This window comes from Saccopteryx leptura, chromosome 2 (assembly GCF_036850995.1).
Source record: "Saccopteryx leptura isolate mSacLep1 chromosome 2, mSacLep1_pri_phased_curated, whole genome shotgun sequence".
In the NCBI taxonomy this organism is placed as follows: Eukaryota; Metazoa; Chordata; class Mammalia; order Chiroptera; family Emballonuridae; genus Saccopteryx; species Saccopteryx leptura.
Genome location: NC_089504.1, coordinates 373,904,974 through 373,977,062, shown reverse-complemented (window position 1 = coordinate 373,977,062; position 72,089 = coordinate 373,904,974). Strand labels below are relative to the sequence as shown.

Sequence of the window (72,089 nt, the reverse complement as noted above, 5' to 3'; positions counted from 1 at the left end):
CATGTGATGTGATGTATTTGTACTTGACATGACGATTTGTCAAGGATCAGTACAGTGCGGTGAGATGCGATTATGAGACACATGCTCTCTGCACGGGAGACCCTGAGAAAGCATGCGATATACGAAGCGCGCAAATGGCTTTGTGTACTTCTTACTGAAACATGACATGGCACATATGACATTGTAGACTCACAATTATTTCTTTCTCAATGAATATTCAATCATAGACAGGTAAGCACAATTCACGTTTTATGAATTCATTATCTATTTAATAATTTCCAAATACATATAATTTTGTTTACAAGTATTTTCCTGAAATTCAAGTTTTAAAGTGGAAATCTAACCTCAAACCATATCTATTAATAATGCACTTTTGGTTAAATAACTATTTAAAGCAGGACGTTTTTTAATCAGAACATGATAAATACACCCGAATATCACTCCAATAGTGGTTTTATTTGATATTTAGTTTTACTAAATGAGTTCTTTTTCCTTACAATTATTAAAAATTAATAGGCATGTAAGCATAATTACAATATAAAATATTACAAATGTTTTTATTATGCATTTATCATATAATATTATAGTGCATTATTGTTGCAATGAAAAAATGTTTCTTTTATTTACGATATTATTTTCTTCAATTTATTTTTGTCTTCCTTTTCATTGTAAAAAAGTTGGTCACCTTACTGACAAGCATGGAAAATTTCAATGGCTTCAATTAACCTTTTAAACATTAAAATTGAGCTACCATGCAGTGTTTATGATTTGGTTTCTTTTGAAAAGTTATGTCCCTTTTCTAATTATAAATTCAAGTTTCTAGGAGTTTTAAAACAGATTTAAGTTGAACATGAATATATTTTGAAACAAACACAAATCTCAGGAAACTAAAAGAACCTCAGAACTTTAATTTATGATATCTCAGAATTAACTCACTAAACAGGCTAAGCAAGCTTAGCCAGGCCTGGGTGTCATGGGTGTTGTCAAATAAGCAGCCTTGATACTTCCTAGTATCATAAGGGCCCTAGTACCAAGATTCTAAACTTCAGATGATGGCATTCAAGAAAATTCCTTGACATAAAAAATAATACTAAAATAAATAAATTAAAAAAAGAAAAAATTTTGACAATATGGTTATTGCAAATCTAATAGAATTTTTCTATTAGACTCTTAGAGCCAAATAATTTACTACCATCAAATACAGGAGGATTTCAGTGAGACTTCCTCTACATCCAGCAACAAACTTTAAATCTGAACCACTGGAAATTTGTTGCCATAATTAACTTCTTTGATCTCTATGCAGATTAAGACAAAATGCATGTGACTTTCCTTTTTTAAAGTACCTGGATTGAAGTCTCCCCTCTAGCATAGTTTGCAAAGTTACCAGGTATGTGTAACACCATGATGCAAATTGTTATAACTGAACAACGAGACTGCATTTAGCTAGTTCAGGGGAATCTGAGAGACAATTACCACATAGGCAATGGAAACTGCTTTGTGCCCTCTGAAAACTGGAAGCGTTTTAATGGAATTTTCTGTGAAAGCTTACTTCAACTACTGACTTCATGTTTGATCGAATGCACTCACCCCCGCAGTCTGACAGGCTGCACATACTCCCTGAGGTCTCTGGGGTGCGTGGGTCTCTGTACTGTGTGCCACCTAATCTCAGGTGATCCTGAGGAAGTCTGCATTGAAGCGCTCTACTCAGAAGCAGGGATAGCAATTAGGAAAACTGACCAAACTACCTTTCTCTAAGGTTTGTGCTGGAGAACGTGGAGAGCTTTAGTTGACCAGTAATGTGAATCAAAAAGAAAAGCAGATACTTTGAGACACCACAGAGTCTGTGAAACCAAGATGGAGAGAGTAGCCAGTCCCTGGACCTCCTCCCTATCCTGAGGCCGTCCTACTGCTAATCCTTTTGTATCCATACAATTAATTCTTTTTTCCTTTCAATAACTAGCCTGAATGAGCCTGTTTTCCATCGCAGCATAAACATAAAAAAGATACCGATAGCATAACAATGCACAACGTTTATTGAGAGTTTACTATATGCTAAACAAACTCCTGCAGGCTTTCTTTGTAATAATTTAGGCAATGTTAACATGCCCTGTGAGCTAAGTACTTTTAATGTCGATCCTATTTACAAATAAGGAAATTGAGGCACAAGGAAGTTAGGGAGATCTCTCGTGGTCATATAGATAGGAAAAGGAAGAGGCAGAATTGAAACCCAAGTAACCTTGCTACAAAACCTACATGCTTTCACATTTAACCTCTATAATAAAATTGTGATGATGAAATTTTTAATGTACAAACAAAAATCAAAGAGAAAGAAGGAAGGAAAAAAAGTAAGGAAGGAGGAAGTTTGAGTTTGGGTAGAAAGACTTCACAGGTTAGGAAGAATGTGTAAGGGAAGGAATAGGAATCAGGAGTTAGATATGAGACCAACAACATCCAGGGATAGAGGAACAATGCACAAAGACACAGAAGACAAGAACAGATAAGGCATATCCCAGAGACTGAACAGAACCACCAAAATATATGGACTCACTCACTTGGGATGAACCATGACCTTGTGAACCAAGCTGAAGAATTCGTGCTTCCTTACCTTGCCCCCTCTAATCTCTCCACCAACCCACAGAAACATAAAACCTAATTTCTCATGGAAGCTACTTCACCATGCTCATAGTTCGCTGATAAGGAGAGAATGCCAATAATCAACGAAGACTGCTGTATAAATCTAGTCCAGCAGGTACCAACAGAGAAGGAATACTAACACACAACTGTCTCCTTCTACTTGGCTAGAAAAGCTGGACCGTGCCTACCATATCATTGGCAAACTGATAGAGTTGAAATCTCTTTTCTCCCTTCTGAATGTCCTGGGGCCTAGATCTTCATTGACTTTTAGCCTAAAAATGACAGCCAACAGTCCTGAATAACATGTCATCACTGGGCCTAGAGCAAGAATAACCAGAGTTCTGAGAGAGTGGAATTAATCTGGTGCTCTCACTGAATATGAGTGTGTAGAAAACTTAAATGAGATGAATACTGAAATATAATGAAATATTAAAGCACTTAGCATAATGACTGGCACATAGTAAGGGCTCAAAAATTATAACTATCATTAACAACAGCAGATGGGAAATTTAGATCATGAAATCATCCCCATACTATCAACATTTTAACATCTAGCCCATCGAACGATGAGGTTCTTAGAGAAAAGTAGCATGCAGACCACCCCTGGGAGGAGGCATAATTGCTTCAACCTTGGACACTCAAGTCCTCTCCTTCAAGGTCCTTTCTGAGGCGTGCACCCAGGATGGCATCATGGAGCAGCTCCTGCAGCCCCAAGTTGTGCCTTGGTGCTTTGGCTCACAGCACAGCACTACCTAGCACCGGTGAATGATTGCAAAAATTCTATTTGGTCCCATACTTGAAGAGTTCTCTAGTTACCTATTTTTTGTGTAAGGACAGGATTCAATTCTTGAGTCTTCCAATAAGACACAGTCTGGGGAAAGCATGAGCTTTCAAGTAAGACAGACACAGATAATAGAATTACAAAGAGGATCATCAGGATGAGCATAGCAGAAGATTCAGTTTGACACAGGGACTATTATTGCTTAAATTAATCTGTCATACGATCAGAGCTTCCATTCAACATTCTAGGGCTTCTGTAAGAAACAAGTACTGGTTCTATTGAAGGACTGCAGTGAGCCCATCAAAGAAAAAACTTTTAAGGAAACAGCATACACCCACAATCTTCTGATCAGTGCATTTTGGACCCCAAAGACTTCAGAAGCCTTCTCTCAAGTCTTGTGGAAGAGGGGGCCCCAGAAATCCTGGGCTATGTGTGCTAAGTGGTCAGGGCCAAATTCCAACATAGATTTTGGCTCCCGGGGGCTGACCCTGCTTCCCAGGTCTCATAGCTCAAACTGGGAAGTGGTGAGAAATACCTAGAATGTTGCACATGAGGCTGATTACCTGGTGCATGATCTTATCAGGCAGAGATGTCACAGGCCCTGCATTGGGGATTCCTGCCGGGAGTGGGAGAACGAAGGGCACATGATATTCAGGAGACACGAGAAGAAATCTGTGGCATCCATGTGGGCAGGGCCAGGAACCAGGAGGCCCTTTCATCAGGCTTTTATAAATTAACAATCAGTGTTAAGTCACCAGAGTTGGCGGAGTGGCTGTTCTCTACTATGGAACTGGGTAAGTTGTACTTCATGAAGTCTGCTAGATGTACAGGCCCCTGACAAGTTTGGGAAGAAAAGGTGAAGAGCAATGATCAAGGACCTTAAGACGGGAAGGGATGGTGTTGAGAAGATGAGCAGCTCCCTCTGAAGACACGATCAGAAGGATCAGGATGATTTGCAACCCAAATGCCCAGATGAGTTTGCCCAGCAACCCCAGCAAGCCTGCAGCTTCCATGTGCCTCATCCTGTTCGTGCTTCATTGAATGTCACATGCTTTGCCTCTCTCCTTGCAATGATTTCTGCTGGCAGGAAGGGGAGAAGTATCTAATGTTGAGGAAACATCAAGGAGAAATCTACAATATTCTTATGAACAGTTTTCAGGGTTCTGGCAAAACTGCCCTCCAGATCCCCTAAGACCGTCCCAGTATCAATCCTTTCTCTTTGGAGATGCCCAGCACCCGGTGGGCTGGTTCAGATGGGCAGGAGCCCCAGCTCAGCCCATCGGGAGGCCGAGTTCTCACGCCACCTCCGCCACCTACCAGCATCATTCCTCCTGAGAACTCCATGCTCACATGGCTATAATCAGCTGTCAGAATGGCTTTTATACAGGTTATAAATTAATGTTTTAATTGGTTTTATTTCCAGCTGAATGTGGAGAAAGGGGTAAGGGATAGATCCCAGTGGGATTTCAGAAAAGCATTTTATTTTACTCTCTCACGGCATCTTAGAAGAGTTATAATAAAAATAAAATGCAGATGCACCCTCCTCCCCAGAACCTGCCTGTGTCTCAGTCTAATAAACTTTCCATTTCAGTGGGGGAATGAAGCTATTTGTCAGTTCCAATGTCAAGAATGAATGCAATTCGAATTCTCTAGCCATTTATTTCAACAATTCTCTATTCTACAGCTGAAATAACTTAACATAAGAAATAGCTGTTCGCTCGATGTAAAACTTGCAAACCTGGCTCCACAAGGCATATTTCTTTAAAAAAAAATTTAATAATGTATCTGCAAGGGCTGTTGGGTAAGACGCTCCATCCATCTTGGTGCAATGGTAATGCCCAAGTCACCGGAGCACTTCCCTCCACCGTCCTAGGCTCGGGAGAAACATCCCACTGGGCCAATCTCTTCACTTTCCTCTTCATTACCATCATGATAATTGCTGCTGTTGCCTCATAAACATTCACGATTCATCATCTTTCCTCTTTAAACTTGGTGTGTTGATGACACCCAAATGGCCTTGAATGGGACACCTTCAATGACTGAGACATCGAGAAAAATAGGAAATAATGATAACATTTTTCATTTCACCCCGACAAGTCCCTTTTGCAGACATTGACAGTACACAAATCGGAGCCACTGCTTGCAGCAGGACGATGGCTTTGTGTGGATGATGGAGTGGGGAGGGGGAGGAGACTCCTGGGAATCCTGTTGATAGCCTCGTTTGTTCCCTGTCTGTTCTGTTTGGAAGGATTTTTACTTCTTCCCCTAAGCACGCCCCCACCTCTTCCCATCTGACTCACCGCCCTACCGAAGGAGAGTTTGAAAATATAACAAGTGCCAAGAGCCTGAAAAATGCTGACCAGTGGAAAGACAAATTTTTAGCTCTTCATTAAAAATAACTGCAAACATTTATATATTATGTAGCACGTCCTATGTACCAGATTCTGAAGTATTTTATGTATATTAACTTGCTTAGTTCTCACTATAATCTGAGGTAGTAAATGTTATCAATATCCCCATATTAGAAAACTGAGGTTGGGTAGCCTGACCAAAGGACACAGAGAGTTCAGGTGGTGGCATGAAACTGGATCTCAGGTACCTGCCCAGAGCCTGTGCTCTTAGCCAGCACCCTAGGAGTCCTCCCTCAAAACTGCGTATTAGTGACATTTCCAGGAGACATTTTTCAAGAATTGGGTGTTCCCAGAAATAGTTTCAGTGAGGTTCTGTTTAAAGATAGAATAAAAAAATATTCACAGTTCTTCTTCTAGCTTCATTGTATCTGCACATGTTTAAAGCTCTTTTCCAAATACTGCAGAGGAGCACAAAACCAGTCCTTTTCTAGTATGCTTGTGTTCTTGATTCCCCTTTGGGTAAAATTAGAGGAGGAATGAGAGGGGCTATAGGAGAAGGTTAAAGGCTAACACAGAAAAAAGGACTCAGGCAGGGAGGGATCATGCCTGTGAGGAAGACCGTGAGAAGGAAAGTCTCACAGGGCAAAATTCATGCAGGGAAATACAAGGGGATGTAGTCAGGTGGGAGGTTCACTGAAACAGGTACATGGGACCTTGGGCATCAGAGTAAAGGGTTAGGCAGGGTTTATCTATGGGCCAGTGCAGAAAGAACGGACAAGAACCACATCAGCATTGCACTCAGTCCTCCTTCCCTGACACTCCAAAACTGTCCTACCAAACCTCTTGTACTTTGCTCTCAAAGACCTTGTCCTTTCTTCTGCTTCCCAAAAGACATGCACTTGGTCTCCAGGCTCCCCTCTTCCAAGCCTAGGATGCTTCTCATTAAGGAAATTTCCCACAGCTGTTTGCCTGGGCTCAGCCAGCATCAGCTTACAGAGCCAAGGTCCACAGCCTCTTGCCTGTCTGTCATCAAAGACTCCTGTCCCTCATGAAGCATTTGCTTCCACAGGTCCTCTCTCAGCTCCCAAGGAGCCCCACACATAAATGCTGGCTACATTCACAAGTCTCTCTCTCTCTAATTGTAAGCTCCAAAGAACGTCTAGAGTAATGTGTGAGAGAGAAGGAGGGGGTCTCATTGTCACCCATTCACCCAGGAATTTGGCCATTGATAGCTTGGTCAGGTAAGAGGAGACAGAGTGAGATCAGGCACAAAGATGGGGTGAGTAGGAAGGTAGAGAGTCTTTTTTGCCTTACCCATACTTAAGGGATTGGAAAATAATGGGCATGTCACTACCCGCCAAAGCCAAAGATAATAATGTTTCAATCAACTAGGACAATATTAACCTAAATCCTCAATTAACTTGATCCTCCTCCCCTTTTCTCCACTTTGGCATAGAAAGGCAAATAATCAAATTTCAGGTTGATATCAGAGATATAAAAAAATCTATGTCAGATTGAGAAGACAGGATTAGGAAAAAAATCTTTCAAAAGGTATACAGGTATCTGGTGAAGGACTGCTATTCAAAATGTACAAAGAACTCATAAAACTCATTAGGAAAATGACTAACTCAATTTTAAAAATGAGCAAAGACCTGAACATACTCACCAAAGAAGATATGCAGATGAAGAATAATGCCATGGGAAGATGTTCTACATCATGTTATCAGAGAAACACAAAATAAAACAACAATGAGACATCATTAAACGCCTATTAGAATGACCAAACTCCAGAACATCGAGAAGTACTGGCCAGTATGTGGAGAAACAGGAACTCCATTCATTGCTGGTGAGAATGCATAATATTACAGCAACTCTGGAGGACAGTTTGAGACTTTCTTACACAAATAAACATACTGTCATTGTACAATCTAAATCGAATCTCTTGGTATTTACCCAAAGGATTTGAAAATTATGTTCACACAAAATCTGCACACAGATGTTTATAGCAGTTTTATTCATAACTGCCAAAACTTGAAAGCAACCAAGATGTCCTTCAGTAGGCTGAATGGGTAAACTGGTACATCCAGACAATAGAATATTATATTCAGTGTTGAAAATGCATGAGTTATCAAGCCACAAAATGGTCTTGAGGAAAGTTAACTATATTACTAAGTAAAAGAAGCAATCTGTAAAGTCTGCATACTGTATGATTTCAAGTCTATGACATTCTGGAAGTGAAAACATTATGAGGACAATAAAAAGATCAGTGGTCACCAGTGGGGATGAATGGGCACAACACAGAGGATTTAGGGGCATAGAAATTATTCTATATACAGGTAATACTATAATGGTGGATACATGTCATTATACACATAACTCATGAAAAGCACTACACTAAGAATGAACCCTGATGTAAACTATGGGCTTTCGGTGATGATAATGTATCAATGTAGGTTAATCAATTAGGACAAATGTACCACTGTGGTGCAGGATGTTAATAGTGAGGAAGACTGGGGGAGGGGGGCAGAGAACCCATGGGAACACTCTGTTCTTTCTACTCAATTTTTCTGTGAACCTAAAACAACTCTAGAATATTAAATCTACTTAGCTCTGTAGAAAACAGAAATGGTGTTTTCTGAAGTCCTGACTCCTGAATCATTAGATTAGGACCAGGAATGAAGCCGCAAAGGTTCATTATATACTGTAGAAAAAATAAATTTTAATCACTTATCTACTACTTTCCTAGACAGTTACTGAGGCACTGGACTAAGCTCTGAGGGTCTAAAAATAATACAACCTTGACCTTGGCCTTAAGAAGCTCACAGTGTAGGGGGAGAGACAGACCTGCAAACAAATAATTGTACTGATAAGTAGCAGTGCCTCAGTGCAGAAAACGCAAATTGTTGTAGGAGCCCAGAGGAGAGATGAAAATTAGCCTGGAGGAAACTTCTGGCTAATACTCAGTGAACCAGAGCTCAGCAAACCATTATTCATTGGTACCTTTTCCACATGCATGCACAGTAAATGGCAACTCTGCCGGGTATTGTATCAGATAACAGAAACAACAGTGAGCCAGATGACGAAACTCTAACTGGTCAGGAAGATTACAGTTTAAAAGCCCCTATTTTAATTACTGAAGAACATAATATTTAAGCTGAACCAGGAAAACTTTTCCAATAAGTCCAATTAATAAGAAAAATATATTTTATGTTCAAATCACAGACTTTACTAACATTAAGAAGAACTTCAGAAGTGGTTCTCAAACCTAGTTATAATCAGCACTACACGGCAATCGTTTAGTAAACACTAATACCTAAGTTTCAACCAGAGCAATGAAATCAGAATATTTGGCCATTGATAGTAGGTATCAGGGTTTTCTAAATCTCCCCCAAGTGATTCTGGTTAATAGTGAGGATTGAAGATGCCTACTGACCTAATCTTTTCTTTTTATTGATTAAGAGTCAGGGTTATAAGGTTGAGGTTAAGATTACAGAACTAATCAATATAACAAAATCCATGATCCACCATACAACTTAAGAATTATAACATTACCTATACCTTGCATCTATCTAATGTAGTCCTACAAGTCCTGTCTTCTGAAATAATAATTATTACTCTGTATTTTATGTTTTTTGGTCAGTTTATGCCATATATATGTACTGCTTACCTAAATAGCTCACTGGTGTAGCTTGGTCTCAAGCTCCATAAAGAAGATATTTACCATATGTCTTAGGAGCTTGCTAATGAAAATATAATTTTTGGACCAGCAGCAGTAGCATCATCCAAAATCTTGTTAGAAATGCAGAATCTGAGCGCTAGCCCGGATTCACTAAATGAGAATCTTCATTTTAACAAGGCACCCGCATGGTAAAGTGTCATAGGCACTGTTCGAAAGATGTGTTTTTCCATTGAGATTTATCCAAATTGTTATATGTAGGTGTAGTTCTGTGAATAAATACCTAGGATGTTTCCAGTTTTTCTTTTCATATTATGAAAAATATTTCAATGAACAATCATCTACGTCTCCTAGTGCATAAGTGAAGAATTTTTGTAGGATACATACTTAAGCGTGGGATTGATAGGAAATAAACTACATAAAAGTTCAATTTCACAATGCCAAATTATTTTCTAAAGTATTTTGAGTTGCATATACACACCAGACTGTGTAAGAGTAACTCTTTTGATTTAGAGTTTCCCAATTTATGAATGAGTTTTTAAATAATATTAAATTCTTTCTCCCCATATTTTCTCTTTTGTAGAATGCCTATTTATTTTGCCAGTTTGTTTATTGGGTTATCTGGGTTATCGGTTAGTAGTTTTTAAAAAATATTTATACATATGAATGTTTTCAATTACATGCATATAGATTTCTACTTTCTACTTTCTTCATCATAACCTATGATGTACAGAAATCCTAAATTCTACTGTAAAAAATTCATCCATCCTTCTATTTTCATTAGTGGTTTCTGTGTATTTTAAGAAATATTTCTCTACTCTGAGGGCTGAAATACATTTTCCCACATTTTCTAATGTTTTGAAGTTTTGCTTTTATATTTAAGTCCTTAATCCATCTGGAATTGACTTTTGTGCTCTTTGTACAGTAGAGAGCTTATGCTATGTTCTTGGTGTATAAAACCAATTGTCCCAGAACCATTGCCCCCCCTCCCCCCCATTGATCTGAAAGCTTCTTTGGTCACATATATTCATCAATCTGTTTCAGGACTCCCTGTCTTGTTTCAATGAACAATTTGTCTCTCTGGGCACCAACAGCACAGTCTTAATTACCATCATTTTATAATAAAACTTGATATCTAGAAGGACAAGTCCTTTCACCTTATTTTTCTTCTCCTTTAGTATTTGGGCTATCCTTGACCCTTTTCATTTCCATATAAATGATAATATCAATCTACCATGTTCCTCTCAAAATACTGTTAGGATTTTTATTGGAACTGCATTGTAAATCAATTTGAGGAGGATGTTACTTTTGTAGTACTGAGGATTCTTTTTCATGAATGTTGAACATTAATGTTTTTTTCACTCAAGTTCTATAATCTTCTCCAAAAGTTCTTACACATGTTTGGTTAGATTTATATCTAAGTATCTTTTTTTTTGCCATTGTAAATTTTATTTTTTATTATTGTTTTCAAGTGTTTTGTTGCTAACATATAAAAATGTAAATAATTTCAATATATTGTGCTTTTGCCTGTCACTTAGATAAGTCTTCCATTCTTTTCACAATTTGTCAATAAGTTATCTGAGGTTTCATACAGAAACATCATTGGATCTGAAATTTGTAACAGTTTTGTCTCCTTATTCTAAACCACAAGTTTGGCAGAGACTGCCAAGTATTACTAATAATAGCACTAATATTTGTAGTAATAGAACACTAATTTTAGCTGGGATCATTGCTACACTGCAGCTTGGTGTGAGCAAATGACCAACTTCAGGGCATTAAGTTGTGAGCAGAAATGTTATATTAGTTTGTTATATTATGTCAGTTTGTTAGGCATTATATTCCTGCAAAAAAAAATACCCCAACAAAACCCTTTCCCTTAGAAATGTAAGACTGTTCAATCCTTAAAGCCTCACTTGGACCCAAACCCGCACTAACAGCAATTGGGCTGCAAGGGTCGTACAGTTCCAGAAAGAATCACTCTTTTCAATACATAGTCTAGAAACATCTATGGAGAACAGTTTCATGACATGTAACCTCAGCAAGGCCCTTCACCCCTCTTTATTCTTTTGCATGACCTTCATTAGTTCCCTATTTTAATTGTTTTTCTTTACCAGAAAGAGGAATTTTAATTTATTTTTTGTTTGTTTATTGGGCTGACATTGGTTAATAAAATATGTTCCAGGCATGCATTTCTATATTACCTGGATATTGCACTGTGTGTTCATCACCCCAAGTCAAATCTCCTGCCATCACCATCTATGTCCTTTTACCCTCTTTTACCTTTTCCCACTTCTTTCCCTCCCATAATCCACACACTGTTGTCTGTGTCTATGAGTTTCTTTGGGAGTTTTTGCTTAATCCCTTCACCTTTTTCACTTCATCTCCTAACTACCCTCCCTTCTTGCAGCTGTCAGTCTATTCTCTATATGTATGGATCTGTTTCTGTTTTATTTGTTAGTAAATTTTGTTCATTCGATTCCACATATAAGTGAAATTATATGGTACTTGTCCTACTCTACTGATTTATTTCACTTTGTATAATGCTCTCCAGGTCTATCCATGCACTTGCAAAGGATAAGATTTCCTTCTTTTTTACAGCTGAGTCATATTCCATTATGTAAATGTACCAGCTTTTTTTATCCACTCATCTACTGATGAACACTGCAGTTGCTTTCAAATTTTAGCTATTGTAAATAATGCTGCAATGAACATATGGGTGCATATACAGTATTCTTTCAAATTAGTGTTTCAAGTTTCTTCAGATATATTACTCAACATCAAGAAAACAAACAATCCAATTTAAAAAATGGGCAAATAACCTCAATAGACACTTCTCCAAAGAGGACATACAGATAGCCAACAGACATATGAAAAGATGCTCAACATCACTAGTCATCAGAGAAATGCAAATTAAAACCAAAATGCGATATCACCTCACACATGTGAGAATGGCTATTATCAATAAATTAACAAACAACAAACGTTGGCGAGCATGTGGAGAAGAGGAAACCCTTGTGCACTGTTGGTGGGAATGCACTGTTGGCACAACCACTGTGGAAAACAGCACAGAGTTAAGTTAAAAAATTTTAAAAATGGAGCTGCCTTATGACCCAGCAATTCCACTTTGGGGAATACATCCTGTTCTAATCCTGATAGCAGTAATTCCAAACCACCAGCTCTTCTCAAGTCACCCGTCCCATAAGTCCTTCTCTTTAGTAAGTTATCTTGAAACCTGTCATTGAAAGGAAACTGAGGTGTTGTCTGAGCTTCCTGCAGCACGGCCTCTTGCTGCAGTTCCCCTTGCTCTCATTGCCCCTGCTTGTCACTGCTGCCTCTGCCTGAAAGACTGTATCTTCCTCTTCCCTTCGTTCTACCCTACATCCACCTAAAAAAACTTTCTTACATCTTATTCTTTTGCCAACTTAAGGGTAAACTTTTATGAAGACTTTATTGGCTCCAGCCAATTCCCCAGTGACCACCCCTTCTCCTTCTTTGTGTTCACATTTTATTATGTATACATCTATTGTAACTATCATGCCACACATGTTAATGCTCAATTATATTCATCTATTTATGTGTTTCTCTCCTTTAACTAGACTGAGAATCCCTTTAGATGAATTGCAGTCTTATTTGTTATCCCAAGCACTCTAGTACTATGCCTATGTTTTAAAATATAGTAAGAAATAAAGAAAGAAGGACCTAGCAAGATAGTGAGCAATGTGGCTTAAACAGCCAGCCTCCCCCCAACATGTTCACACCAAGCATCAGGCCTGCCTCTCACCTCCTCCGAGTGATTATTCTGTCTGGAAATGGGGTTGGCTCAAGACCTCGAGGCAGAAGCTCACAGCAGTCCAAATGACAAGTGCACTGACATGTTCAACTGAGAGTCCTGCTTCATCAGATTCACTTCAGAATCAGGAAGGTACTCTTGGCTAACTTGGTGCTCCAGATCATCTGGTTAGGCAGCCCAGCATTCACTTTCAAGGTCAGTTTTTTACCACCCTGAACATCCCAGATTATGCTGCAGAGTAAACTTTCTGAACTGTCACAAGGAAGTCTTCGGAATTTTCATCATCCCTTCTTTACCCACTTTTTTATTTTAGCTCTTAGTAAGGTGTTGTGATCATCATTGTGATCTTCTAACTGCCCCTGGGGACAATGGGATGGTTTGGGAAGACAAATATGGGCAGTCCCCACGTCTTAAGTTCATTCTCTGTGAGAAGGGAAGCAGCAGTAAGGGGACCAGCGTTCTAGGACATCAGGGATGTGCCCAGTCTGCTTTATGAACACTTTGATCCTAAATCAAAGTTTTTGCTTTAAAAGTGATAGTCATAAATTATGCCCACATTTAAATGGTGGTTCTTTTTCACATTCAAAGAAATCTTACCCCAACAGTAGAAATGGAGAGGTGAAAAGAAGTCAAAATATGCTTCTTGTGGGCACAATTTTTGGTTGGAATCTTCCTAAAGATTCCTCTAAGTATCTGAGGACTCATTTTGTAATGATGAAAGGCTACTAACAGCAAGAAGAATGCTGAAAATGGGCAATTATAAGCAGTTCTATACAAATGGTGTACAACCTGTGCCAGAAATAAAAAGGAGAGCCACACTGCAGACAGAGCTCCTAGAAACCAAGATGGAGAAGGAAACTGGCTGCACATGAAACAAACAAACATTGTGATGATGCATGGTGAGTGCTACTGGTAGATATTTAATCTTTCTATAGACATTTTTGCCTTTGTGGACAACTGAAGGAAAATTTACTAAACAGAAACAAACACAAAGTACATTCCAAAGCAAATATATTAGAGAAGTGTCTGAAAATAGATTTCTACGTCTGCCTTCTTTTCCTGTGTATTTTGGAAGAAATAAGAAAGGAGAAATGCAGGGGAATAGAAACTGTCACTGTAAAGATTCAGCATAAAAGCTACCTTCTCTGAGGTTCCCCTTTAACCACTGCAACCTACGGTGATCTTTCCTACCCTTGAATCCCTATAAGATTTTGCATTTTACTTTATTCCACAATGACTTGCATTATTACATATCCACTCATAATCCAAGAACTCGTCTCCCCAATTAGCTGCAAGATCCTTGAGGACAAGGATCGCTTCTGCTTCTCCACACCTATCACAGCGACTGAATATAGCAGATGCTCGGAACGGTTGCTTGGGGAATGCCACTAGCAAATATTTCCAAATCACAAACATGATTTTGCTCTACAGTACTGTGTAAGAAATGTAAGGACTAAATCTATCTTTGTATGAACGTTTTATGCTTTGTTTTCTGCAACTCCTGAGAACAAGTTCGAAGAGCTGCGTATTGGGGATGGCGCGGGAGTGGAGAGGATGCATTGGACGAAGCCGTGAATATTAAAACGTGTTGTTCAGTGAAAAATGTGTACATAGGATTAAAATACACTGAATTGAAAGTCTTTCCTAAGCAGTAAAAGGTGTTTGCTGACCTCATATAATCATAAAAAGCAGGAAGTCTGGATATTGGAGGGCTCCTTACCACTTGGGGAACTCTTGGCCAACAGGCGCTCCGCACTCTTTCAGGTTCGGGGACTGCATTGTGATAGTGCCGTGATGGCGTCTCCTGAACACCAGGGGGCGCCAAGCAGCGCCGCGCCTGCGGGCGCTCGACCGCTCCCCCAGCATGCCTCGCTTCCGCCGGAGGCGACCCGGAAGCTGTCGCCGGCGGCCACGAGCCGGTAGCCCTGGCAGAATCTGGGCTGGGGAGCGCAGTCCCCCGGCCAGGCCGCCGCAGCCCGGCGGAGGACCTCTCCGAAGCCTGCGGAGAAGACACTCTTGAGCCCAAGTCACGCCGGGGCCCTGTAGGCGATCGCCCCGGCGGTGTGTGACCCGGCGTGCCCGGCCCGGCCCTGGGCGTCTGTAAGTGCTCGGGGAGGGAGCCCCGCCAGCCCGGCACCGCGCTCCTGAGGCTGCGCACAGGCCCAGACTCGGGCAGGATGCGGGCCGCGCAGTGTTCCCGGAGAGCAGCGTGTCCGCCGGAAGGGGCTGGAGCCAGGGCGGTCGCTCTGCGGCGCCTGTAGGACGGCGAGGGCCCAGAGCTGCGCCGGGTTCCCTAATCGCCCCCCCCTCCGACTCCCCAGTGTTGCGGACACAGCGGTGGTCGGGGGCAGCCCCCGGTTCTTTCAGCTATGAAGCCTGAAACAGTGTCCTCGTTCCAAGTGACCGCTGCCAGGTCCAGCTCTGGCCTCAGTAGCCTGCTGAGTGGCCGGAAGCTAATGGCTGTGGGGGTCCTGCTAGGCTGGCTCCTGGTCATCCACTTTCTGGTCAATGTGTGGTTTCTCTGCCTTCTGTCTGCGCTGTTCATGGTGCTGGGGGGATGGCTGGGCCCGGACGCCATTGTGGGCGCTTCGGGCCGCCTGCATCTGGAACGCTTCATCCCAATGGCCGTCTGCCCCCCCAACCCCGAGGCAGAGAGGCAGCTGGAACAAGAGATCAACCGCACCATCCAGATGATTATTCGGGACTTTGTGTCATCCTGGTATTGCTCAGTGAGTCCGGAGCCAGCCTTCGAGGAAGAAATGGAGGCGGCCATGCGAGGGTTGGCGCAGGAGCTGCGGCGGAGGATGGGCATGGTGGACAGTCATGCTCTTGCCCAGAGGGTTCTGACTCTCTGCGGCTGTCACCTGCAGAGCTACATTCAGGCAAAGGAGGCTGTGGCGGGGAAACCGAGTGGTACAGTTGAGGCCTCCCAACTCTGGGAGGCTTACTTCAGGGCTACCGCCCCACATCCTGCTGTGCAAAGCTCCAGTGCTGAGGTTACCCATACACGTAGCATTGTAAATTTGCTGCTTCGAAGACTAGTGCCAAAGCCCCACTTGGAGACCCGGACAGGACGCCATGTAGTGGTCGAACTCATCACTTGCAATGTGTTCTTACCACTGATCAGCAAGCTGTCCGATCCCGACTGGATCCACGTTGTACTCGTGAGCATCTTTTCCAAGGCCAGAAACAATCCAGCAGCAGTGGTTAAACCACTCTGCCCGGCCAGCACCTTGGAACAGCCCTCAGTGCCCACGTCTCTGCCACTGGTTGTTGAAGTACAGAGTCTGCCAGAAGTGAGAGCGTCCTCTCCAGCTCCAGCGCCCGTGCTGCTCAACTGCAGTGAGCCTGAGGGACTGCTACGCTCCTCCCCAGAAGCTGAAGAAGGCCGTGAAGCTGTAGAGGGAGATCTGCGTAGGGGGCCAGAAGAAAGGAAAGTAGGAAACAACTCATCTCATTTTCTACAGCCAGATATCCGCAGCCCTCTGTTCTTATGTGAAGACGCAGAGCTGGAGTCTCCATTGTCTGAACTGGGCAAAGAAACCATCATGCTCATGACCCCAAGCAACTTTCTGTCTGACAGGATCCAGGATGCTCTGTGTGCCTTAGGCGGCTCCCAGTCTCTGGAGTCTAAAGATACTGAGGGTTCAGAAGGAATTGAAGGAGCAGAGGCTGAGGAAGGTCCAGGAACTGAAACAGAGACAGGCCTGCTGGTCTCCATGCAGAATTCCTGCCCGGAGATCCAGATTGATGCAGTAGACAAGGAGGTCGAGCAAGGAGATGTCAGTTCTCTTACAACGCTGCTAGCTAGTCCAGAAAGAACCCGCCCGCCACGTCCCTCCAGCTTAGAGAAAGATCTTACCAATGGTGTGAGCTCCCTAGATCCTAGTCTGCCACAGGTTTTGCTGTCCTCCTCTCCAACTGGTCCTCTCAGCTCAGCCACCTTCAGTTTTGAGCCCCTGAGCAGTCCAGATGGCCCAGTTGTCATCCAGAACCTGCGTATCACTGGCACCGTTACTGCTCGAGAGCACAGTGGCACTGGATTCCACCCGTACACACTCTACACGGTGAAGGTAACAGGATTCTTACTGCTGTCACCCACTCTGGGCTTGTAATGGGTTTGGAAAGCAGTCGGTGAAGCTAGGGTTTTAAAGAGGGGCTACTCCTTGTTTGCTATGAGTCTGAAGTTCATTTGTAAAGCCAGGTAGGCTTCTATCCCATACCTACACAGTCCTAGAATCTCAAGGTTGTTAAGATACTAAGGGTCATATTTTTCGGTGGTTCCCAATGTATAGAGCCTTATCCAAAATTCCTCTTTTTATACTTGTTCCCTGCTGATTTCTTTCTTTTTAAAAATACTCATATCTTTTGTAGTTTGTTTTAAAAGGAAAATTGTTTACATATATCTATACATATCTCGGAAGATAGTAAGTTCCTTATTTCTAGAGATGCTTAAGTACAGAAGTGGAAACTACTTTGCAGAAATCATAAAAGGCGTTTATGTATCAGATGGCTGGTTCAATTAGAGCAGCAGTTTCCTGAAAAGCTCCTGGAGAGTTAGATTTTTTTACCAAATTTTAGCGAGGTTTGGAAATGTATCGGTATTGATAGTGTCCTTCAAGGAATAGAATATTCCACAGAAAACCTTATAACTCCAAGGCCCTGCAGTGTGAGAGCCCCACCTGGAATTCTACCTGTCTCTTAACTAGACCTTTTGCTGGTCTGATGGACTACTTTGTTCATGTCAGCTCATAATGAATACCTCTCTCTTTCTCTCTGGCTCTAGAAGTTTTTAAAACACCTGGCTCAAATCCCACCAACAAGTAAATTGTTTCTCCCATTACTTGCCCACAGTATAGTGTCTCAACCAAGCACGGTAACCTACTTCTGAGAACGAGCACATACGTGGTTCTTCCACAGCATTCCATTGTATTTAAAAGTCCTCCCCTGTACTAAGTTGCAGCTTTCATGTTCAGGGTAGTGCTCTGGGGAAGCATACAGTACAGGTTCTCTTTTCCTACATAGTGGCCCTCCAAGCATGTGAACTTGAACCCCTTATAACATCTCCAATCTTCACGTGTCTTCTAATCATATGGATGATATGTACTTTAGAAAAAAATATTTAGTTAACTCCAAGAATAATAATAATTCATCTGCCCTGAGCAAAACAAAAACACATGCATGTCCCTTTAATGCATTCCAGACAAATGATTTTTGTTCACCAGCTGTTTTAAGTTATTTTTCCCCCAACTAAAATACATAATTACAGGTTGAATATAATGGCAAAATATTTATCCTCTTATAACATCCAGCCCCATAATTACGGGGTGAAAGAGGTTGTATCATTTATATCAGTGTTGTATTATACCTTCTGGTTGACGTTCTGTCTTTGGGATTTGAAAAATAGTTCGGTACCCTTTTTTTTTTTTTTTTTTTTTTTTTTTTTTTACAGGGACAGAGAGAGAGTCAGAGAGGGATAGATAGGGACAGACAGACAGGAAGAGAGAGAGATGAGAAGCATCAATTATCAGTTTTTTGTTGTGACACTTTAGTTGTTAATTGATTGCTTTCTCATGTGTGCCTTGACCGTGGGTCTTCAGCAGACCGAGTAACCCCTTGCTCGAGCCAGTGACCTTGGTTGGGTCCAAGCTGGTGAGCTTTTTGCTTAAACCAGATGAGCCCGCGCTCAAGCTGGCGACCTCGGGGTCTCGAACCTGGGTCCTCCGCATCCCAGTCCGACGCTCTATCCACTGCGCCACCGCCTGGTCAGGCTCTATACCCATTTTTATAAGTGGCTAGAGGAAAGTGGAGGATGGAGCTATGAGATGGAAGAAGTAGAGAGCAGTAAAACTCCTTTTTCACTTTCTGGGCCACATTATGTTGGGAAATGCATCTCATTCCTTCATTCAGCCCTCCTTGGAATTTGAGTTGTTCATTACAACTTAGAGCAGCTACCAGATCTGGTAGGTTCCAGAACAGTGAAGAACAGGGTCCTACCCTCTTACTGTGTGGCTGTTGAACTGTCACGGTAAACAAGGTTATTCATTCAACAGTATGAGACGGCCCTTGACGGTGAGAGCAGCAGCAGCCTGCAGCAGTTGGCATACCATACTGTGAATCGCCGCTACCGCGAGTTTCTGAACCTACAGACCCGTCTGGAGGAGAAATCAGATCTACGCAAATTCATCAAAAGTCAGCAGTTCCCCCAGCCCTGGACTGCCTGTTTGCTTTTCACATCTAGCTACCTTGATCTGAGAGGCTGGTGGCCTGTTGGTTTGTGGGGAGGGATGGAGGAAGAGAATGAGACATTCAAGGGTCTTTTACTGCCCCTTCCCCCTGGTTTACATTCAAGTGATTTGGGTTTTAGTACTGGACAGCAATGGTCACATCGTTTCTGAGGTACTCCTTCGTCACTGAATGTTTTGCCCTGGTGTCCCATTTAGTTCCGCTTAAGAAAGGAGCTTTCACAGTTCCGTTTATGTCTGTGAGGTAGCGTGAGGAGTGAAATCACTCTTCCAGATTCACAGATTGATTGTTCTTATGTATGAAAATATTATCCAGAAACCCTTGCCAACTTGCCTTTAATAACTTTTTTTAGATATGCCATAAGACAGACAATAAAAAAATGTAGTCAAACTTAATTCTAAAAATAAGCTAGTAAGCAGCTACATTGTTTATTTTAAAAAGCTAATTATTACCCAAATAAACATTTTAATAAGTTTAGGCACAAACTGGATTTCAGTTAAGCATTTTCTTTCCTAATAACAATAGCTACTACTGAGGCAAGCTTGGAAATATATGCCAGAGCCTCTTCTAAGCACTTTACATATTTAGCTCATTGAATTGGGTAACACATTCTGAGATAGATACTACTTTACAGAAAAGAAACAAAGTCAAAGGAAGGTTAAGCAACTTGAAATTTAAACTTGGGCAGTTGGATTTCAGGGCCCTTATTCATAACCATTGTAGTATATAGTATATGTTCTTTATACCTTAACATTCACATAATAATGGGAGGGGGTTGTATATATTATATGCCTGGGGTATATTTGGAACTCCTGAAATAAAAATCCCAGAGAAATAAATTTAACAATTCTAGTTTTTATTACATATAATCTGTGTTTTACATGGAATAGCTCTCAAAGAATGTTAAGTAATTTTTTTTCTTTTTTTTTAAGATGTGAAGGGTCCTAAAAAGCTCTTTCCGGATCTCCCATTTGGAAACATGGATAGTGACAAAGTTGAAGCCCGTAAGAGCCTCCTGGAAACATTCCTAAAGGTCAGCATCCTTCTGTTTTGGCTGTGCGCTCATTTTATCCACCAGACACCCAAGGTGGAGAGATCTTAGGGACTAGACTTTCTCTTTGAAGTTCTTGTGTCTTTTACAGCAACTCTGTGCCATTCCTGAGATCGCTAATAGTGAAGAGATGCAGGAGTTCCTTGCTCTGAACACAGATGCCCGTATTGCCTTTGTCAAGAAACCGTTCATGGTCTCCAGGATAGACAAGGTACCAGCAGGACCACTGCTCAGCTTTCTTTCTCATCTGACTGGATGCGGTGTTTTAAAAGTATGGGGGCGGGGAGAGGCAGCTCAGAGGAGTTAGGAGAACATGGACTAGCATTTTCAAGACCTGTTCCCAAATAGTAGTTGGATCATCAACTTGTTGAATTGGTGGGAGTTAGGAGGCGTTCAGTGCTCTGAGGAAGGAACTGCTAACTAGAGAGGAGTGCACAAAGTAAACTCCCCAGAGTTCCATGCAGGTATGTTCATTCATTGATTCTTGCAGCATCTGCTCACTGCTTGCCTGTCTGAATCTGTGTACTGTACTGATTGTTCATGGTACCACAGTCCACAAAACAGATAAGGACCCTCCTCAAAGACTACAATTTTGTGAGCCCAGAGAACAAGTTATATTTCCTAAGCTACGTTAAGCACATTCATGCTACCGTCTGTGTTCTTTCCCTGGTTTGTTATGCCCAAGTCTTTACTGTACAAGTATGAGTTAAAAAGTCGTGATGCTGCTTTGAGCCAGCAGTATTAGCTCGTGAGAGGTGCCAAAAGAAAAGGTAATGTGTCTTCAATATTTTAGGGTTTCATTTGTTTGTATACTTTTTTAAATTGATTTTAATTTGTGTTTACATAGTTACAAGTGTATTCCCAAATATTTCTCCCTTCCTTCCCCTCCGTGTTCCCCTTGATAGCCCCTTTGCCCCCTCCCCCCACCACCTTCCACCTTCCTCCCTTTCTCCCACAATTTACTATCCTGCCCTCTATCTCTCTGTGTTATGTTTATATACTTTCACTAATGTCTTTCCTTTCTTTGATCCCCTCCTCTCATCCCCTTCCCCTCTGACTGCTTTCCCTCTGGACTCTTTAACCCAGGGTTAGTCAACCTTTTTATACCTACCGCCCACTTTTGTATCTCTGTTAGTAGTAAAATTTTCTAACCGCCCACCGGCACCACAGTATTGGTGACTTATAAAGTAGGGAAGTAACTTTACTTTATAATATTTATAAAGCAGAGTTACAGCAAGTTAAAGCATATAATAATTACTTACCAAGTACTTTATGTCAGATTTTCGCTACGTTTGGCAAAATAAATCTTTATAAAACAACTTACTATAGTTAAATCTATCTTTTTATTTATACTTTGGTTGCTCCACTACTGCCCACCATGAAAGCTGGAACGCCCACTGGTGGGCGGTAGGGACCAGGTTGACTACCACTGCTTTAATCCCTTCTCTGCCTCTCTTCCATTCTTCAGTTCATATTGTTCATTGGATTCCTCATATGAGTGAGGTCATATGATATTTTTCTTTCTCTGCCTGGCTTATTTCGCTTAGCATGATAGACTCTAGGTCCATTGATGTTTTCGCAAAGGGTAAAATTTCCTTCTTTTTCACGGCGGCGTAGTATTCCATTGTGTATATGTACCACTGCTTTTTAATCCACTCGTCTACTGACGAACACTTGTGCTGTTTCCAGAATTTGGCTTTGTAAACAATGCTGCAATAAACATGGGGGTGCATTTCTTCTTTTGAATCAGTGATTTGTTATTAGGGTATATTCCCAGAAGTGGGATAGCTGAGTCAAAAGGCAGTTAAATTTTTAATTTAAAAAAAAAATTTTTTTTTTAATAGAGACAGAGAGAGTCAGAGAGAGGGATAGATAGGGACAGACAGACGGGAACGGAGAGAGATGAGAAGCATCAATCATCAGGTTTTTGTTGCGACACCTTACTTCATTGATTGCTTTCTTGAAATATGTGCCTTGACTGCAGGCCTTCAGCAGACTGAGTAACCCCTGGCTCAAGCCAGCAACCTTGGGTCTAAGCTGGTGAACTTTGCAGAAACCAGATGAGCCCACATTCAAGCTGGCGACCTCAGGGTCTCGAACCTGGGTCCTCCGCATCCCAGTTCGATGCTCTATCCACTGCGCCACTGCCTGGTCAGGCTCAATTTTTAATTTTTTGAGGAATCTCCATATTGTTTTCCATAGTGGCTGCATCAATCTACATTCCCACCAGCACTGCAGGAGGGTTCCCTTTTTTCCACATCCTTGCCAGCACTTATTCTGTGTTGTTTTGTTAATGAGCGCCATTCTGACTGGTGTGAGGTGATAGCTCATTGTGGTTTGTTTGTTTGTTTGTTTTATAAATAAATTTTTATTTTAATGGGGTGACATCATAAATCAGGGTACATATATTCAAAGAAAACATGTCCAGGTTATCTTGTCATTCAATTCTGTTGCATACCCATCTCCCAAAGAGAGATTGTCCTCCGTCACCTTCTATCTAGTTTTCTTTGTACCTCTCCCCCTCCTCCTCTCTCTCTCCCTCCTTCCCTCCCCCCGCCCCCCGTAACCACCACACTCTTGTCCATGTCTCTTAGTCTCGTTTTTATGTCCCACCAATGTATGGAATCCTGCAGTTCTTGTTTTTTTTCTGATTTACTTATTTCACTCCGTATAATGTTATCAAGATCCCACCATTTTGTTGTAAGTGATCCGATGTCATCATTTCTTATGGCTGAATAGTATACCATGGTGTATATGTGCCACATCATCTTTATCTAGTCTTCTATTTTTTTTTACAGTGATTAAAGCCTTTAAGCAAACTCTTCGCCAATACAGCAAGAATCCATAAAAGAGTAGTGTACTTAACCTGTTCACCAAGTCCAAGTTGGCCCCAACACCATGCCAAATCCCTGAAAAATACAACCCAACCCCAGTTCGGTCTGTTAGGAGCTGTCACAAGGAGCAGGAGTCCAGGAAAAGTCCACATCCAGGAAAAGTCCGCATGGCACTGGAATTGTTGTCACAATTCTATACTTTGCAGCTCACGTCCAAGTCCCAATGACCGCTGCTTCTAGCTGGTAATGATTCAGGTAGACTGGAAAAGCCATCTGCAGCATGTGTGGAGATGGAGCTTCTGTTCTCCTCTGCCTGGAGAGATGAGACCAGGTTGCTTTTCCCTGGAGCTCTGCGACTGTGGCTTGGTAAAGAGAACCTTGGGATACACTAAGCTGGGTGGCAAAGGTAGATTCATAATAGAAGTTGGCAAAAGGGGGAAAGAGAGCTCTAAATTAGGAGTAGGTCCCAGCCTGAAATATGAGTGGGGTATTGAGGTAGGAGGAATAAAGGAAACACTATATATTAAACAAAGCAGCATAAAATAGGACTATCAACACCCACAACAGAGATCTTCGAGGGAAGAATAAAAACCCTGACTATTCAGGCAAGACATAGTTAAGTGGTCCTTGTGCAAATGAGATCAATTTACCTGCTTCTTGGAAGAAGTACCCTAGGCTTGTCCACAGTGTCGTAGACGGGGCTGACGGCCCTGGGCACCTTCAGCCTTCAGTGGCAAACCCCAGCTTTCTGGGCAAGGTTAGGTCATAGGTGGCTGGAAGAGACTGAACCCTCCCTTAGAGGAGCGAGGGGGAAGCCTACCTTCCAGTGTCCCTTTTTCCTCACAGCAAAGGCATGTAAGTCTGGCAGGCTTTAGCTCAATGACCTTCCTTTCCACTATTGAAGCAGGACCCAGATGGCATCCTATGAGACCCCTTTGGGGCATTGGAACCTTTAAGGGCATATCCTAAAAGCTGGTAGTTCCCCTGATCTCTATTGGGCTTTTTCTGCCTCTAGGTATCTTAAAAGCCAAGCTCAGAAGATCTCGCTGAGAGGTTTGAGGATCCCCATCCGCCTATATAAATCTTTTCCATATATCTGGAGCTATTTAGAAAAAGACAAAACAGTGTTATTTGCTGGATCAAATAAAGAAGGTAGTTTGCAGGCGAAAAAGATTTGTTGGCCCTGGCCGGTTGGCTCAGTGGTAGAGCGTCGGCCTGGCGTGCAGGAGTCTCAGGTTCGATTCCTGGCCAGGGCACACAGGAGAAGCGCCCATCTACTTCTCCACCCCTCCCTCTCTCCTTCTTCTCTGTCTCTCTCTTCCCCTCCCACAGCCAAGGCTCCATTGGAGCAAAGATGGCCCGGGCGCTGAGGGTAGCTTTGTGGCCTCTGCCTCAGATGCTAGAATGGCTCTGGATGCAACAGAGCAATGCCCCAGAGGGGCAGAGCATTGCCCCCTGGTGGGCATGCCAGGTGGATCCCGGTCGGGCTCATGCAGGCGTCTGTCTGACTGCCTCCCCGTTTCCAGCTTTGGAAAAATGCAAAAAAAAAAAAAGAAAAGAAAAGAAAAAGATTTGGCATCTCCTGTTCATCAGCATTCAAAAGAAATTTAAAAATTTTTTTAAGTAAAAGCATGATATGGAAGACCCGTATCATTGTGGGTTTTTTTTTTTAATGGGGTGACATCAATAAATCAGGATACATATATTCAAAGATAACATGTCCAGGTTATCTTGTCGTTCAATTATGTTGCATACCCATTACCAAAGTCAGATTGTCCTCTGTCACCTTCTATCTAGTTTTCTTTGTGCCCCTCCCCCTCCCCCTTTCCCTCTCCCTCTCTCCCCTCCCCCCGTAACCACCACACTCTTATCAATGTCTCTTAGTCTCACTTTTATGTCCAACCTACGTATGGAATAATACAGTTCCTGTTTTTTTCTGATTTACTTATTTCACTTCGTATAATGTTATCAAGATCCCACCATTTTGCTGTAAATGATCCAGTGTCATCATTTCTTATGGCTGAGTAGTATTCCATAGTGTATATGTCATTGTGGTTTTAATTTGCATTTCTCTAATGATTAGTGATGTTGAACATTTTTTCACATGCCCATTGGCCATCTATATGTCCTGTTTGGAGAAGTGTCTATTCAGTCCTTTTGCTCAATTTTTGATTAGATTGTTTACTTTCCTAGTGTTGAGTTTTACAAGTTCTTTGTAGATTTTGGATATTAACCCCTTATTGGACGTGTTGGAAAATATGTTCTCCCACTGTGTGGGTTATCTTTTTATTTTGTTCATATTGTCTTTTGCTGTGCAAAAGCTTTTTAGTTTAATATAGTCCCATTTGTTCATCCTGTCCTTTATTTCACTTGCCCATGGAGTTAAATCAGCAAATATAATTATTGCGAGAGATGTCAGAGAGCTTACTGCCTATATTTTCTTCCAAGATGGTTTCACAACTTACATTCAAGTCTTTTATCCATTTTGAGTTTATTTTTGTGAATGGTATAAGTTGGTGGTCTAGTTTCATTTTTTTTTTTTGCAGGTAGCTATCCAATTTAACCAGCACCATTTGTTAAAGAGACTGTCTTTACTCCATTGTATGCTCTTACCTCCTTTGTCAAATATCAATTGTTCATAAAGGTGTGGATTTATTTCTGGGTTCTCTGTTCTGTTCCATTGATCTGTATGCCTGTTCTTTTTTTTTTTTTTTTTTTTTGTATTTTTCTGAAGTTGGAAACAGGAGGCAGTCAGACAGACTCCCGCATGCGCCCGACTGGGATCCACCCGGCACGCCCACCAGGGGGCAATGCTCTGCCCATCTGGGCGTTGCTGTGTTGCAACCAGAGCCATCTAGCTCCTGAGGTGTAGAGGCCACAGAGCCATCCTCAGCGCCCGGGCCAACTTTGCTCCAATGGAGCCTTGGCTGCGGGAGGGGAAGAGAGAGACAGAGAAGAAGGAGAGAGGGAGGGGTGGAGAAGCAGATGGGCGCTTCTCCTGTGTGCCCTGGCCGGGAATCAAACCCGGGACTCCTGCATGCCAGGCCAACGCTCTACCACTGAGCCAACCAGCCAGGGCCTGTATGCTTGTTCTTATACCAGTACCAAGCTGTTTTGAGTACAATGGCCTTGTAGTATAACTTGATATCAGAAAGTGTGATACCTCCCACTTTATTTTTCTTTTTCAAGATTGTTGAGGCTATTTGCATTCTTTTCTGGTTCCATATAAATTTTTGGAATATTTGTTCTATATCTTTGAAGTATGACACTGGTATTTTAATAGGAATTGCATTGAATTTATATATTGCTTTGGGTAGTATAGATATTTTAATGATATTTATTCTTCCTATCCATGAACACAGTATGTGCTTCCACATGTTTGTATCTTTCTTGATTTCTTTTATCAATGTTTTATAGTTTTCTGAGTACAGGTCTTTAACCTCCTTTGTTAAATTTACTCCTATGTACTTTATTTGTTTGGTTGTAATAGTGAAGGGAATTGTTTCCTTAATTTCTCTTTCTAATATTTCATGATTGGTGTATATAAATACCACTGATTCCTGAATATTGATTTTTATATCCTGCCAACTTGCTGAATTCATTTCTCAGTTCCAGTAGTCTTTTGACTGAGACTTTAGGGTTTTCTATGTACAGTATCAAGTCATCAACAAATAATGAAAGTTTTACTTCTTCTTTTCCAATTTTGGATGCCTTTTATTTCTTCTTCTTGTCTGATTGCTATAGCTAGGACTTCCAGAACTATGTTGAATAAGAGTGGTGAGAGGAGGCACCCTTGCCTTGTTCCTGTTCTTAAGAGGATTGCTTTTAATTTTTGCCCATTAATTATAATGTTGGCTGTGGGTCTGTAATAGATGGCCTTTATCATGTTGAGGTATGTTCCCTGTATTCCCACTTTGCTGAGAGTTTTGATCTTAAATGGGTGCTAGATTTTATCAAATGCCTTTTCTGCATCTATTGATATTATCATGTGGTTTTTATCCTTCCTTTTGTTTGTGTGATGAATCACGTTGATTGATTTGTGAATATTGTACCAGCCTTGCCTCCCCAGAATAAATCCCACTTGATCATGATGTATGATTTTTTTCATGTATTGCTGGATCCGATTTGCTAATATTTTGTTGAGAATTTTAGCATCTGAGTTCATCAGGGATATTGGCCTATACAGTAGTTTTCTTTCTTTGTAGTGTCTTTGCCTGGTTTTGGAATGAGGATTATGTTCACCTCATAAAAGGACTTTGGAAGTTTTCCCTCCTCTTGAATTTTTTGAAATAGCTTGAGAAGAATAAGAGTTAGTTCTTCTTTGAATATTTGGTAAAATTTGCCTGTGAAGCAATCAGGCCCAGGACTTCTGTTTGTTGGGAGTGTTTTGTTAACTGTTTCAATCTCTTTTGGTGTAATCAGTCTGTTTAGGTTTTCTGATTCTTCCAAGGCTGATTTTTGAATGATTATATTTTTCAAGGAATTTGTCTAGGTTGTCTAATTTTTTGGCATACAGTTTTTCATAGTATTTTCTTACAATACTTTGTATTTTTGCTGTGTCAGTTGTTACTTCTCCACTCTCATTTCTAATTTTATTTATTTGAGTCCTCTTTTTTTTCTTGGTGAGTTTGGTTAAAGGTTCATCAATCTTGTTACCTTTTCAAAGAACCAGCTCTTGGTTTCATTGATCCTCTGTATTGTTTTTTTTAGCCTCTATGTCATTTATTTCCACTCTGATCTTTATTATTTCCTTCCTTCTACTTCCTCTGGGCTTCACTTGCTGTTCTTTTTCTAGTTCTTTTAGATGCAGGATTAAATTGTTTATTTGAGCTTTTTCTTGCTTCTTAAGGTATGCCTGTAATGCTATGAACTTCCCTCTCAGGACTGCTTTTGCTGTGTCTCATAAATTTTGAGTTGTTGTGTGTTCATTTTCATTTGTTTCAAGGAAATATTTGATTTCTTCCTTGATCTCATTGTTAACCCATTCATTATTTAATAGCATGCTATTTATATTTAGTATCCAAGTGTTTGAATGATTTTCAGTTTTTCTGTTGTAGTTGATTATTAGTTTCATGCTGTTGTGATCAGAGAAGGTGCTTGGTATGATTTCAATCTTCTTAAATTTATTAAGACTTGTTTTGTGTCCTAACATGTCGTCTATCTTAGAGAATGTACCGTGAGCACTTGAATGTGTATTCTGCTGCTTTGGGGTGAAAGTTTCTGAAGCTACCAATTAAATCCAGTTAATCTAGTGTGTATTTAAGGCCACTGTTTGTTAACTTTCTGTCAGGAGGTTCTATCCATTGATGTTAGTGGGGTATTAAAATCCCCTAATATTATAGTATTGCTGTTGATCTTGCCCTTTTTGTCCATCAAAATCTGTTTTATATATTTAGGTGCTCATATATTAGATGCATATTTGCTTATAATAGTTATATTTTCCTATTATAATGCTTCTTTTATCATTATGTAGTGACCTTCTTTATGTCTTACTATAGCCTTTGTTTTAAAGTTTATTTTGTCAGATATTAGTATTGCTACCCCTGCTTTTTTTTCCTTTCTGTTTGCGTGAAATATTTTTTTCCATCCCTTTACTCTCAGTCTATCTGTATCTTTTGTTTTGGTGTGGGTCTCTTGTAGACAGCATATGTACAGGTCCTATTTTCTTATCCATGCAGCTACCCTATGTCTTTTGACTGGAGCATTTAATCCATTTACATTTAAGTTTATTATTGACATGTAATTGTTTATTGCCATTTTATTCTTTAAATCTGTAATCCTCTTTTTCTCAATTTCTTTTATCCTTTTTTTTCTTTTTACAGCAAGCCCCTTAATATTTCCTGAAGTACTGGTTTTGTTGTAATGAATTCCTTGAGTTTTCTTTTTGTCTGGGAAGCTTTTTATTTCTTCTTCAATTTTAAATGATAATCTTGCTGGATAAAGAAGTCTTGGTTGTAAGCTCTTGTTCTGCATTACTTTGAATATTTCTTGCCATTCCCCTCTGGCCTCAAGTGTTTCTGTTAAAAAGTCGGATGTCATCCTCATGGGGGCTCCTCTATAGGTAATTGACTTCTTTCTCTTGCTGCTTTTAGTATTTTTTCTTTATCTTTTAACTTTGGTATTTTAATTATAATGTGTCTTAATGTAGGCCTCATTGTGTTTCTCTTTACTGGGACTCTTTGTGCTTCTTGAACTTGTGTGACTTTTTCCTTCATCAATTTAGGAAAGTTTTCAGCTGTGATTTTTTTTCAAACAAGTTCTCTATCCCTTGTTCTTTCTCTTCTCCTTCAGGAAAACCTATGATTCGGATGTTATTTCTCTTCATATTGTCACAGAGCTCTCTTAGAGTTTCCTCAGACTTTTTGAGCCTCTTTTCTTTTTGCTGCTCTGTTTTTATTTACCTTGTCTTCTAATTTACTGATTCAGTCCTCTGCTTCAGCCTGCTGTTGATTCCTTCTAGTGTAGTCTTCATTTCTGATACTGTAATTGTCATTTCTGATTGATTCTTTTTTATGATTTCAGTGTCCTTTTTGATACTTGCAGTTTCTTTATTTAGGTGCTCATTAAGTCCATTCATAGTAGCTCTGAAATCCTTAAGCATCCTAACAATCATTATTTTAAACTCTGCATTCAGTAAGTTGGTTACTTCCATCTCATTCATTTCTTTTTTGGTGATTCCTCTTGTTGATTCTATGGTTTACATTCCTCTGTCTTCCCATTTTTTTTCTGTGTGCAGTATGCAAGCTTGTTAGGGTTTTGGGTCTGAGGTTGGCTTATGGAATGTGGCTTCTCCTCTGGGTCTTTATCCCTCAGCCTCTGATGGTTGCTTGGATTTTAATTCTCCTTAACTAATAGAGCCACTTAAAACTCTTAATTTCCCTGCTGCTTGTTTGCTGAGCCCAGCTGGGAGCTTCTGTGTTTAGGAGGGGGAAGTGGGCGTATTTTGTCCTTTGGCCCCAGTTGAAACTATCCAGGAATGCGGTGGGTGTGACCTCTGAGAAACAGAAGGTGCGGTCTGCCCAGTGACTCTCCAGGGGTGGGGCATGTTCTCTGTATCAGAAGGGGGAGGTGTAGCTCAGGTCTCCCTTGAAACCTGAGTCTCTTCTCCTCACCTTTACTTTCTCCTTTCTGATCAACCTTTTGCACTGATTGGAGCTCGAGAGTTCTTTGGAAGTGGGTCAACTGGTTCCACGCTAGGCTTGTGCTGGATGGAGGGAGTGACCCTCCCCCTAGCTAAGGCCGCCTTAGCACTGGATAATGACTCAGCTCAGGTATTCTTCTCCCCATCACCATTTGTGTCCCTGTGCCTCAATCTGCGCACTCTCCTCATGCAAGACCAGTCCTATCAGCCCTCCTCGACCCCGGAGTCCCAGGCAAGTGGCTGTAAGTGATATTTTCTGTGCTGGCCCTTAAGGCTGCAACTTCTTTTGCCAGCCACTTCCCACAGACAGAACTCCCACTCTTTTCCCCACTCAAAGCTGTCAGTCTGTCTCCTCCAGTCCCTGGGTTTCTAGGCTTGTGCTCCAGTCCTGGGACTGAGGACCCCCGCCTGTCAGGGTCTCTCTCCTCGCAATGAGAAACCCTCTGGACCCTCAGCCTCCCCTCACTCCTGGGAGCAGAGAAGCCCCTAGCACACCCCTTTGCTCCCTACCAGACTCGGTGTGGATTCTTCTGTGCTCCTTGGTTTTTGAGTCCTGTTCTTTTAGTCCAAAGTTGGTTTTTCACGATGATTGTTCTTAAATTAATTTGTAATCCAGTTTGGTCCTGGGAGGTTGCAGTCCGTGCGTCTGCCTACTCTGCTGCTATTTTGGAATTTTTGTACATTTTTTAAAAGCAAATATCTATGTGTCATTTTCCCATTCTGAGAAATAGAGATAATTCTTACTTTGCATTGAAGATTTGTTTTATTACTCTTTCTGAGTAGAGAAGTTTCTGTCAACTTCAGATTTCTTAATTTTGACCTGAGTGATTTTTGTTATTGTTTCTGTACTGAAAGAAGAAAAATTGTTTGAATTAACTGGTAAAGCTAGCTCTTTATTCTGTGTGAATTACCCTGAACATGTTTATATTATATGTGCCTCTAGACTGTATTTCTTATTTTGATAATCTTCTCTCTTCCTGTTCTTCATATATTCCCACCTATATTCTGCGTATTCACATCTGGTATAAGTATCAATTTGGAAACTAAAAATCATTATCTAATATGCTAGAAAAGAAATTGAAAAGTATTTTCATCAGCCTGCAGAACTCCCAGGTTTTTATTATCCTGTTGTTTGTCTCAGCATCTTTTCCCATGATATTGTTGGTCCTAACTCTGTGAAAAGGAAGATTTTAGAGAACGGGAGAATAGTTGCCACTAAATTCTTAGCCAGTATCTGATTCTGCTGGTGGATAAGGCTCCACTAGATAGCATCGCTCTCTGCTTATCCTGGTTGCATAAAGCACTGTGAGAAAACTGCTCATTCAGTGGTTTCTGTCTGACCCTTGCAGATGGTGGTGAATGCTATCGTGGACACCTTGAAGACAGCATTTCCTCGCTCTGAACCCCAGAGCCCCACAGAGGAGCTGAGTGAGGCCGAGACAGAGAGCAAGCCCCAGACAGAAGGCAAGAAGGCTGGCAAGTGAGAAGCCCTTCAGTTGCCCAGGGACCCTTTCCCAATTCTCAGGTTGATCCCCAGTCCTCAACCAAAGCTCATCCCAACTCTCAAGCTCTAGAAGAAAGGATATGGGTCATCCATATGAGTTTTTATTCAAAGCCAGACCTCAGGCCCTGCAGTGCTCAACCAAAAGGAGCTTGAGATGCTGCATAGGCAGCCCTGCTGACTCTGTCTTGCCATGGGAACCCAGGGCCCAGACTGGCCAGGGATTTGTGATGAGAAGGAAAACTGTAGAATATGGATATTCTCCTTTTCTGTTTTCCTGGGAAATTGAGCTATTCTTTCCTATTGAGAGCGAAGGTTAATAACTGATCTCTGTTTGCCATGATTACTGGAAATCTTGGCTCAGAAGTCGCATATACTAGCAATAAACTGGGAAGGGCAAGAATGGACACCTGCAAGGCCTATTTAATAACTGGTTATTCCTACTATCCTGCACCAGGCTCTCAGATGTTCCCTAGAAGTCCTCAAGCCAACATGTGGAAGGGAAGTGCACCACACTTACCCTTCCTGGAAACTTCATATCTGTATCTGGGCCATTGTGGAGAGAGAATGTGGGGGCTGGAGAGTGTGTGTGTGTGTTTGGCTGACTGTCTCTCTGTCTCTTTTCATGTTTCATAGGCCAGAAATAACAGACTCCCCATTCTTAGCCTTTTTGGGATGTGTATTGGTCTGTCTTTATCTCTGTGTTCATGTTTCATGGGCCAGCATAACACAATTCTTAGCCTTTTTAACTGGGCCCATACTTCAAAGGGTGAGCATAGACCTGTTGTCATGAGAATCCTATTCCTTGAAACACTGGGGTTAGCACTTTCAGTTCCTCCTCTGGTTTTATTTCGAACACAAGGAGAATAAGATACGTGTGAAAAGGTCCTGACAACAGCAAAAACTCATGCCAATTGTCTAATCATCAGCAAGTGTTTAATGAGCGTGTAGTACGTGCCAGCCACTCTTCTAGCCTCTGGGAATATAGCCAGACAGACTGGTCACCATTAGCAAAAGCCTTCTGATACACTGTAGACCAGGGGTCCCCAAACTACGGCCTGTGGGCCACATGCAGCCCCCTGAGGCCATTTATCCGGCCCCCACCGCACTTCCAGAAGGGGCACCTCTTTCATTGGTGGTCAGTGAGAGGAGCACATTGACCATCTCATTAGCCAAAAGCAGGCCCGTAGTTCCCATTGAAATACTGGTCAGTTTGTTGTTTTAAATTTACTTGTTTTTTATTTTAAATACTGTATTTGTTCCCGATTTGTTTTTTTACTTTAAAATAAAATATGTGCAGTGTGCATAGGGATTTGTTCATAGTTTTTTTATAGTCCATCCCTCCAACGGTCTGAGGGACAGTGAACTGGCCCCCTGTGTAAAAAGTTTGGGGACCCCTGCTGTAGACAAAGCTTAGTGCAAGACTTATGCTATATAATGAAGAATTTCTGGAATATGTATTGTTTGGGAGATTTCAGGGCCATGTTGGTTCGGTCAACTTTGACCACTGGAAGCTCCCAGAATAAGTGTAAGTGTATTTGTTTTGAGTTATTAATACTTATCAGCTCTTTATGTAGGAATCAAGACCAGAAGTTATTTCTGTTTCTTCTCTTTGTTTCTGAACTAGGTCCAGACTGAGGTTCTCGTCCAGTAAAATTGCTCCCGCACTGACTATGACTGACGCACCTGAGAAGATTCTCTATTGTCTCCAGGAAGGCAGTGTGGTGAGAAGAGCTTAGAAAACTCCTGGAATTACTCAGAGGAGTGTTGAGCCTACAGTTATAGGCACTTGAGGCATTCTCCAAAGTCAGAAAGACTTAAGTGTCTGCTAAAGAATTACAAACATCTGGATCTCTAATTTTTAATACAAAAGTATTTCTCCAAGTGGTTTGGAATTTCCACTAGTACTGGGTTGGTAGGAAGGAAGGAAGCTTATCAGTTTTCCAAGGGTCAGCGGTATGAGACAGTGTGGGACACAGTGAAGAAGAACTAGCTCCTGGGAGAAAACCAGTAACCTAGAAGTATTGGTGACAAGTGAGACTACAGCTATCTGTTTGCTTGCGATTTTGGTAAAAAATTAAAACTTTCCTAAGGTGGTTACAGAGTCATTTGGGTTCTATACTCGTGATACGTTTGCAGGGAAGGAGAGAGACGACTGAAGGGCTTTGACCACTCCTCTGCTTTCTACATTCTCTGTATGATTTACTGCTGCTCTTTTTCCAGGAGTCAGAGATCCTGTCCATGTCTGAGATGGAATCTTTTCTTGAAAAACAGACAAAATTACTGGAAATGCAGCCAGCAGAAGCTGCAGGAAAATATCCTGAATGTGTCCCCAAAGGTGTAGATAGTGACTTCTCGGATGCAGCCATGCTAGCCCAGGGCCCCAGCAGCCGTGATCTCGGTGAGTGGAAAGAGCTCTGCTTCCACAGGGAAGCGAGCCAGGGCACAGTCCACTGAGGACTTTTGATAGTTGAGATTCGACACTTTAATTTATCTTCTGTTCAGCTAAGTAAGCCATGTGGTCAACACCAGTGTTTGAGGTACTGTGCTGAGTGTTGGGATGCAAAAAAAGATTACAACGCTGTCCCAGAGCTGAGCTGAGCAGAGGAACAGGGCACAAGGACAGGTTTTCCTATCTGAACCCTTATTCTATCTTGAAGAGACTCAAAATGTTCATTGATAGAAAATTCACCATTTTCTTCAAGAGCACCTGGTGCCTAGTTTGCTTGCTCTTATTTTTTACTGTTATGACTAATTGTCACCACATGGTGGCAGCTCTATGTAATAAATAATAAACCAGACAAAATAATAGAATTCAGGAGGGTAGTAACTAAGGCTCAGAATGATGCTATTTCCAAAGGAACTCAATGTCTCATCTTTGAGCAAATGACTAGAAGCCAATACATAAGCTCTCATGCCCCCTTGAAATGTAGTACAGAAGAAAGAAAATTTATATTGGATTTTATTAAGAATAAAGTAGGTTTTATTTCTAGCAGAAACATCCAAATCTGAAGTCATTTATGTTCTAATCAACCCTTATGGGAGGAGAGCTTGGGTAAAGCTACGAGAATACCCATTGATTCTAGCCTAACAAAATTATTGTTGAGTATTAATTATAAAATTAATCTCAGCAGTAGAACCAAATAGCTAAGATTCATTCTGGAACATTATTATTGAGAAACTCTGCCAGTACCAAATCAGAGGTAACATGGAACCCCTGAACACGGTTAGAGAACAGATGCTTCCATCCATAAAATATTTCTCTCCAGGATGTATTTAGTTTAGCATGGGTGTGAGCTCGTTTGTGGCCAGTCTTTGAAATAGGAAAGAAATCAGTAATTGTCCTGGCATTTTCCCAAAGAAGTAGTGCTATTTTTAGAACCACATGTTGTCTCAAAATCAAACTGAAGCTTCCTGGATCCCAACCCAACACCTCTGTGTAATGGAGATGCTTTCAAAGCACTTTTTTTAACAGGAGAATGAATCCCAAACCTGCTGCCCACAACATTTCTTGATACTTTGTGGAGGCAAGTGGAATGTAGGTATGGAAGAGACTGGTCCTTGCCAGTTCCAGTTAGTCACCAGTTGTGAGCACTGACTTGGAACAAAATACATTCAACTCCCTGGTGGAAATACAAAAGAAATAGAAGTTAGATAGGCAAAATAATTATATACAAGATTATTTTAAAAGGTTTAAAAAAATTTACCAAGTGATTAAGGAACATAAAACAATTGCAAAGAAATACAGAGCCTATCACTGAATTTTTTATTGTGCAATAAACATCTCTTGACATAACTTAAGAACTGAAGAATTACAAAATTACAAGATAAGGTACAGGTAGAGAAGACTTAGTGCATTAAAATATGTTCTTCAACTATGGATCTCTTCTGAGTTACTTTGATGCTTTTTCTTCTCCAGGAACAGAGACAGAGTTAGCTGACACAGCCCTAGACCTGCTGCTCCTACTGCTGATGGAGCAGTGGAGATGGTTGTGTACAGAAAACATGCAGAAAATCCTTCATCTTCTCTTTGGGACCCTAATTCAGAGGTAAGACTGGTGAGTTCCTCACATTGGGATCTCAAATTGGACAAGGGTTGGTTGTGATACTGCATTCTCCACTGGAAAGGGAAAGCGTAGAGTCCAGGTAACGTGTGATCATAAAGGGAAATAGAGTCTCTGTTATAAGTGTACAGAAATGAAGACTGCCTGGAGAGTATCAGAAAGCTTTGATTAATCACTTCGTTGTCGAAAGTTTGCATGGCTCTGCTTCTGTGAGACTTCTGACCTAATCCAACTCATTTCTCTTCGCCCTCTGCTGGGCTTCCCTTTGCTGAGCTTGCAAGTGCTCTCAACAAATGAGAAGACTCTGAAACTAGGTAGTATGTGATAATTGATTACCCCATCCCTCTTCAAGTAATTTACATGATGAATTGGTTTCAGAACAATAAATTATTTAGTCAGAACAGAAAAATATAGATGAGATAGGTAAGTCAGAAGAAATTAAAAAGGATTGAGATTCATATAAGAAAATATAGGAAGTTTACCTAGAGTTTAAATAAATCAGAACATTAAAAGGCTTGGGTCAGTACCAAAAGTGTAGAGAGAAATATCTATTTGGGAATTATAGGCAGATCATTGAAGAGTGGTATAACGTGTAGCTAGGGAACTGCAAGCTGTGAGAATTCCAAGCCAGGTTATATGACCTCAGTAGGCGACAGGAAAGGGACAAGAATACAGTAGAGTGGATACATGTAAAGAGGTAATTATTATAATATGCACTCTAGTCTAAGCTTGCTCTTGGTTTGACTGGCAGAAAGTTGTCCAGGTTGTTTTGTAGCATTCATCCTGTCCAGCTGGGGAATTGTTTTGGTCTTATTCTTGATTCATTGAAAAGATAGTAAGAGCTTGTCAGTAGTGAACAAAACAGACACAGCCCCTGCTCTTCACATATTTTACAGGTTAGTGGTGATAAGAACTGAAGGCCTTATCCATGATCACAAAGCTAATTTGTGCTGGAGCCAGAAATCAAACCCAGGTATTCCCAAAGCCCAAGTTCTTTGACTACTGTAACATATTACTACTCTGCTTTATAGCTCCCTGAGCTTTGGGTTTGCATCTGGAAAACAGGAATAGTAATGGTATCTGTCTTTAGGTGCATGCAACATGTCCAGTAAAAGTTAGGTCTTAATATTTTCTCTTTAGAAAAAGGAAAAAAGGATAAAAAGTATTTCCTTTTTCTAATTCGTCCAGCTAGGACCCCCAAATTTGTTCCATTTTTGTCTTCAGGATGCCTACCCCCTTACTAGCTGCCTTCCTCAGTTACCACTATTACTGTTGTGACTGCCCCTCTGAGTTATATATCATATACTCTGCACGCTTCTCAAATATCTTGTGCTGGGTTCACAGTGTTCTTGAAGGTTCCTTAAGATAGGAGCCAGGAAGTCCTACATACCTGGAGGAGGAATCCCAGCTCTCCCTCTGGAGGCTCTAAGGGTCTGATGCCTATGGCCCATGTCCTCATACTAGCAAGTTCCCATGTACTTGGGACTCATGGAAAAGATAGGGGCTTATTTCAGGATTCAGTGTGTAGACACCGATCATCTTACCAGCTTCAGAATAGTCACCATCTAGCATTTTGTTGACAATTTACTTTGTGCAGACACTGTGCTGAACCCTACAAGCATATTATATTATTTCGTCTCCTCGAAAGCCCCGTGAAAGAAATATTAAGATCCTCTATTCAAAGATGAGGAAACCAAGGCTTACAAAGAATTGTGTTATTTAATCAAGATCACAGCTCTTGTACCTATACAGGCAGAATTTGAACCCAGGTTTGTCTGATTTCAGCAGTAACGGCTGTCTCTCGGGATCACACTTTTGCCCTGTGATGTGAAGGGACAGAAGCCGATCCAGAACTCTTTGACTCAGAGTAGTATACATTCCGCATGAGGATATCAAATTCAGTTTGTAAAATCCAAATTGCTTTTCCACTTACGCACACTCACAGTACAAAGGACACTGCACCATCCTAAAGTCAGCCTGTGTTACTCATTCCAGGCAGCTTGCATGTTTTATTTTTAAAAAGAGGTTCATGTAGTGCCAAATTCTTTGGCTTTGCTTTGGTAAGCAAATAAACTGGAATCTGATATCTTCTCAAAGCTCTAGCACCCCCCCCCCACCCCCACCCTGCCACTACTACTCCCGGAAGAGGTGTGGGGGCCCCAGCGGGTCGGGTCGGTGCTGACCAATGGGAGACTGTCAGCAGGAGGCAGCATGTGGCTTCCCTCTCTGAAACCACAAGTATGTGAGTGAGAGCCTTGCAGAGCACGTGGGCTCCCTTTGCGCTCTGCACTTTAAAGAGGAGTAGATTTGGAATTACTGCTGCTGGCAGCTGCTGCCCCTTCTCTGATTAACTTGGCCACACTGCAGTTATCAGGGGGTACGGCCATCTAGATTTAGACGCACCTCCTCCTTAAAATGTCAGTTTCTAACCTCCAGCATTATCATCTCCAAGAAGATGAGTCCATTTCTTCTGCTTCCAGATTTGTTTACCTCCTTGCTTCCTTAAAAGACCTATATATACAACTCCCTTGGATGCCAGGGACTTCTGCCAGATCTTAAGCATCCATTCTCATTCTCTCTCTCTCTCTCTTTTTTCTCTTTCTGTCTCTACCTCCCTCTTTTCTCTCCCCCCTTCCTTCTCTCCTCCCCTGCCCTACAAGGAAATAAGTAAAAAAGAGTAAATTTAACTTCATGACCCCTCCTTCTAAGCCAGGGTTGGAAGAGTTCTGATCTGAGCCAAGCTTCATAAATCTCCCTTGATTGTTGATGGTGTGGAGAAAGTGGGGGAGGGGAGCTGAAGAGAAGTTAGATGCCCAAAAAAGGCATTGTTAAGTCAAAGGGGAGTCTTGCACACATGCGCGCCTGACCTCGTATGTCAGCTTCTGTGCCGGGAACATCCAATTATGTAAGAAGGAGCACTCCTTATTTGGAATTAAAGACAAAGTGAGAGGAAGAGGAGTGGGGGCAGCAGGCTGTGCCAAGGAGTAAATCCATCTTGTGCAGAGTGCTCATGTCCAAAAACAGAAGAAACTTGACAGTTCTTCTGCATGCATCAGAATCAGTTTGGGAAACTGGACAAGTACATAGACATAGACTAGGTTGGAGGGAAAGAGGAGAGATGTACTCTGCTCTATTGATGGTAGAAGGTTTGGGGCAGGAGCATCCAGCCAAGGTAAGGAGTGAGATTATTATGGAGTACTGATGTAGAGTGAAGGAATGAGAAGCAGCTGGACCAGTTCCCTGCCTGGATGCCCAGAGTAATGCCACGATAAAAATATAAGCAGGCTAGCGCTAGAGTACTTGAATGCCATGTCCCGTGGCTCTGCCCTCCTCATGGCCCCAGGATGGCATCAGACTCTGTGTCAAAAGGGCAGCAGACACATTCCTGGCATCTGTGTTAGGATTTCTTAGTGAGAGAGAGAGAGAGAGAGAGAGTGTGTGTGTGTGTATTGGGGGCACTTGGGAATTGCACAGTGTGGCAAAAAGAGTGGGAGAAAAAAGAAGGTTCTGTGATCTGTGGGGAAAGGAGAGTAGAAAAGTATGTCAAGTCAGAAAGTATATAAAAGAAGAAAAGAAAGATTGCATTAGGTTGAAAGAGTCCAATAAGCAGTGGACCCAGGAGAAAATTAAATGACAAGCCCTGGACCTTATGCTAGGCCATGGAGTCATTTTCTTACAAAAGAGGTCTCTACAAACCATCTCTCAGGAAGGTCAGGAGAAGGTTTGTTGACAGAGAGTATGAGACCATTGGTGAATACAGTGCTTCAGGTGGGGACATTCATCTTCCTTAAGGACAGTTATGAGGAGATGACCTCTTTTGCCTCCCCTATTCTCTTAGGTTACTCCAGAATCTTAGGTTCTCTTTATGTCTTGTCCATTCGGAGTCTTTTCCGTAGACACTTCTGTGTAGCAGATGGATAAAGGCTCTCTCTGATACTGGTTATATCTTTAAGGAAACTCTAAGCCTGCTACCAAAGGGACACAAGCAATTGCAACAAGACAGGAACTGACATTTATTAAATACGAATTATACCGGATAAGCTGCTGTGTGTTCTTTATATACTAATATGCAACGCATGTTTATGAGAGAGACACATGTTTCCTCATATTATGGTTGAGGAAAATGATACTCAGGTTAAATAACTGTCCCAGAATCAGAGAAGTAGTAAGTGCCACACCCAAGATCCCACTTAAGTCATCCTGGCCGCAAAACCCACGTGCTTTCTACTCCGTACCATCTCCCACTGTGCACGCGCTCTCACAAAGCAGTGGCCACAGAACCAGCGCCCTCGGAAGTCCCTGCACCTTATTCCCTGTAATCTCTTGCTTTACATCTAACTGGCCTCAGGGACACATACATATGATGGTGTCATATAGATTCTTTTCCATCTATGTATTCTGATTTTATTCTTAAAGCACTGCTGGATCAGAGATTATATAGTCCCCTTGGGTATCTATTCTATTGTACATCCCATTCCCATTCAGAAAAAGATGATCAGAGTTCAGATTAATAGTTTCTCAGGTGAAACTGATTACAGCTTTTTCCTTTGCTGCATAAACTCTTTCAGTTCAACTCTGGTATCTTCTGGTATCTTATGCCTGATCTCTTTCTATACACAGCTACTGTAGAAAATGGCATACTTTTGCAAAAGCCCCAGATACAAAAGTATCTTAAACTAATTTTCAAGTGTTCCTGTCAGATTATTTCCTGGCCCTCTAATTATTGACTCAGTCTGTATTTATAAGATACTAAAAGTAATTTTTTGCAGTGATGGCTTTGCTCAGGTTATATTGTGCTTGCTTGGTTAACAGGATTGCTACTTGTCTCATGCCTCTTCCATTAGAGCTTGTGACAGTGGGAAGCTCTTGACTGATAGGCTGGGCCAGGATGGGTCCCAGCAGTCTCTCCTATTATATGAGTGGCCTCCCTATCATAGTGCTTAGGTGCCACTTATTCTACACCCACTTTCGGGGAAAGACGTCATGCCTTTCTATTGTTTACTCACAGTTTGTACTTGAATACATCTTTAAGGCTGTAACTGCTGCTATCAGCTGACTGCCCAGTGCCTATGCATGTGATTTTGGACTTCTGTGTGTGGTACATGTTCTTCAATGTTCATACCTCAGAGATTGAGATTTAGTCATTGTAACAGGTAAGAAAAAAAAGAACAGAATATCATGAGGCATTTAAACCTCAGAACCTTCATTCCAAGTCAAGTTATTGGTGTCTCTTGCCCATCTGTAACTACAAATAGGAACCCAAGACAATTTCTGAGGACAGTTTCAGACTGTATGCATCTCAAAGGCAGGGACCATGTCTTATTAACCATTCTGTGGTAAGCACCTAGTCCCATCCATGGAAGGCGCTTGGTAAATTTGTGTCACATGAATGAACGTCACATGCCTTTGCAATGGAATCAGACTTCTGCATATCACTAATGAGAATCTTAGGGTTTCAAACAGTTCTGGGGGACAAGCAGCTCAAAGGTAAGCTGGATATCTTACATCCATCCCCCACAGCTCTTCAATGGGGCGACTCCAATTTCTGGAGCCATGTGGGGGTTTTCTTCTGAACCCTTCAGGCCATTTCCCATCCCAGTGAAATTCTCCTTCCCACAGAACACAGTGCCCTCTCTTCTTCCATCATGCCCTCCCACTGGGAGGCCCCATCTAAGCTTACCCTCTCTGGAAGCATCTCCTGCCATTATCTTTCTTAACCTCTTTCCTTCCAGATGGGGAAATAAGAATGTGGGCTTTGCCCTGGCCGGTTGGCTCAGCGGTAGAGCGTCGGCCTGGCATGTGGGGGACCCGGGTTCAATTCCCGGCCAGGGCACATAGGAGAAGCGCCCATTTGCTTCCCCACCCCCCTCCTCCTTCCTCTCTGTCTCTCTCTTCCCCTCCCGCAGCCAAGGCTCCATTGGAGCAAAGATGGCCCAGGCGCTGGGGATGGCTCCTTGGCCTCTGCCCCAGGCGCTAGAGTGGTTCTGGTCATGGCAGAGCGACGCCCTGGAGGGGCAGAGCATCGCCCCCTGGTGGGCAGAGCGTCGCCCCTGGTGGGTGTGCCAGGTGGATCCCGGTCGGGCGCATGCGGGAGTCTGTCTGGCTGTCTCTCCCCGTTTCCAGCTTCAGAAAAATACAAAAAAAAAAAAAAAAAAAAAAGAATGTGGGCTTTGAAGTCATACAAATCAGTTCAAATGCTGCTTTGAGGCTATTAGCTATAGAACTTTAGAGCTAGTCACTTAACCTCTCTTTGCCTCGAGTGGCTCTCCAAAAGTGCCTGCCTAGCTCATAAACTTGGTTGGAGGTTAAGACATAGTAAATGAGTCTCTTGATGGATGCCTGGCATGTGATAGTACTCACTGAATGTGAGTCCTCAGCCGTCTTTACAAGTTCTGCATTGCATTTCCTTGGGGACTTTTATTTGCTATGGCAGTAATAATACATCTGATGTAGAGTACATTATGTACCTACATTTTAATGGGTTTTTGGAGAGGTCTTTATAGTGAGCTTGCCTTGCAATCTATAGTCAAGACCCTGTGAGACAGTCTTTTCTGCATCCTTCAGATCAGATCCTCCTCCTCCTCCATATCGTCTGTCTGTGCACTCTGTCTTGTCTCGTGTGCGTTCTTAAAATGTTTCCCAGTCACATCCAGAGCAGAAACTGCCTTTCTTCACAACCAGGGAGCCACTTACTTCCTAACCCAGGCACTCCCGGCCCTCTTCCTTTGCTTTCTAGGAAACTAACCTTATTTAGTTGTTGTTATGGCGGCTTCTTTACAAATAATTTTTGAAAAAGGGTAACATTTGTTTATGTGTACCTATTAAGTACTTGCTGTGTGCTAGACCTTCAGACTGAGTGTGGCACCGTTTTTACTTTAAGGTCCTTTCAGCCTCTTAGAAGTGATAGCCCAAAGAATTAGAAATGGTAAACAATATGAGGTCGAATGACATGCTTACTGTCCCTTTCTGCAAGAGGTAAATGTTAGCTAGATTTTCAGAGGAAAGTGTTTCCTCTGAAACACTTATAAGATAGTTATGAGACCTTGTAAGATAGTTATAAGATAGGCATTCTTAGACTGGTTTAGGATAAAGAATATTCCAGGCACTGAAACATTTTCTTTTTTTTTTAATGTTATTTTTTTAACTTTTTTTATATTATAAATTTTTATTAATTTTAATGGGGTGACATCAATAAATCAGGGTACATATGTTCAAAGAAAACATCTCCAGATTATCTTGTCATTCAATTATGTTGCATACCCATCACCCAAAGTCAGATTGTCCTCCATCACCTTCTATCTGGTTTTCTTTGTGCCCCTTCCCCTCTCCCTCCCTCTCCTCCCCCCTCAACCACCACACTCTTGTCCATGACTCAGTCTCGTTTTTATGTCCCACCAATGTATGGAATCATGTAGTTCTTAGTTTTTTCTGATTTACTTATTTCACTCCATATAATGTTATCAAGATCCATCCATTTTGCTGTAAATGATCTGATGTCATCATTTCTTATGGCTGAGTAGTATTCCATAGTGTATATGTGCCACATCTTCTTTATCCAGTCTTCTATTGACGGGCTTTTTGGTTGTTTCCATGTCTTGGCCACTGTGAACAATGCTGCAATGAACATGGGGCTGCATGTGTCTTTACATATCAATGTCTCTGAGTTTTGGGGGTATATATCCAGTAGAGGGATTGCTGGGTCATAAGGTAGTTCCATTTTCAGTTGATTTTAGAGAAACAGAGAGGGGGTGAGGGGAGAGAAAAGCATTCATTTGTTATTCCACATAGTTGTGCATTCACTGGTCACTTCCTGTATGTGCCCTGACCGGGGTTGGAACCGGCAATCTTGGTGTTTCAGGAGGACACTCCAACCAATTGAGCTAATCAGTTTAAGAAGGAGATGGAACATTTTTCTACTTTTAAATACAAATTAACCTTTAGATGTATTTTTAGTATTTTTCAACCAGCCCCTATCTGAATGTGTGTGAGCTTACACACAAACAAAGAGATTCTTTTGTTAAATACATTACAAAAAGCCCACCAGACTATTGCTACTTGAGAGAATTCAGACAGGAATTCTCACTCTGGGCACCAGGAGGCGCTGCAGATTAAATAATATCCATTCACCTTGCAGAGAGCTTCGTTTTGTAATTATAGGTCCTTGCCTTGGGGGTGATAGTGATCAGAATCATTTCTGTCTTATTTCATGATTCAGAGGCTAATAATCTCTCTTCTCCTTGGTACTACAGACTGTTAGAAGAGCCAGTTTTTTCATCGTTCACCCCTCTGCCCTCTGCTCTGTTCAGTCTTCGACATACACTTGCTTCCCTGAGCAGGGCATACTGCCAGGAGTCGTCCCTTTGGAGGCATTCCATCCGTCAAGGATTCAGTGCTGGAGCTGATTCACTGAGAACAGTTTTGTTTCAGGAGCCCAGAGTGAGCCATGTACGTGATCCACAGTGATAAAATCAGCGGGACATCTGAAGTTGAAAATTTTTTCAGTACTCTATAAATTAGTTGGTCCTATACTCAAGGCCCTCTTGGATACCAAAGCCTTAGATATACATGCCACTGAGATAAAGGTGGTCAGTGCTAGAGTCAGTCTTACTGACCTGTTACATGGTCAAGGGCATTTCCTGTTGCTTTTTGCTGTGGATGGAAATTTTTTGGTTTTCTCCTATTAGCTTGATTTTGGGGGAAGTTAGCCCTCCCCCAATAAATATATAATCTATATTAACACAGCATGCTTATTGTGTAAATGCAGCTTCAGGATGTCAACAAAAGAACGTCCAGTCTTAGAAAAAGTCTTATATGAGTTTATTTGAGCCAAACTGATGACAGTTGCCAGAAGGCAAAATCTCAGCACATTGAGAAAATGCTCCAGAGAATGGCAATTTTGCAGCTTATTTTATACATTAGGATGAAAAGAGGATACATAAAGAGGATAAGTGAAATCCATTGGTGGTAGAGTGGGGAGGCAGGAGAAAGCAAAGTGGAGGAATCTCTGGGATTGGATAAAATAAAATGGAGAGACATACTTTAGGATAGTTAATAACAGCACGTAGAGACAGTGTGTGGGCAACAAGATAACAATGGTCCAGTGGTCCTGTCTTCAAGGGGCCTGGAAAAGAAAACATTTCAAAGGTCTGTTATCTTAGATGCACAAGGACAGTAGACAATTTCAAAGGTAAAGATTGACCTTCATGAAGGAAGCTATAGGCCTAGAACATGCCTGTCGACTATGACCCACTTTTATTTAGGAATTGGCTTTCAGACCACCCTATGGCTGAGCATACTCAGAGTCTTCTACAAATGTAGAAGCTAGAGGCCACCCCATCCAGTGGAGTACATACTTATTACCTGTCCCTCCTCCAGTCCTCCCTCTTCTCCTGTAGTGGCACCTTTTGCCCAGAGCAGATCCTGGAAATCTCCCTGTGAGGTAAGATGACTAGGAACAATTGGGGGTCTAATTGTCAAGACAACCACTAAATTTCCTGCCTCTTGCCTTCTTATGTGTCTTATTTTTCTTCCCAGTGCTTGAGCTTTAAGTGGTTCTCTTCCTCTCTCCACCCTTTCCTCTCCACTAGACTCATTATTCTTCTGAATGGGTGGCCACTTGAATCAGCCTTCCCCATCTTCACCCACCTCCCTGTCCTCGGTGCTGAGAAAGGCAAGGTTCCAGATAACTACCTGTTAACTGAGAATGAGACACATTGGCCGTTTACTTGGGACCAAGGAAAGAAGGAGGGATTCATTTTGAATTCTACAGTCTCTGCAGTGAAAGTTTCACTGTTGAGTATATAGAGATCTAGTTTTAGGAAAGATTTCTAAATAGTCTTCTAATTACCCAGAATTCCACAAAGTCGATCCTCCCCAGTCTTTTTAAACACTCATTACACAAATGTTTAACTGTTCTAATATTCACATCCCTAAGCGTTATAGTAGAATTTAACGTTAAAGTTTCACAAAAGGGGTAAATGAGGTACGAAATGCAAAGCTTGTTCAGGACCCTGCCACCGTTTACGCCTTTGGAACTGGTAGGTTTTTTGTTGTTTTTGTTTTTGTTTTGTATTTTTCCGAAGCTGGAAACAGGGAGAGACAGTCAGACAGACTCCCGCACGGGATCCACCCAGCACGCCCACCAGGGGCAACTCTCTGCCCACCAGGGGGAGATGCTCTGCCCCTCCGGGGCGTCGCTCTGCCGCGACCAGAGCCACTCTAGCGCCTGGGGCAGAGGCCAAGGAGCCATCCCCACTCCAATGGAGCCTTGGCTGCGGGAGGGGAAGAGAGAGACAGAGAGGAAGGAGGGGGGGTGTGGAGAAGCAAATGAGTGCCTCTCCTATGTGCCCTGGCCAGGAATCGAACCCGGGTCCCCCACACGCCAGGCCGATGCTCTACCGCTGAGCCAACCGGCCAGGGCCTGGTAGGTTTTTTTTTTAAGGGAATCCAAATGAATGTCCCTCTGACATGCACCAACACACAAGCACTCTGAAAATTGCCTTCATGTTTCTCATTTGATCTTGATAACTTGTAAAGAAGACAAGGCAAGAATTAGCCCATTTCATTAAGAAGGAAGCCAAAACTGAGAGTTCACTCAGCTTTTAAGTGGTCAAGATAACACAATTGTGTCTTTTCAGTGTTATTTCACTGGTCACAACACTTTCTGTGCAGATTCTTTGTAGCTCTTCTGGCTACTGAGTTTGTCTTTTCCCCATAGGTGTGGGCCTGTTTTGTGCTCATTATTGGGGTGAGGACGGTAGTGGCCTCCTCCTGACAAGGAAGTTGCTTAGACTTGGAGCAAAGATAGTGGCTGTTGCAGAAACTGAGGGTTTGTGGTTGTGAGGGAGATGCCCTGCTGCTGCTTTACTTGGACTAGATGAATAGCAGGCAGTCATCCAAACAGAGTGACTTTGATTTTGCCCAGCTTGAAAGTCCATCAGCACTGGCTTCTCAGAGATTGGTTATCATGCACTGATTGCCACACAGTACAGAACTGAGAAAGTTCAGCTGCAGGTCTTTAGAGGTACGCTATGTTCGCATAATAAACTTTCAAACTGAAGTCCTGAGGATGTCGCACTGCTCACCTCTAGGTTGAACAGATTTCTGGAGATCTTCCTTTGCAATCAGTCTCATTTGTCCCATGAACACAGAACCCCAAGTGTGTCCCTCATTCTGTGTTTGATAGAAAGGTAGCCTGAACTTTGCTCCCGATCATTTTTTGTCCCAACATTCTGCTACCTCCTTTTCCTCTGACTAGTTATAAGAAACACGTTGGAACCATTTTGATGCCACTCCATCCATCAGGGGTACTTCCCAAAATACACCGAGTGATTCACGGTCCTCATAACCCCTTTGCTTTTATTTATTTTATTTTATTTTATTTATTTATTTATTTATTTTTTACAGGGACAGAGAGAGAGTCAGAGAGAGGGATAGATAGGTACAGACAGACAAAAACGAAGAGAGATGAGAAGCATCAATCATCAGTTTTTTCACCACGACATCTTAGTTGTTCATTGATTGATTTCTCGTATGTGCCTTGACCGCGGGCCTTCAGCAGACCGAGTAACTCCTTGCTCAAGCCAGCGACCTTGGGTCCAAGCTGGTGAGCTTTTTACTGAAGCCAGATGAGCCCGCGCTCAAGCTGACGACCTCAGGGTCTCGAACCTGGGTCCTCCACATCCCAGTCCGACGCTCTATCCACTGTGCCACCGCCTGGTTAGGCCCTTTGCTTTTGTTTGACTTTCAGTCTATTCTGTTGAGTGGGCCAGTTTGTCAGGAAATCTGAAAAACAGCTGCTGGCAGCTGTCTGTCTTCTCTAGGATTTATAGAGTTGGGTATGAAGCATGGCTGACCCACTCCCTTGCACCCCTACTTTTTCCCTTCCACGGGGATGCATAACCAGGTGTGAATTTCAGGGTTTATTCATGACAAAATCTTCATTCTGGCTCAGCTGACTTATTACCCAGTGCACGTCCTACAACATCCACTCCACAGCTGGTGTATTGGCACACAGCTAATTGTAATATTAGCCTAACAAAAAATTATTAGGAAAATAAACCTAGCAAATATTGATATAAGTACTTGTAAAATGCCAGATATAAAGAATTTCTAAATAGCCCACTATTTCTGTAATCTATTATTATCCTCTATCAGCACAAATAACAGAGCTCACTATTCTGCTGTTGCTTTAAGTACTGTGATGTTTGCCTTCTGCAAAGCTTATTTAGAGCTATGTGTTGTGCTTTAAAACTAGTGTTTGTCCCATATATAGCATCAATTCATTTAGTAACTAATCTTTATTACCTACTTTGTTCCAGACATTATGTTACCAAAATGCAAAACAATGACCCCAAATTCCTACCCTAGGAAGTTTAATATCCTGTTGATGTATAAACCAGGGTATTTAACAAATCAGATTGTAGATCAACATGTATTAAAAAATAGAGAGAAAGGGCACATACTGAGTAAATAATATTAATAGAACTCACAAGAATGGTGTCCAGTAAGCTTAAACTCAGAGCTGAAGTTGTGGATAAATGTTAGGGGAAAATCCTTAAAACACACACACACGTTAAGAACGAGAACAAAGAAATACAGGGTGGAGCAAAAGTAGGTTTACAGTTGTGATTATGCAAAACAGTTTAATTTTATGTTATTATTTATTAATTGTCATATTTTCCATATGAACAACTGTAAACCTACCTTTGCCACACCTTGTATGGGCAGACTGAAACAGATACTATAGTGTTAACTGATTACGGTGATAGAGTATTTTTCATTTATTCAGCAATGAATGGTCTGCTGCTTGCCTGGGCTATTTAATTTTTTTTTCTCCATCAAGGAAAATGGTCTAATGAGAAAATGAATAAAGTTGATTAAACTAGAGTTGAACAGTAAAATGAGAATGAAAATAAGAGAGTGTCTAACCTGTTTTAAAGCTCATACACCACATCCAGATGAATTCCATGGGGCTGAAAAACTATATCATGAAGACCTATGACCATTAAGAAAATTGCCATACGGCAATGTGTTGGGATGGAGATGGACAGATATCATGCCTTTTAAAAAATGGAAACAGGCTGTTGAACCTGACATTTATCTCTTGAAAATTCTGAAGCAATTTATTAAATAGATGTTTTGTGAACACTCGGGAAAGTAAATGGCGAGCTCTAGAAACCAATGTGTGTCCAGTGGGAATGTGTCCTGTTTGATAACATTGTTTTTTATTTCTTTAGCAGGGTTATTAGACCATTAAATAAAAGGAGTCCACTGGTTGTTATATTATGTATGAATTTCAACAAAGTTTGCCATACCTTCATAATATCCACATGGGCAAAATGGGTGTGCATGATCTAATCTGCAGTACTTTTAAGAGATTTGTGGCTAGTTGAGTATATTTAGTGTAAAAATATCTTAATAAATTGACGTCAGCCTGGAGGGAAATTTTCAGGGATAGAGCATTGCTCTTATTATCCTGTTAAATTCTTTCATCGGTAAATTTGCAAGTAACTCCAATCTTAGAGGTATAATTAATACTATGGATAACAAAAGTTAAGATTTAGAAAGGCTAGAATGATCGTCCAAAACTAATAAGATGGAGTTTAATAGAAATAAATGTTAATAAATCAGAATTTAGATATTTTTAAAAAATACACAAGTACAGAAGGCAAGACTAGGGTTAACAAAGCGGATTGAGATTTTTTTCTTAGAGCACATATGTAGACTTAGGGTTTAGTTGATTGTAAATTCAGTATGAGTCAGTGCTTTGATGTGTGTGCCCAAAAGGCCAATATAATCTTCAACTATAGTGTCTGGATTAAGGAAGGCACTAATCCTCTACATTCTTTGCTGGTCAGGGCACATCTGGAGGTTGTGTTTGATTCTGGGCACTCCATTTTAAGAGGGAATAACAAAGCCACACACACAGAGGATGGCATCAGAATGACGAAAGGTTCTCTACCCTTCACTCATCAAACATTTATTGAGTTTCTTCTGTGTGCTCCACTTTGAGGTTGGTACAATCAAGGATGTGTAACTAGTTAAAAAAAAGAAAAGGTTAGGGAGCAATAATGAATATATTTTAAAATGCAAAGTGGCGTCTTATAAAAGATTTGACCTAGTAACTTCAATACCTCCTGTTAACTTCAGGGGGTACAGGTAGGAGCAATACCTACAATAGAAGTTACAAGGAGGCAGATTTTGTTGCCAACATTAAGAAGCATCTCTAATGAACTGAAGTTATCCTCTTCGGGAATTAAGCAACTTCCCCAAACTCACATTCCTAGTTGGTGGTGAAACTAAAGTAAAAGCCCAACACTCTGGATTCACAGGCTAGAACCCTTAGCTATGCCATGATATTACCCAGGGGATTTCTACTTCGTGAAGAATTAGGATAGGGATAACTTTTCCATCTTCATCCAACTCTAAAGTAGCCTCTTACTGTTAAATGCTCCCTGGTTCTCAGTGGTTTTCTGTGAATTGATGAGATTGAACTGGATAACCTCTTAAGATTCAACAGATGATTTTTTTGCTTCCTTCCTTGACTAAGAATGCTTCAATTCTTAGTGTATATTTTATATCCATAACTTGTACATTATTGATCAAAACCTCTTTGTGGCTAGATACAAAAGCATAGAACTCAGACTCTTAAAGTGTGGTATTTAGGCAGTATTGAGCCTACTCCATAGCATATGTTTTAAAGATGTGGATCGGTGATTTAAAACATAAAAGCAAAAATCAAAGAAGAAATTATGTAAACTCCATGAGCCATGTTAGATTTTACAATAGTCATTGGGAGAAATAGGAGTGTCTTGCCCTTGAAGTTCATTTCCTCCTCATTCTTCTCCCAGCAGGAAAGGATGGTGACCTAGATACACACAGAGGATAGGGATGCTGAACTTGCTCAGACACAGCTGAGGAACTTGGATCGGGGTAGTTACAGTGCTGAGAAGCCTAGATCTGAGAGCTGCCAGGGAGAAACTGAATAAACACACCAAGGGGCCATGGCAGGAAGGCAGGGGCCTGGGAAAGGAATGGAAGGAAGAGAAGTGTTACTTTTATCAGGTGTGAAATTGGCAAAAACAGCTTGTTTAATGGGAAATGCTGTGGGTCCCCCACCCTCATGCTCAAGATCTTTCTTTCTACTCTATAGATTGGCACTACTGATTTGAAGAGCAAATGCTCATAGTAATATGCTAGGACTATGAATGGATACAGAACACAATGTTCATGGTTTGCGACATTATCAATATTTTACAGGGTGCTGGGTGGGGTGGGGTGGGAGGGGTAGAGTTGGGAAATGTTTCCAGGAGGCTAAAATGTGGTTTAGCTTCCCCCCTTTTCTTGGAATTCCTCATTTCTTATACCTATATCAATGTATTTCAAACTTTCTAAAACTTCAGCCCATGGTGAGAAATACATTTTTTACATCATTAGCCACATACATACATGCACGCAAATACACACAAATACACATCTGATATATCCACGTAGTATATACATACGTATATGAAACAAAAGGATCCCAAAACATGAGGTGCACTTTTATGTTTTATAGTCTAATCTTTTTCTATTTAGACGTATTTAAATGTCACAAACCACAAAGCCAATTACATGGCCTCTAAGCTGTTCATTCCACAATTTGAACAACACTGTGCTACAACTACCAGTTTTAAAATGACTGTAAAAATGGCGTGATACATTGTTTCCAAAAGACCCTAAGTTTAAGGCAATGATTCTCAACTGGGAGCATTTTGTCCTTCAGAGGACATGTGGCAATGTCTGGAGACAGCACTGATTGCCACACAACTAATGGGGGACGGGGGATACTGCTGAACATTTCCCAGCGCTCAGGACAGCCCTCCATAACAAGGAATTCGGAATTTACAATGTCGCTTGTGCCAAGGTGGGAAAACCCTGTTCTAAGGGCAGTAAAATGAGTTGACACTTCTAATCTACTGTAGATCTGTTTAGACTGATAGAAGTTTTAACTGATTTCTCTTTTCTCTCTGTTTTTCTTCAAACTATTTGGTACATGAAGATCAGGTTGGAGCATAATTACCCCTGGGTTCTCTATAGAAGTACAGCCCAGTGGATAAAAAGGGTACAAGGAATGAGTCTGTTTTCTTTTATTGAGATTGTACCAGGCATTTTTGTTAGAATATTGTTATTGCTCTTAGGACTGTGTTCTGTATTTTCATCTCACTATCCTCCCCCCGCCCCCGCTTCCTCCCCATTAAGCCATGCTTACTCAGGGCCCCTCCTCACCCAGCCATAGTGGCTCTTAGGAAAAAGTAAAGGGAATTTGGCTAATGAGATTAGACATGGTCCCTAAAGCTTTCTCTCCTACGCACAAGATTTCATTCTGCTGTTTGGTTGAGAAATGACCTTCACTAGCCTTGAAGTGCCTTCTTAAGCCCCGTGGCTTCATTCCTCTGTCTGCAGCTATTTCAAACCAGGTTCCTTTGAACACAGATGAGCCGTGCACTCCCCAGTTCCTGCACCCTCTCCTGCCATCTCTGGCATCCGGGAAGCTCTTGAGTGTCTCACTGTCAATCTGTTGTTGCCTTTCCGTCCTTTTATTGGCTATTTCTGGGCCCACTAGTATGGCTTCCATTTGCTCTGAATCAGTCAATGATGGCCTGACAGAACAGACCTGGTTTGGTTTTTTTTCTCCTTTTGTTTGGGAAAAAGGTGGGATGGTAGAAGGAACTGGACTAGTAGCAGAAATAAAGCCAATGCTATTTGAGGCTACCACATTGAACTCATGTGTGTTGTATTACGTAAACAGTAGCATTTGTTTAGTAAATGATTTCTTCTACACAATTCAGGCATATGTGTATGTGTGCCCACCTTAAAACTTCAAGTTTCTGTTAGTATAATATAGTAAATAGTACCCACAGATTCCAGAAACTTTGACACATAAATTTCATTCCTTTTGCTTCAAGAGAGCTATAGGGACACAGATTTCTTTTTAACTTTCTCACTCCTAGATTAAGTATAGAAAGACAGCATGTGGAATAGAGAGGGTGGCTGTTTACAACTTAAGAAAGGCATTGTCCCTGGCTGGTTGGCTCAGTGGTAGAGATTCAGGTTGGCGTGTGGATGTCCCAGGTTTGATTCTCAGTCAGGGCACACAGGAGAAGCCACCTCTCCTCCTCCCCCTTCTCTCTCTCCCCACCCTTGCAGCCATGGCTCAATTGTTTTAAGCGTATTGACCCCGGACACTGAGGTTGGCTCTGTGGAGCCTCCTCCCAGGTGCTAAAAATAGCTCAGTTGCGATCATGGCCCCAGATGGGGCTTGCCAGGTAGGTGGATCACGGTCAGGGCACATGCAGGAGTCTGTCCATCTCCCCTCCTCTCACTTGGAAAAGAAAAAAAGAGAAAAAAAGAAAGAGAAAGGCTTTGTGTGCAATAATAAAGCATGCCTGAGAAACTGGTCTGCAGCTCACAGGTGTTTTGTGTTATCTGAAGGGCGGGGGGTATTGGCAGTGGCAGCAATGGTGTGATTTTCTTGGTTTGGGGCTTATCATTTTTCCTTCCAGGATGACATATTCATCATTCATGACAAGATACCGTATGTCAGAAGTTCTGTGAGCAAGAGAGATTTACTGCCTTGGTCTTCTCCATGGGATGCCTGGGCTGGGAAGTGAAAGCAGGCTAATTCCAGGCTAATGTCCAAGAGCAAGGCTCTTCTCAGGAAGGAAGAGCCTGAGCAAGAGGAGAATCTTGAAAGGAATAAAGGTTGCAGTGTGTGTGGTTTGTGTCTTTTACCTCCAGGGTGCAACCGTAGCACCTAACAAATAGAAGCCACTGTCCAAACTGCACTCCTCTTTAGACACGAGTCCTTTATTTCTGCCAGTTTGCACAAGTTGTACTTCTTATAGTCCTGGGACTGACTAATCTAGGGCTTTCTGTTGATCAGTTCAGTGCCTCAGGGTTTACAATGCTTAACAGAGTCTTTGTTTTATGAGCAGTTGATATTTTATTTGGAGATTTCAATCATCTTTGTCAATTCTGTATATTATCTTAGCCAAATCTCACAATTTGACTTGGCTCACTGACTCATCCTCATTTTCAAGAGTTTATTTTTACTTTTTCATACTTTGATTCTTTTTCCTAACATTCCCATTTAGAGTTTGATAAGTTGTACTCCTGTAGATTTGTATAAATTTATAAATTCATATCTTGCTGCATGCTTAAATATTTTTGCACTTGTGGGCTTGAGTCACTAAGTTGCCATGAAAGAGAACAAAAAGGATGGGATAGGTACTGTTCCTGTCTGCTGAATTAACCTTAATTCAGAATAATCAGGCTCATGCATTGTAAGAACGTACCCAAAAGATGACCAAGGTACCCAGCATTGCTATGGGGTGTTATGCTCAGTCGAGGAGGGGCTGAGTGGATCCTGGGATACTTTAAAGAGTTGAGTCTCAGGCATTATTGGCTCCAGAGGACAAAAATAGAGGCAGACTAGCTTACTATATGTGTACTTGAATGAGAAACTGAGCTAGAACTAATTCTAGCCAACGTCTTCTTGGTTACTTTAGGATTCTGGCTTTTTGAAGGACTTAAACATTTTGGTTTTTAAGTGCTAGTTCTTCACCCTCAGATCACTTAGATGAAACCCTAGTACACATTGCTCCCTTTAACAAAAGTCACACTAGTGTATGTGGCATGAGATGAGGAAGAGACTTGGGGTGAGAGAGTTGGGTCACTTGCTTTCCAGCAGAGAACCCGAGCAGGTCATTGTATATGCCCTTTTGGTGGCCCTCTTCTATAAACAGGAGCAGAAATTCTTGCTACGGATCCCTTTCATCAGGCGTCTTAGGCTCGCTGAATGAAAAGCTCTATAAAAAGGAGATGCAGCCCTAAGAATAACAAATACGATGGTGATGGCTATTTTGGGCAAGAGCAGCTTTGTACCGCTCTTGATGTCCATCAATGTCTGCCATGCTTGCCCTGCCATTACCTTTCAGACTTCCTATTCTTAGAATTATTTGTGAGCCCTGGACTTGGAGGATTGCAGCCCCCAAGGCTGGAATGCCTAGCTTGAGTGGAATGCAGACTGTCTGGCAGAATGGAGGTTAAATAAAGTTTGCGTTGGCAGCTTCCTTTGCTTTGGATGGGTGACAAGTAGCTCGGGTATAGGAGCGATGGCATGAGCCGCCATGTGGTGCTGCACCAAGTCGTCTTCCATGCAGGGGAAGAAGTGGCTGTTGGTCCATCCATTACAGCTAGAGCCACGCCCATCTCAGTCATGGTGCATACTAAGAAGGCCTCAGTGGGCTTGACTTGCAGCTAGTGACCAAATGGTATGAGAAAATGCAGGGACAAGTAAAGGAGAAAGTGGAAAAGAACTGCTGGCTTAGTGTGTCTGCCCACTGAGAGCTACTAACTCATTTCTGAGATTTAGACAAAGGGAGAAATTTTCATTATAATAAGAATAATTACTGGTCAACCTACAAACATTTCTTGAGCCCCAGGGCACTGTGGGAAACTTTTTAGAAGTATAAAACATAGAATTTTTGTGGTGCTTATAGTTTCTTTGGAAAAGGAAAGCTATAAACACATGAGAACGTAATTTATATTCTAAAGTAAAATATTAGTTTCAAACCTGTGCTGTAGAATTAACTGCCGGTCAGGGTCTAAGGGGAAAGAAAGCACTTCTGTCTGGGATTCTTGTGGATGGGTAGGGTTTAAACAGGTCTTGCCAGAAAGTGGACTTCTGCCACTGGCAAAGAGAAGGTCTCGTCATTGAGAGAACTGTTGTGAGCAAGGACCAGATGTAGGACATGCTCAAGACAGGCCATGTACACTTGTACACCAGCTAGATCTGCACAGGGTGGCAAGGGATTTGTGTAAAATCTTCAAAGCCTCAGCTGTATGGGCTCTGTGCACACATTACTGAGAAGTCACAATGCTTCCCACTAGAGGAGAGCTGGAGAGGTGCAGCCTTGCCCAGGGACAGCGGCCCTTCATTGTTGTCTTCTGTAAAACCCCTAATAGGACGTTTGGCTCATAGCAGATGCTCAGTAAATAACAGTATCATTATTGCTCATCTTTGAATTCTATGATCCCAAGTTATTGAATTAACTGGTTTCATTTCTGAGAGGCGTTTCTAACTTTGCTTTGCCCCATTCTGATTGCTCACGTAATTTACGCCTTGGCATGCCCTTTCCTGCAGGTGTATCTGACCGTTCTTTTCTCTTCCACCACAGGTGGCTGGAGGTGCAGGTAGCTAATCTGACATGTCCACAACACTGGGTGCAGTACCTCCGCCTTCTTCGGGAGTCCATTTGGCCCGGTGGGGTTTTGCTTAAGCATCCACGGCCTGTAAGGACCCAGGAACAGAAGGCAGCTGCTGAGAGACAGGCTTTGCAGAGCCTGATGGGAGTCCTGCCGGGTAACTGAACAATGAGATTGATTATCCTAATAACTTCCCTTCCAGTCAGGCTTTGCCACCATTTCCCCACACCCATCCTCATAATTAGAAGGGCCTTAAATATGGCTGGACTCCAAACCTGTCAGCCCACCAGTTCTGAGGCTAGCAGGAAAATGGTCAGGGCTGCAGTTCTGTTACTCCTCCCCCACGTGGGACTAAGGGGCCAGAGAGGATCACAAGGACCACACCATAGTGAGAAGCCTGCAGATGTCTGGGGTGAAAAGTGTGGGCAGGTTTGGGGAGCTCTGCCTGCACCCCAGGGCCAGGCTCAGAACCATTCCCACCAGGTGGAGACTTCGGCTTCTCTGCCAACTCACAGCATTGTGCACTGGGGAAGAAAATACATGTCCTGCAGAAGCTCAGCCTTGATAAATTGGGGACATTGAGTAGAGTGCATGATCCTTAGCAGTAGCTAAAAACAAATTCTAAAGAGGGTTTTTGTTGTTTTGCTTTGTATTGTTTTGTTTTGTTTCTGAGGGCAGGAAGGGCAGTGTGTTTATGGCTGTGCTCTGTTAACCAGGGTGCAGTGGTGAGCTCTTAGCTCTGGACAGTGTTATTCACTGTTAGTAACCTCTCTTCTCCAACCCAAACTGTTACGTCAGGGGTACCTGCCTTTTTAGTGGCCAGTTACAAAATTATTTCTTAAGGTCCATTCTTATTTAGACACTTAACTTAAGAAATGTTTTTTCTAAGCTTTCTCCGTTTTCAGAGGGTTTATGTTTGGCTATGTGGTTCAGAGGAATGCCAAAAACACCCATTTGAATCGAGAGCAGATATGAGATGTTGCTGCAGCACTGAAACTGCATTCGTGTTTTTCTCTTTAGCTGTTGTAGTAGAAATCCTGGGGGCGAGCAGATGCCAGCTGAGCTGGAGTCTGGTGTTGGAGTCACTGCAGCAGCCCCGCATCAACAGGTAGGCTGAAGAGTGTCTCCGCATCAGCATCACGACGCCCTCTCTGGTCTCAGAGGTGCCCAGGGTTCTCAGCCGCCCACACTGAGGGGAACGGGCCACAGGCCCCGCCTGGGCCCTGCCTGCAGAGTATGATATCCCCGTCCACATCACTGAGTAGGCCCGTGCTGCCCACTCCAGAGCAGGCTGTCATGTGGTAGTACCTAGTGTTGGATCAGCCTCTGTACTTGGATTTGGAAGAGCTCAATGTGGGCCCACTTGAGCTATGGAAAATGCCTGATCCCCTCCAGCCTTGATCGTTGTGCTCACTGGTTCTTTCCAACATCTGCTGCCTCTGTGAACACTGAGAACCATCCCCAGTCTGTGTATCACAAGCCCTGTAATGATTTTCAGCCATAGGATTATGGTCTCACAGCATGATTACTGTTAGGATCAGGAATTGTCTTTGTTTAATATGAGTTAGATAAGCTAATCAGATTGGACGTTGGTAAAGTGACTAGAAATACTGGGTGAATACTCCTAGAATAATTCAAAAGAGGTAGGTATCTTCCTAGCTGGTACATTGGGAGAGAATGCTTCTGAAAAATATTGAGTCTTTCCACTCCCTTCTGAAAACGGGTCTCAAAGCAGACAGCACTCACTAACTCCCTTTGCTCAGGGTTCCTGGCTCTGCCTCACCGTCTGGAGTAACCGGTGAATCTAGTGTGGTTAAGTATAAGGAACAGCAGTAGTCTGTAGCTTTCAGATTCTTAGACAATTGACCTCCCTCCCTCACAGGAACAGTGCTGATGTGCTAACGTAGCTGCATAAATAAATATGGAATTTCCTCAAATCCAACCTCAAGTTCTGTTTCGACCTTAATTGGAGTCATAGTTTTTTTTAGTTCAACAAACAAACTTTTATTTCATGGCAGAAGCATTGTCAAACTGTTGAAGTTTAGCGTCCACTAGGATATCAGTAGGGTGCGTGAGGGGAGGGAAGATAAATGTCTTAAGATCTGGTGTCTCTTGCTAAGGCAGACCTTCCTCTAAGTTGTTTTGTCCATTTGTTTCAGGCACTTGATTTATTGCCTCTGGGACATCATTCTAGAATTCTTGGATCTCAGTGCCTCAGTTGAGGAGTCTCCCATGACAACCTCTGCCTCAGATGCCCCAGAGAGCACCAGGAGGACGGGTGTCTCCCCATCGCCGTAGGTTCCTCATCGTTCTTGGAAGGTGGGGAAGGAGCTGCTGAGCCACCCGAGACCAGTCCGGGAGCCTGTGCCCTTGGGGACTGAGCTGCAGCTCAGGAAACGTGGGGATCAGTGGCACAGTTTTTCCTCAGTTCTGCCCATTTGTAGCAGGTGATAGAGCGATCTATGAACCAGTTGTATGCACGTCCAGTTGTTGTGCTTTTTTATGGTGTCTGGTGGGTAGACTGTTGTTTTTTTTAAAAAAAAAAGGAATCTGTAAGGTAGAAGAATGAGCCCCTTTTGCCCTCGTCTATAAGATTGTTGATAGCCTGGACCTGTACATACATATATCTGATCCACCAACACACAAAATCTAGATAAACCAAGGAAAAGAGAGAACCAGATTTCTTTGAAGAAGACAGTCTTCTGCACTCTGTTCCCACCACCCACCAGCAAACTCAAGATGTTCATTCAGGACCATTCTTGAAAGCCAGACCTCTGGGTCCTATCTAGTTCCCAACAATTCCAGAAAGGAGGGGGGAACGGGGCATTTTCATGTGGCTTCTTACTCACTGGCTCGTTTCCAGCACATCTGCCCCATGGGGATGTCATTGAAGGCTGCCTTCCTGGGTGCCTACACATTTCCTGTCCAGAAGATGTCAAAGCAGACTGTCAAAGCTTCTCGTAGATCCACACCCTTTCCTGAAAGAAATTTGCATCACAGATTTTATTTTGTTTCCTTCTAGTCTCCTCCCCAAGAGCAGTTGAATTTGGGCCTTTGTGACCTGTCTGTCCTCCTTCAACAAATTCATATGGCAGTTGGCAAGTTCAGCTCAGTGCTTCCAAATAGAAGGGAGACACTACACTGCTCCATGCCAGAGAATGCCCGAAGAGTAGAAACCACAGGAACAAGATCACAGGGAGCTTTTCATCAGAACCAGTAATGGCAAAATCACAGGGTATTGATGGTCCACAGAAAGATTTTAAGCCCTGTCCTTAAGGATCCACTTAGTCTTTGAGAACACCGGTGATGAAGGCAGAGGGGCTGGGGCAGGCTGCAGTGTCTTTAGAAAAGTGGAGCAAATAGGAGAAAGTGTTGGAGAAGGAGGCAGAGGGACAGTCAGGGAAGTGCTGTACACTGATGCACATGAGTAACTCACAGGAAAGGTGTGAAGGGCAGCACTGACCTTCACTCGCCCTTCATCCTTTAGTGGCCCATTAGAGCCCTACTTTCCCCAAGTTATAGACCTCCTGCTAGGAAAGGGTGGGTCTAGAACAGGTCCAGATCCTCTTAATTAGACTCTGGAGTAGGTGATGTGCATACAGGTGAAGTGATTTATGGAAGAATGTTGTGAAATCTTTCTACTCCCTCCACCACCCCCACCCCGCCCCAGGCTTTTAACTGTAAAATTTGTGCTACTGTAATTGAGAGGCTCTAGGAATGTTATTGCCTAAAGGCAAGGACATAAACAAGATAGTGTCTCCTGGAGCCTTCTCCCCTTAAAAGTTGATTGTTCGGGTGATTTTTTGTGGCTCCAGAGTTCCTCCAGCATCTCTATCTTAGACCCTCCCAGGCAGGAAGAGGTCAGCATGTCTGTCTCAGGTGAGTATCTGCAGGAGTGGAAGTGCAGGGAGTCCCCCTGCCTTACTGGAGCTGATCCTTGACTTCCTTCACCTGGGGCCAAGGTGCTCTTCAGGACAAGTGGAGCCCTGTCCTCTGGCACCTCTCTTCCCATACTTGACCCTCATATGTGTTTAGCACCTGTATTGCTTTGACTCTGCTACTAGTCCTGGCTCAGAAGTGGAACAAAACCAGTACATAAGCTGACACACCAGAAAATCCCTGTAGCTATAAATTCTAAGGAATCTTTTGGCACTTCTAACCCAAAGAAACTTCTGTGTATTTCCTGTTATGTAAGAGACCCCACCTGTATTCTCTCTGCCCCAAAAAGATAAGCTGTCCTCATACCCTCCTCCTCCCTGGAAGGGAGATAATGGATATCGCCAAGGAAATAATCAGAACCCATCTGACTTTGAAACAGCCTGCCAGCTTGTTACTTGGGTAACAAGTCCTGACAAGGGAGATTGGCATTTGGGGGAGAGCCACAGGTCTCAGGAGAAGGTACTCCTAGCCGGGAGTGGTAGCAGGCAAGCGGGAATTGGGCCTGCACTAACTCAGGACATGTTTTTATTTTGCCCTACCCAGCGCATTCATTTTCCGGCTACCATACTTCCTTTCCACTTCGCACCCAACAACAGTTGTCAGGTCGTGGGTGGAGTAAAAATATGTGTAAACATGGTTCCTGGCAATACAAGTTAGGGTACTTGTACTGAAGCTACTAGGACAATTTATTTTCTTCCATAAAATTAGTACCTGAATAGGTAAGCCCCAGGGGTTAATGGATTCAGCAACTCTGACCTAAAAAAGGGACAGGTTCTGTCCCATCTGCTCTGCCATTGTATATATATGTCTGTTTCAGACCGTTCACCTTCATGGTGGTTGCAGTTTGGGGCATCACATTCACACAAAAAGACTTATCTGTGAAAGAATAGGGGCACCACTTTGGCTTTTTCATTCATTCATTTTCACAGAGACAGAGGGACAGACAGGAAGGGAGAGAGATGAGAAGCATCAATTCTTCATTGTGATACCTTAGTTGTTTATTGCCTGCTTTCTCATATGTTCCTTGACGGGGGGCTACAGCAGAGCGAATGACCCCTTGCTCAAGTCAGTAATCCTGCACTCAAGCTGGTAACCACAGGGCTTCAAACCTGGGTCCTCCGTGTCCCAGTCTGATGCTCTATCCACTGTGCCACGGCCTGGTCAGACTGCTTTTTCTTTTAAAAAACAGGGAAACTATTTTCCAGATGCCCTTCAAGAATCTTCTCATTGACCAGAACTGCCCACCCATAGGTCAATCCACTAACATGGAGAATGGCATTATCATGATTGAGTAGCAATAGTGGAGGTCATCCTCCAGGAATGTTAGATACCTAAAAAATCATTAGATGTTAGCAAGGAAGAAGCAGAGAATAAGTATTGATGGTGTCTGTTACCTGGGGCATTCTGCCAACATCAACAGATTCCCCATGATACTCTAAAAATTCCTGGTACTAGCTAAGAGGTAACATTTGTTGAAGATGCCACTTGAAGGACTTCACATACATGAAATTATTTAATTCACACAACATTGTAAGGTCTTTGATTATGTAGCCCTATTTCTAGATGAGAAACCAGGCACAGAGAAGTTGTCACTTGCCAGAAAATGGCAGTACCAGCTGTAAATCTTGTTAGTCTACCCTCAAGCCTACATCATAACCATTATACTAATCTGCCTTTCTTCTTTCAAAGCAAAGTAAGGCTGGGTCTTCACTTTTAAGAAGCCTGTAGTCTAGTAGAGAAGCCAGCACATGTTTTTGGTAAAAAGCCAGAGAAAAAATATTTTAGGCTTTGTGGCCATATGGTGGTCTCTCTTGCAACTACTTGGCTCTTCCATTGTCACATAAAAGCATAGACAATACATTTACAAGTGACTGGCAGTGTTCCAATAAAACTATACAGAAACAGCTGGCCAGATGTGGCTCATGAGTGGTTTGCACACCCCCATCTAGTTAGAACAATGCTTTTCAAACTTGAGTGTGTGTGTGATTTACCTGGGATCTCATTAAAGGCCCGGTATGCTGCGTGTTTAACAAGCTCCCATATATATGCCATGGAGAATGCCGCACTTCCCCCACACTTGACCTATCAAGGGGTTAGAGCAGACAACTCCAATCAGATGCGATCATGGGAGGGCACTTAGTGTAGTTTGAGGGACTGTGGGAAGCCTGAGTTGATAATATCTAAATTGACTCCTGAAGAATTAATAGGAATTAGCCAGTGAGAGCGTGGGGAAGGTATATGGAAGGAGGGAGCGTGAGCAGTGTGTGTGAAGACATCCTCCCACTTACCTGAGGTACCTAGAGAAGTCGGAACGGAGAGCGTGGTTGTAGGTTCCAGGGAGGGGGAACAGGCAGTTGTTGGGGAACAGGTACAGAGTTTTTCAGTTTTGCGGGTTGAAAAGTTCTGAAGATTGTCTTTACAACAGTGTAAGTAGGTATAGCACTGCTGAACTGTACCCTAAAAAATGGTTAAGATGGTAAATTTTGTTATCTACGTATCTCTACAAGCAAGAGATTTAAAAATAAAAGAAATGGAGATGGAGAGCTGCAAGTGGGGCAGCACAGCAGGAGCCAGCCAGGGGCTGGGTGGGGGGCTGGACGGGTATGTGTGTGTTGTGGGGGGGGCTAGACAGGTGCGTGCTGGCTGTCTGGTGTGGAGGCCTGGGAACCTGGAATCGTTTTCCCGTACACCGTGGAAATATTTGAAGACTTCCTGAGGAGTGTTTCGGATCATAATTGACAATTCCTGGGAGCTTATAGAAACAAGGGGTTTGGTCGCACATATAAACAGCTTAGTCCTATCCCTGTTGTCTTGACTGCTGTGTTGTCACATTATGACCCCTTTAGGTTTTTCAGGTGTGCTCCTACTAATTCCTACATAAGAGGTAGCTTTAGGCATTTGTAAAGTCAAATGAACTTGAAAAAATAACAGGATTGAAATCCTAGCCCCACCACTTAATCAGCAATGAGGATGTCAGTCAGCTTTGAGACTTAAGTTTCTCTCAGAAAAAGGGATAAGTGCATTACAACCTGTTTGAGAAATGAACGAGATAATACACAAGAACAAGCTCTATAAAGTACAAGCGATCTCTGGAAATGTCAGCGGCATCATCCTCTCAGTCGCTCATTGTCTGAGGGAGCAGGTGGCAAGGTCTTGCTGCGGCGCCCATTCAGCCACGCAATCCTCTGGCCAGCTTTGGCTCCAAGGGCCTCAGGCCGCTGTTTATCTAGGCTTCCTTTGCACTGGACCAGGAGGTGCTTTCCCAGGACAGGAAAGGAAGGCTAGCCAACCTGCTGGCTGCCAGTGGGAATGGGAACCAGGGAAGGAGTGGTAATGGTGGAGGAAGGGAAACCATGAGGCTTTGCAGTAGAAGGCCCAGCTGGGCAAGCCCTGCCCTAACTTGGCACCCCCGTTTCCTTTCCGCTGGGATTGCCAGCAATCACAGGGCAGCAGCTGCTTGCACTGCACTTGTGGACAAAAGAGTGAAAGCACTGAAGGGTGAATTTCATCAGTTAGCAAACCTACATCACCCCTTTGTGGTATAAAAGTGAGAGATGCTGCTGCTCACAAAGCAGCCTTTCTCAGGAGAGAGCCAGTGAGGGGAGACTGCCTCAAACATCACCTTCACATCCTGAGACTTGTCTGATAGTTGTTACCTAGAGACAGCACTGGCTGGTTTGAAAAACAGAAGACATAAAGCTAGAAGAGTATCAAGCAAGAGACAAGTGAAAACTGTCAGAACCCTTTTCCTGCTGTGACCCAGTAGCAACAGGTTGGGAAACGAGGCAGCTCCGAAGTGGCAAGAGAAATCTGGGCACCAGCCGTCGCTTTGGCAGATACACCGTGCTATTCTCAAATATGCTGAGCATTCTTGCCACCTCCCTATCACTTCTCACCTGTCTCTTGTCTGAAAGCACATTTGAACTCTGCTTTCTTGGGAGTGAAAACAGCATGTGATGAAATACAGAGAACTACTCCTGACTTTGATGTTTCGTCACCGTGACAAAATCTGTTTTCTCTACGTGTCTTGATGCCTCAGACCTTACCTACTGACACTGTTGTATTAGTTACTAGCACACTATTTCTGGGATGTGGACGGGTGGGAGAGAGCAATGATAGAAAAAAGGGATAGTATCAAGATCCAAACTTAGAAAACATTTCTTGAAGTGACATTATCTACTCATTTTAAACCAAAATAGGCCTCTTTGGCGCTAGCCAGTGTGTGTTTGGGAAATGGCAAACTAATTTTAATAGTAGAGTGTTACAGTGATTAAGGTAAGGGCTAGGGCTTATAAATAAATCCACACTTAGGCTTTTTTTTCTTCCCTTTGTGTTCCATGTCACTGTTGCACCCTGTATGGGCAGTGGAGAGTTGTCTATAATTACTTCCAGACGCTTAGACTAATCCATGAGGGTAAAGACCAAGCTGGATAAACACAAAAGTGCAATTGCAGATAAAGGCACTAACATGTCTTCAGAAGCTATCACTTCTCTGAATTGGATTTGGTGATCTGTAAACCTTGGTAAAGAGCCTTTTGCCTGTGCCCTTGTTAAAGAATCATCTGTCCCTGTACCTACTGAAAAGTAGCTGATTTAGTAAAATGTCTGCATTTCCTATCTTGCCATTAGGAAAGATAGATCTTATTAACAACAACAAAAAGAAAAAACAAGAAACCCTTTTGGTGTTTATATCCTTTGCAAATACATGGAGTCCAAATTCAACAAAGTGATGGCAAGTCAGTTCCTTTTAAAAACAAAGGATGTTTCAAGAAAAGTGAGGCCATCTTTTGTTGGCTCCATATATTTCTAGGACAGGGGTCCCCAAACTTTTTACACAGGGGGCCAGTTCACTGTCCCTCAGACCGTTGGAGGGCCAGACTATAAAACTATAAACAAATCCCTTTGCACACTGCACATATCTTATTTTAAAGTAAAAAAAAAAACACAAAAAAACAAAACGGGAACAAATACAGTATTTTAAATAAAGAACAAGTAAATTTAAATCAACAAACTGACCAGTATTTCAATAGGAAATATGGGTCTGCTTTTGGCTAATGAGATGGTCAATGTGCTCCTCTCACTGACCACCAATGAAAGAGGTGCCCCTTCTGGAAGTGAGGCGGGGGCCGGATAAATGGCCTCAGGGGGCCGTATGCGGCCCGCAGGCTGTAGCTTGGGGACCCCTGCTCTAGGAGCATCACTTGGGCTTGGTTGGCTATAGGACTTTTACTTGGGGATAAAATGTATTATGGAAATGGTTTCACAGGAATCTAGGGGCTTATCTGCTCTTTCCTGCTTCTGTTCTTGGGCCCATGCTTCTTTTTCTATTAGGTAGGTTCCCCTGCTTCCGCTGTGCATAAGTGGGCACCCTCTGTCAGGGCCAACTCACATTCCTCCTTCTCCGTGAAGCTTTATTTGATTGTGCTAGTTAAAAATCTCTCCTTCCTCTGGATTATTTACACTGTCTCTCTGATCAATGTGTGTATGGGTAGGTGGATGGATGGATGGATGGATGGATATAAATTCTTCAGTAGGAGTATAATTCTTCAAGGGCAAGGAACATATCTTATATCTCTTTGTTTCTCATTATATCCCTGTGCCTTCTCAACTTTCCCATATACAGGGTGTGCAAAGGTAGGTTTATATTGTTCATATGGGAAATAGTACAATAATTAACAAATAATGCAAGAATAAACTGTTTCTTCTACAACTGTAATTTCTTCCTCCACCTTGTATATACTTGTACATAGTAGGTACAAAATAAATACTAAAACTCATGTAATTAAAGATTATGCTTATTAACTTTTAGAAGGAAAATGTGCGAATAAATTCAGTAAAATTTGCTGGACAAGATTTAGAAAGGGATGAGGGGAAGACAAATTTTCACTTTTAGGACCTCATATCTTATTCAGCATCAAATGTCAAATGAAAGGAGTTTGTTTTTATATTTTCTATGCCAAAATCCAATTTTGTAACTATTGTTTTCAGTCTAAGATGTGGGTCATAAGGTTCTAAAGCTCTGTGCTTTTAAGGAAAATAAGTCCTGATAGAAAAAGAGTTTTTTAAAGTATTCTGTCACAGAAGTACCCAGCATACACTGTCTACTTCCCAGTCTGTTGTACTGGGATCAGAAAACAGGATGGAAGGAAAGGAAGAGAAAGAAGGAAGGAAAGGAAGAAAAGAAAGGAAGGAGGGAGGAAGGAAAAGGAAGAAAAAGGAAAAGAAAGAAGAAAGGAAGGACAGAAAGAGAAAAAGGGAAAGGAAAGAAAAAAGAAAACCTGCCTTCTGGAAATATTCTCTTCTTCCCCTGTCTTGGACACAAATTTGTAAGGAATGCAGTTACCATGAAGGGAAAGATGAATATCTCTCCCACTTACTGAGTTATCTTGGAAACCCTTTTAGTTACAGATTTAAAATTATTTATTTCACACCTCCAGCTGCTCTTTTTAACCATGTCTAGGGTACTACAAAGAAAACTCTTCAAAGACAAAATAATAACCTTGAAGAAAAGAAAGAATAGCATAAATTCCTCCTCCCTTTCACAGGTGTTTGCTATCTTTCCCACCACATTGCTGCAACTATTAGCCAGACAACAGAACAAAACTAGGCAGCTGCCAGAAGAATGAAAACTAATGCATCTAAAATGTCTGGGTTGGTCGTAGGTTAGAGTTTGCCCTGTGGGGATGAAATCACCTGCTGTTTGTGGGCCAGAATAAACCTCTAGGCCATGATTTGAAAGAGAGCAAGAGTAGGTACAGGAGCAAAGGAGGAAGTTCAGTGAGAGAATGAAGACTGATGCATTTCAAAAAAAAAATAAGAAATTCTAGACCAGCGGTTCTCAACCTGTGGGTCGTGACCCCGGCGGGGGTTGAACGACCAAAACACAGGGGTCGCCTAAAGCCATTGGAAATACATATTTTTATTTAAAAATGTATTGTATACCCACAGGTTGAGAACCGCTGCTCTTGACAATTCAATGCTTGGGTCATATATTCCCTTGGAGCAGGCCTGCATAAGAATCCTGTCTGTTGGGGAATGAAGCCCTTTCCTCATGCCAGGGCACATTTACACAAATGATGTGGAACAGTCTCTGGAGCCAAGACTGGTTCTCCAGTCTCCAGTGTAAACCTCCTTGGGGATAACCACTTATTTCAGCAGAGAGCACCAGATAATTAACACCACATCTGGTCCCAACAGCTTTGCACATCCTGTGTATGAGTGAGGACCAAAAAGTTTCCTTTTCTATGATCTGTTTAGATGAGATAGAAAAAACTGGTACTCTAATGATTGAAACAGAAGTCGTCCCCATGTGGTGTGTAGCTTGCCCAGATGTGGATTTGTGAGTGGTGTATGGCATTTACAGGGCAAAACTTGTCTGGACAGATAAGGAGGGATATAGGTGTGCCTGTGGGGGTGTGACAGTAATATCTGTGGCCTGAGTGCCGGGAGAGCAGGGCTGGTGCCCCCTGTTAGCAGTCTGGAAGGGAGTGGGGCAAGGACTTAGGTTCCAGCAAGCTCCATATACTGAGGTTTGGGATATAGAAAATGGCCCGCTGTTGGGGTGGAATGACCTGAGTTCTTCATGAGATTAAGGTTTCTGTGGATTTTTCCCAAGTGATAGAAATTTTCCTCATCTGGTCTCTTTTATAGCACGCAGACTTGGACCAATAGTTTTCCTCACCCAATTCCTTCTCTATGTTCATTTCTGAAACCCTTTTCTTAATAAAACTGAACAACAGGGGGAAAAAAGCTTTTAAAAAACCTTTGTATCTCTTGTCATTTCTCCTTTTTCTTGTGAAACTCCCAAATTGCTTTTCCTCTATCCTTAAATTGTTCTCCTGTATCAGGTTACCAATCTTCATGGGTTGATTTGGCTGCCTGGCTAGTTTAATTGTCTTTTAGATAAATTAATATGAAGGTCAACTTAAGGTTACATGTCAGTCTTAAATATAATGATATTTCTTGTCCTTGACTCCACATTTTATTCCCTTCTGTAAAATCAGAATTCTTTACCTGTTCCCAACGTTCACACAATGCTATGGACTGTTTGTGTGTCCCACAAATAATTTGTATGGTGAAGTCCTAGTCCCTCATGTGATGGTATTAGGAGGTGAGCCTTTGGTAGGAAATTAAATTTAGATGAGGTCATGAGGGTGGAGCCCCCATGAAGGGATTAATGCCCTTGTATGAAGAGGAAGACACACCACGGCTCCCTCTTTCCTCATCCGCACAAAGAGGAGGTTACGCAAGCACATGACAAGGAGATGGCCGTCTACAAACCAGGAGAAGAAGCCTTAGAATGAAACCTGTGATGCCAGCACCCTCATCTTGGACTTCTCAAACTCAGGAAGTGGGAGAAATAAATTTCTGTTGTCTAAGCCACACCTTCTATGCTATTTAGTTATGGCAGCCTGAGCTAAAACACTCAACTAGAAATCTTAGCTATGTCGATCTCTTCCCCTGATTTTCAGTCCAGATTCTGAGACTCAAAGAGTTTAGTAACTTATTGAGCTTCCCATGGAAGACCTGTTGTAAAAAACAGTTCAGACATTTAAAAAATATGAAACAGCCCCTGGAAATATTGCTAAAGCTTTCCTCTCCCTCAAATCACCTCTGCAGGTTTAGCCTCCAGAAATTTTCTGAAAACTGGTAAGAAAATGCTGACGAATTAATGCTCAAATGGGAAAGATGATGTGTAAAAGCAAAAAACTGTCGCTCATTGCATCTGTTCATAGTTCTAGATAGATGCCTTTTACACCTGCATCATTAAGTAATATGTAATAAAAAAAAGTCCCTTTAAAAAAAATAAAATGTGATTAAAGGTTTATCGTAAATGGGCTGGAGTTAGCACAACTTGCTTGAAACATACCCAGCTGACTTCATTGAGAAACATCAAGAGGAGTCAAGCATCCTCCTAACCTGCCCCTTATGAAAATACCTTTCTGTAAACCCCCTGAAGACAGACTGTCTTGTTTAGTATAGTTTCTCCAGCATTAAGTACTACACCATGCATGGCCCCTTACTATTTTCTATCATCTCATAAATTTTCAGAATCCTTGGCTAGTTCCCCTGTCCTCTCCACCTAGGCTCATCACAGACTTTGCCTACGTACAGTTACTTGCTCCACAAATGAAGTTGGCAGCCTTCTTGCATCAGTGAGTAATGTTTTTCTTTCCTCTGATAGGCTTGGAATCCTTGTTGCCATCTGGCAATTCTTCCATCTTCCTCCACACACAATGGAGCCCACACCCCTCAAAATCCCCTTAACTAAACCAGATGACAGGAAGAACACCAACTTCTATGTGAGCAAGGCGACACCTTAGGCTTTTGTCTCCTCCAGACTGCCCTTTTTCTGTGAAAATATACCGGTTTCTCAGTAGCATATGAAGCATGTTCATAGCTGTCGCAACCCTCATCTGCAAATGGTGAATCTCTGAGGGACCTGTCACCACATTAACTAGCTAATGCCTTCTGAGACTGGCAGAGGTAGAAATGTCCCCAGAAACAGCGCTTAACCATGACCCATCTCGCAAGCACTTATCCAACTGGAACCGCTTGGTAACCTGAGTGAAAGGGCCTGTTTATCACTGCAGGAAAAGTCAGATGAATTCTGGGCTCAAAACATGGTGTTGATTGCCCCTCTAAGAGAAATACTTTCCCATCTCTAACTCAACCCTGGGGAAAGTTTCCCTCCCCTCTGCTTTTGTTACATTTTGTGTTGTTTATAATGCTAAGCTGGCAATAGCATCAAAGGACTTGAACTATATCTTCTGTCAGTGAGGAGGAAAGCAGGGCAGGAAGGAGCCCAACGCCAACTTTGTGGGAACTTGTTGGTATTTAATGCTGGTGGGTGACTGTTTCAGTTCATAGGAGCACACACCAGCTCCATGGGTGCAGATTCAGTCCTAAAGGGAAGCACTCCTTGCCTCTGGAAATCGAGTGATTAATAGTGTCCATGAGACCCATATCCATATATACTGCTCACGAAAATTCAGGGATATTTCAAAATGAATATGAAGTGATAAAATACCCCTGAATTTTTATGAGCAGTATAGATTGTGCCTACCCAACTCTGCAGGCATATACAGGCAGAGAAGAAACTACTTTAAAGGTGAGTTTTTAAAGAAATCATCTGACATTCTTTGGAATTATCACAGGGACATGATACGGATATTGAACAAATTCCCACTCGCCCCAAACTCACCCAGAAGGAAAGAAAAAAGGAGCAGAACACCTTGGCTTGGGCATCTGAACATCCGGCTTCTAGTCATGGGTCACAGTGGATTTAGACAAACCTCCTCACTTCTTTGGACTTTCTTTCTTTCCAATCAGAGAGGCTGATTGGATAATAGACAAGGTCCCGTCTAGCTCTATAACACTGAGGGAAAACTGTCTTCCCATTCTTGGCTGGTGTCTGGAACAGTGACGATGCTCTCTAAACATTTGCCACGAACATGAATAAATGATTAGATTTCATCTTGACTTGCCTCTCGACAGACCTCATTTGAGTCTCAATTGGAAGAAGGAAACAAGGGCGCATAATGAAAGTGAAGACGGAAGGAAACAAGCTTTGAGATGCTCTTTCTGAGAGGAACATATTGACTCTCTCTGGTCTCCTAGGATAAAAAGTTTTTAAGCTACATTTTTTTTTTTCTCTTTAAGCTGCCAAAATCAAGTGAATTAAGGATACCATGCAAATTTGAAGAATAAACCACACCCCCAAATTTTCATGGAGACCAAGGACCTAATCACTTTTGGCCCTTCTCAGGATGATAGTAGTATTGATGATCAAAGTGTATACTTAACATTTTCCACTTTCCAGAATGTTTTTGATGAACCTCATTTTATCTTTTCATCATTTTTCTGACAAATGTAATATTTTACACATGTATAAGACTTCCTAAATTATAAAGTATTTCATGTCCAGTATCTTATTTAGAGCTTGAGAATCACTTGTTAAGATAATTTGGGGGTTTATTAGTATCCTCACTTCACTGAAGAAGAAACTGAAATGCAGAGAGTGTGTCTCTTGCCCAATCACTCACCCAATTTTTCAAGAGGCAACAGCCTAGGGGTTAAGAGATTGACTCTGCCAAAGACAGCCAAGTAGGAATCCCAGGTCTGCCCCTGGTGAGCTCTGCGCCCTTGGGTAACTGATTTACAACACCATCCATTATAGATGGGAACAATAATGGTACTCTCCTCATAGAGACAATAGCTGATTTACAACATCATCCATTATAGATGGGATCAATAATGGTACTCTCCTCACAGAGACTGGGTAGGGGACGGGGCTAATATGTTGAAGATTCTTAAAACAACTTTTAGCACACAGTGCACAATAAAGGTGGGTCATTCTCCTTGACAAAGCTGAGGCTGGAACCTGGGTCTTCCAACTTCCAACTCCATAATGTTTCTGCCGCAGTACACCAATATTATCCTTAATCTACAGATGAGAACTTAAAGCCTTCAATGTTTAAATGAAAAGTTCATCCAAAGCCTTTCTGTTCACTGGGTCTAGAGCTAAGGTCTCCTAGGATTCTATCTGGTCCTGTCACCATTAATCCATGCTGCCCTTCATCACTCTAAAGAGGATATCAACCCTCTTATAAGCCAAGTGCTCTCATTCAGTACTACTGACATCCTGAAGGCAGGCTCCCCCACTCTTCTGGGGAAAGGGTCTTCTACCTTCAGTCTTGAGAGAGAAAAAGGCCTAGGGTGACTCACTGGTATGGGCACAGGCCTTTTCTCCAGCTGTTTGCCCACTGGAATAGTCTCTCTTCTTTTCCTTCTATTGCTATTATCATCAGTGCCAGACCAGTCAGTGTTTG

General features: G+C 42.2%; 1 protein-coding gene across 3 annotated transcripts; it reads left to right on the top strand.

Moving 5' to 3' along the window:
* Nucleotides 1–15,118: 15,118 nt before the first annotated feature.
* Nucleotides 15,119–70,726, top strand: SNX19 (sorting nexin 19). Of its 3 annotated transcripts, XM_066365249.1 has the most exons (13): nucleotides 15,119–17,305; nucleotides 19,286–19,424; nucleotides 20,411–20,511; nucleotides 20,621–20,740; nucleotides 31,854–31,984; nucleotides 33,633–33,729; nucleotides 34,229–34,406; nucleotides 35,925–36,054; nucleotides 56,292–56,476; nucleotides 57,340–57,427; nucleotides 58,479–58,613; nucleotides 69,345–69,413; nucleotides 70,416–70,726. In XM_066365249.1, the coding sequence occupies exons 1-13, from the start codon at nucleotides 15,602–15,604 to the stop codon at nucleotides 70,597–70,599; spliced, it is 3,261 nt and encodes a 1,086-aa protein (XP_066221346.1). In that variant the 5' UTR covers nucleotides 15,119–15,601; the 3' UTR covers nucleotides 70,600–70,726. The 3 variants fall into 3 exon arrangements, with proteins under 3 accessions (XP_066221346.1, XP_066221347.1, XP_066221348.1); XM_066365250.1 differs by lacking the exon at nucleotides 69,345–69,413 and having other exon boundaries at nucleotides 70,416–70,724; XM_066365251.1 differs by lacking the exons at nucleotides 69,345–69,413; nucleotides 70,416–70,726 and adding an exon at nucleotides 59,342–62,164.
* The last annotated feature ends 1,363 nt before the right edge of the window (nucleotides 70,727–72,089 follow it).

Excerpts from the sequence above, each read along its gene's own strand:
- SNX19 (XM_066365249.1), top strand. The coding sequence starts at position 15,602 with ATGAAGCCTGAAACAGTGTCCTCGTTCCAAGTGACCGCTGCCAGGTCC. Across the intron at positions 20,741-31,853 it reads TGGTCTCCAGGATAGACAAG|ATGGTGGTGAATGCTATCGT; the intron begins GTACCAGCAGGA and ends TGACCCTTGCAG. Across the intron at positions 36,055-56,291 it reads TTTGGGACCCTAATTCAGAG|GTGGCTGGAGGTGCAGGTAG; the intron begins GTAAGACTGGTG and ends CTTCCACCACAG.